A 72089-nucleotide genomic window follows, 5' to 3' on the forward strand; every position below is an offset into this window, starting at 1 on the left:
TCTAGGGTAGTTCTGCTTCAATGACCATTCCCCTCATTACAGAAGCACTTACTCTCGGGTTTGGTTCAACCTTGGGTTTCTTCACTAGAGCAGCAACTGATTTGCCGTCTCATGAAGTATCCCTTCTTTCCCTTGCCCTTCTTGAAACTAGTGGTTTAACCATCAACAATTGATGCTCCTACTTGATTTCTACTTTCGCGGTGTCAAACATCGCGAATTGCTCAAGGATCATCATGTCTATCCCTGATATGTTATAGTTCATCACGAAGCTTCAATAGCATGGTGGCAGTGACTATGGAGAATCATCACTATCTCATCTGGAAGATTAACTCCCACTCGATTCAAGCGATTGTAGTATTCAGACAATCTGAGCACATGCTCAACGATCGAGCTTTTCTCCCTTAGTTTGCAGGCTTAAGAAACTTGTCAGAGGTCTCATACCTCTTGACGTGGGCACTAGTCTGAAATCCCAATTTCAGTCTTTGGAACATCTCATATGTTCTGCAACGTTTCAAAAACGTCTTTGGTGCCACAATTCTAAACCGTTAGTATTACGCACTGAACTATCACGTAGTCATCAAAACGTGTATGTCAGATGTTTCCCAACATCTACAGACGACGCTCGAGGTTCAACGCACTGAGCGGTGCATTAAGGACATAGCCCTTCTGTGCAGCAACGAGGACAATCCTCAGTTCACGGACCCAGTCCGCATAATTGCTACTGTCAACTCTCAACTAAATTTTCTCTAGGAACATAACTAAAACAGTAGAACCAAAATGTGAGCTACGACATAATTTCAAAGACCTTTTGACTATGTTCATGATAATTAAGTTCATCTAATCAAATTATTCAATGAACTCCCACTTAGATAGACATCCCTCTAGTCATCTAAGTGATACCTGATCCGAGTCAACTAGGCCGTGTCCGATCATCACGTGAGACAGACTAGTCATCGTCGGTGAACATCTTCATGTTGATCATATCCACTATACGACTCATGTTCGACCTTTCAGTCTTCCGTGTTTCGAGGCCATGTCTGTACATGCTAGGCTTGTCAAGTCAACCTAAGTGTTTCGCATGTGTAAATCTGGCTTACACCCGTTGTATGCGAATGTTAGAATCTATCACACCCGATCATCACGTGGTGCTTCGAAACAACGAACCTTCACAACGGTGCATAGTTAGGGGGAACACTTTTCTTGAAATTTCGGCGAGGGATCATCTTATTTATGCTACCGTCGTTCTAAGCAAATAAGATGTAAAAACATGACAAACATCACATGCAAATCATAAAGTGACATGATATGGCCAATATCATCTTGTGCCTTTGATCTCCATCTTCGAGGCACGGCATGAACACCATCGTTACCAGCATGACACCATGATCTCCATCATCATGATCTCCATCATTGTGTCTTCATGAAGTTGCCTCGCCAACTATTACTTCTACTACTACGGCTAACGGTTAGCAATAAAGTAAAGTAATTACATGGCGTTTTCATTGACACGCAGGTCATAAATAAATTAAGACAACTCATATGGCTCCTGCCGGTTGTCATACTCATCGACATGCAAGTCGTGATTCCTATTACAAGAACATGATCAATCTCATACATCATATATATCATTCATCACATCCTTTTGGCCATATCACATCACATAGCATACCCTGCAAAAACAAGTTAGACGTCCTCTAATTGTTGTTGCATGTTTTACGTGGCTGCTGTGGGTTTCTAGCAAGAACGTTTCTTACCTACGCAAAACCACAACGGTGATATGCCAATTGCTATTTACCCTTCATAAGGACCCTTTTCATCGAATCCGATCCGACTAAAGTGGGAGAGACAGACACTCGCCAGCCACCTTATGCATCAAGTGCATGTCAGTCGGTGGAACCTGTCTCACGTAAGTGTACGTGTAAGGTCGGTCCGGGCCGCTTCATCCCACAATGCCGCCGGATCAATATAATACTAGTAACGGCAAGCAAATTGAACAAATCATCGCCCACAACTGCTTTGTGTTCTACTCGTGCATAGAATCTACGCATAGACCTAGCTCATGATGCCACTGTTGGGGAACGTAGCAATAATTCAAAATTTTCCTACGTGTCACCAAGATCAATCTAGGAGATACTAGCAACGAGAGAGAGGGAGTGCATCTTCATACCCTTGAAGATCGCTAAGCGGAAGCGTTCAAGAGAACGGTGTTGATGGAGTCGTACTCGTCGTGATCCAAATCACCGATGATCCTAGCGCCGAACGGACGGCACCTCCGCATTCAACACACGTACGGAACGGAGAGATGTCTCCTCCTTCTTGATCCAGCAAGGGGAGAGGAGAGGTTGATGGAGATCTAGCAGCACGACGGCGTGGTGGTGGAAGCAGCGGGATCTCGACAGGGCTTCGCCAAGCACCAACGAGAGGGAGAGGTGTCACAGAGGGAGAGGGAGGCGCCAGGGACTTGGGTGCGGCTGCCCTCCCTCCCCCCACTATATATAGGACCCCTAGGGGGGCGCCAGCCCTAGCAGATCCAATCTCCAAGGGGGGGTGGCGGCCAAGGGGGGACTTGCCCCCCAAGTCAGGTGGGGCGCCCCCCATCCCTAGGGTTTCCAACCCTAGGCACAGGGGGAGGCCCATGGGGGGCGTACCAGCCCACCGGGGGCTGGTTCCCCTCGCACTTCAGCCCATGGGGCCCTCCGGGATAGGTGGCCCCACCCGGTGGACCCCGGGACCCTTCCGGTGGTCCCGGTACAATACCGATTACCCCTGAAACTTTCCCGATGGCCGAAACTGGACTTCCTATATATAAATCTTCAACTCCAGACCATTCCAGAACTCCTCGTGACGTCCGGGATCTCATCCGGGACTCCGAACAACTTTTGGGTTACCGCATACTAATATCTCTACAACCCTAGCGTCACCGAACCTTAAGTGTGTAGACCCTACGGGTTCGGGAGACACGCAGACATGACCGAGACGACTCTCCGGTCAATAACCAACAGCGGGATCTGGATACCCATGTTGGCTCCCACATGTTCCACGATGATCTCATCGGATGAACCACGATGTCGAGGATTTAATCAATCCTGTATACAATTCCCTTTGTCTATCGGTACGCTACTTGCCCGAGATTCGATCGTCGGTATCCCGATACCTCGTTCAATCTCGTTATCGGCAAGTCTCTTTACTCGTTCCGTAACTCATCATCCCGTGATCAACTCCTTGGTCACATTGTGCATATTATGATGATGTCCTACCGAGTGGGCCCAGAGATACCTCTCCGTTACACGGAGTGACAAATCCCTGTCTCGATTCATGCCAACCCAACAGACACTTTCGGAGATACCCGCAGTGCACCTTTATAGCCACCCAGTTACGTTGTGACGTTTGGTACACCCAAAGCATTCCTACGGTATCCGGGAGTTGCACAATCTCATGGTCTAAGGAAATGATACTTGACATTAGAAAAGCTTTAGCATACGAACTACACGATCTTGTGCTAGGCTTAGGATTGGGTCTTGTCCATCACATCATTCTCCTAATGATGTGATCCCATCATCAACGACATCCAATGTCCATGGTCAGGAAACCGTAACCATCTATTGATCAACGAGCTAGTCAACTAGAGGCTTACTAGGGACATGGTGTTGTCTATGTATCCACACATGTATCTGAGTTTCCTATCAATACAATTCTAGCATGGATAATAAACGATTATTACGAACAAGGAAATATAATAATAACTAATTTATTATTGCCTCTATGGCATATTTCCAATAGGAAGAGTGTCAACTTTGCATGCATGTGGATCATGTTGAAAATACTCTATGTGATAGCTATTTTGTTGAATTTGCTTATGATCCCACATGTAATTATTATAAGTGAGGAAAATATGGTTGTAGAAATTTTCATGTTACTAAATTACCTCTCGTTATGTTGAGATTGCTATTGTTTCTTTCCTCTTCCTTGCATATGCTAGTTTTTGCTTGCCTTGATACTTTGTTCGCCTATAAGATGCCTATGCATAGGAAGTATGTTAGACTTAGATGTGTTTGTCATGTGTTTTATGATGCTCTCTTTGTGCTTCAATTCTAGTCTTTCATGTGAGTATCGTTGAAATAGTATGCCTAGCTATAAGGCTTTCAAGAAAAGCGCTTGTTGGGAGACAACCCAATATTTTTCCTTGCTGTTATTTAATAAATAATTTATCTAGCCTCTATTTTAGTTGTGTTTTTGTGTTTAATTAGTGTTTGTGCCAAGTAGAACCGTTGGGAAGACTTGGGGAAAGTTTTGTTGAACTTGCTGTAAATAACAGAAACTTTAGCACTCACGAGAACTGCTGCCATTTTTATTTGGAGAGTGATACTTAGTTAGTTATTTTTTAAGATTGTTTAATAGATAAATTCCTCACGTACAGAAATTTATTTTAGAATTTTTGGGGTTCCAGATCTTGCGCTAGCTACAGATTACTACAGACTGTTCTGTTTTTGACAGAATCTGTTTTTCGTGTGTTGTTTGCTTATTTTGATGAATCTATGGCTAGTAAAATAGTTTATAAACCATAGAGAAGTTGGAATGCAGTAGGTATAACACCAATATAAATGAATAATGAGTTCATTACATTACCTTGAAGTGGTCTTTTGTTTTCTTTCGCTAACGGAGCTCACGAGATTTTCTACTTTAAGTTTTGTGTTGTGAAGTTTTCAAGTTTTGGGTAAAGATTTGATGGATTATGGAACAAGTAGTGGCAAGAGCCTAAGCTTGGGGATGCCCATGGCACCCCCAAGATAATCTAAGGACACCTAAAATCCAAAGCTTGGGGATGCCCCGGAAGGCATCCCCTCTTTCGTCTACTTCTATCGGTAACTTTACTTGGAGCTATATTTTTATTCACCACATGATATGTGTTTTGCTTGGAGCGTCTTGTATTATTTGAGTATTATTTGTTAGTTTACCACAATCATCCTTGCTGTACACACCTTTTGAGAGAGCCATACATAATTTGGAATTCGTTAGAATACTCTATGTGCTTCGCTTATATCTTTTGAGTCATATAATTTTGCTCTAGTGCTTCACTTATATCTTTTAGAGCACGGTGGTAGATTTGTTTTATAGAAACTATTGATCTCTCATGCTTCACTTAGATTATTTTGAGAGTCTTAAATAGCATGGTAATTTTCTTAAAATTCTAATATGCTTGGTATACAAGATTAATAATAAAACTTTCTTATGAGTGTGTTGAATACTATGATAAGTTTGATACTTGATAATTGTTTTGAGATATGAAGATGGTAATATTAAAGTTGTGCTAGTTGAGTAGTTGTGAATTTGAGAAATACTTGTGTTGAGGTTTGTGATTCCCGTAGCATGCACGTATGGTAAACCATTATGTGATGAAGTCGGAGCATGATTTATTTTTTTGATTGTCTTCCTTATGAGTGGCGGTCGGGGACGAGCGATGGTATTTTCCTACCAATCTATCCCCCGAGGAGCATGCGTGTAATAATTTGCTTTGATAACTTGTAGATTTTTGCAATAAGTATATGAGTTCTTTATGACTAATGTTGAGTCCATGGATCATATGCACTCTCACCCTTCCACCTTTGCTAGCCTCTCTAATACCGCGCACTTTTCGCCGGTATCATACACCCACCATATACCTTCCTCAAAACAGCCACCATACCTACCTATTATGGCCTTTCCATAGTCATTCCGAGATATATTGCCATGCAACTTTCCATCGTTCCGTTTCTTATGACACACTTCATCATTGTCATATTGCTTAGCATGATCATGTAGTTGACATCGTATTTGTGGCAAAGTCACCGTTCATAATTCTTTCATACATGTCACTCATGAGTCATTGCATATCCTGGTACACCGCCGGAGGCATTCATATAGTGTCATATTTTGTTCTAAGTATCGAGTTGTAATTTTTGAGTTGTAAGAAAAATAAAAGTGTGATGATCATCATTATTAGAGCATTGTCCCAGTGAGAAAGGATGATGGAGACTATGATTCCCCCACAAGTCGGGATGAGACTCCGGACGAAAAAAAGAGGCCATAAAAAAAGAGAAAAGGCCCAAATAAAAAAATGAGAGAAAAAGAGAGAAGGGGCAATGCTACTATCCTTTTACCACACTTGTGCTTCAAAGTAGCACCATGATCTTCATAATAGAGAGTCTCTCATGTTATCACTTTCATATACTAGTGGGAATTTTTCATTATAGAATTTGGCTTGTATATTCCAATGATGGGCTTCCTCAAAATGCCCTAGGTCTGCATGAGCAAGCAAGTTGGATGCACACCCACTTAGTTTCTTTTCGAGCTTTCAAATACTTATAGCTCTAGTGCATCCGTTGCATGGCAATCCCTACTCACTCACATTGATATCTATTGATGGGCATCTCCATAGCCCATTGATATGCCTAGTTGATGTGAGACTATCTTCTCCCTTTTTGTCTTCTCCACAACCACCACTCTATTCCACCTATAGTGCTATGTCCATGGCTCACGCTCATGTATTGCGTGAAAATTGAAAAAGTTTTGAGAATGTCAAAAGTATGAAACAATTGCTTGGCTTGTCATCGGGGTTGTGCATGATTTAAATATTTTGTGTGCTGAAGATGGAGCATAACTAGACTATATGATTTTGTAGGGATAACTTTCTTTGGCCATGTTATTTTGAGAAGACATAATAGCTTAGTAAGTATGCTTGAAGTATTATTATTTTTATGTTAATGTGAACTTTTGTCTTGAATCTTTCGGATCTGAATATTCATACCACAATTAAGAAGAATTACATTAAAATTATGCCAAGTAGCACTCCGCATCAAAATTCTGTTTTTATCATTTACCTACTCGAGGACGAGCAGGAATTAAGCTTGGGGATGCTTGATACGTCTCCAACATATCTATAATTTTTGATTGCTCCATGCTATATTATCTAACATTATTGGGCTTTATTATCCACTTTTATATTATTTTTGGGACTAACCTATTAACCAGAGGCCTAGCCCAGAATTGCTGTTTTTTTGCCTGTTTTAGGGTTTCAAAGAAAAGGAATATCAAACGGAGGCCAAACGGAATGAAACCTTTAGGAACGTGATTTTCTCATCGAATACAACTCAGGAGACTTGGACCCTACGCCAAGGCACGTAACAGGAGGCCATGAGGTAGGGCGGCGCACCTTACCCTACAAGGCGTGCCCCCGCTCTCGTGGGCCCCCTGTTGCTCCACCGACGTACTTCTTCCTCCTATATATATCCACGTACCCCCAAACGATCAGAACAGGAGCCAAAACCCTAATTCCACCGCCGTAACTTTCTGTATGCACGAGATCCCATCTTGGGGCCTGTTCCGGGCCGCTTCATCCAACAATACCGTCAAATCAAAGTAAGACGTTGGTGGTAAGCAGTATGACTATTATCGCGCACAACTCTTTGTGTTCTACTCATGCATAAAACATCTACACATAGACCTGGCTCGGATGCCACTATTGGGGAACGCAGTATTTCAAAAAAATTCCTACGATCACGCAGGATATATCTTGGAGATGCATAGCAACGAGAGGGGATAGGGTGTCTGCATACCCTCATAGACCGAAAGCGTAAGCGTTTAGTAACGCGGTTGATGTAGTCGAACGTCTTCATGATCCAACCGATCCTAGCACCGAACGTAAGGCACCTCCGTGTTCAGCACACGTTCAGCATGATGCCGTCCCTCGATCTCTTGATCCAGTTGAGGACGACGGAGAGTTCCGTCAGCACGACGGCATGGTGACGGTGATGATGAAGCTACCGGCGCAGGGCTTCGCCTAAGCACTATGACGATATGACCGAGGTGGTAAACTTTGGAGGGGGGCACCGCACACGGCTAAGAGATGTCTGTTGTGCCTTTGGGGTGCCCCCCACCTTCGTATATAAAGGGGGGAGGAGGAGGCCGCCCCCCTAGGGGCGCGCCAAGTGTGGGGAGTCCTACTAGGACTCCCTAGTCCTAGTAGGATTCCCCTTCTCCTTTTTTCCTTTTCCGGAGTAACAAAAAGGGGAAAGAGAGAAGGAGTGGGAGAGGGAAAGTGGGGCACCGCCCCCACCCCTTGTCCAATCCGGATTGGCAAGGGGGGACGCCACCTCCTAGCCGGCCCTCCCTTTTCTCCACTAAGTCCCATGATGGCCCATTAACTTCCCGGGGGGTTCCGGTAACCCCCGGTACTCCGAAACTTCCCGAAACCATTCCGGTGTCCGAATGTAACCTTCCAATATATGAATCTTTACCTCTCAACCATTTCGAGACTCCTTGTCATGTCCGTGATCTCATTTGGAACTCCAAACAAACTTCGGTCATCAAATCACTTAACTCATAATACAAATCGTCATCGAACGTTAAGCGTGCGGACCCTACGGGTTCGAGAACTATGTAGACTGAAGGAAATATGCCCTAGAGGCAATAATAAAGTTGTTATTTATATTTCCTTATATCATTATAAATGTTTATTATTCATACTTGAATTTTATTAACCGGAAACTTAGTACATGTGTGAATACATAAACAAACAGAGTGTCACTAGTATGCCTCTACTTGACAGGCTCGTTAATCAAAGATGGCTAAGTTTCCTAGCCATTGACAAAGAGTTGTCATTTGATAAGCGGGATCACATTATTAGAGACTGATGTGATTGACTTGACCCATCCGTTAGCTTAGCACGATGATCGTTACAGTTTCATTGCTACTGCTTTCTTCATGACTTATACATGTTCCTCCGACTATGAGATTATGCAACTCCCGAATATTGGAGGAACACCTTGTGTGCTATCAAACGTCACAACGTAACTGGGTGATTATAAAGATGCTCTACAGGTGTCTCTGATGGTGTTTGTTGAGTTGGCATAGATCAAGATTAGGATTTGTCACTCCGAGTATCGGAGAGGTATCTGTGGGCCCTCTCGGTAATGCACATCACTATAAGCCTTGCAAGCAATGTGACTAATGAGTTAGTTACGGGATGATGCATTACGAAACGAGTAAAGGGACTTTCCGGTAATGAGATTGAACTAGGTATTGAGATACTGACGATCGAATCTCGGGCAAGTAACATACCGATGACAAAGGGAACAACGTATATCGTTATGCGGTTTGACCGATAAATATTGTCGGGGGGATGAACCCCAGGCAGGAAACGGAACCCGGATCCTTTTCAAAAACAACTCTTTGCTCTACTGGTCGGGGTGAAGATACCCTGAACAAGCCCCTCAGAGGATTACTTTCCATAGTAACAAGTGACAGTAAATTTCAGCACACTATATATATTTTTCCTTACCAAATTCCACCTACCAAAGGCACTTCACTCCCCGGCAACAGCGCCAGAAAAGAGTCTTGATGACCCACAAGTATAGGGGATCTATCGTAGTCCTTTCGATAAGTAAGAGTGTCGAACCCAACGAGGAGCAGAAAGGAAATGATAAGCGGTTTCCAAAAGGGTATTCTCTGCAAGTACTGAAATAAGTGGTAGCAGATAGTTTTGTGATAGGATAATTTGTAACGAGCAACAAGTAACAAAAGTAAATAAAGTGCAGCAAGGTGGCCAAAATCTTTTTGTAGCAAAGGACAAGCCTAGACAAACTCTTATATAGAGAAAAGCGCTCCCGAGGACACATGGGAATATCGTCAAGCTAGTTTTCATCACGCTCATATGATTCGCGTTCGGTACTTTGATAATTTGGTATGTGGGTGGACCGGTGCTTGGGTACTGCCCTTACTTGGACAAGCATCCCACTTATGATTAACCTCTATTGCAAGCATCCGCAACTACAACAAAATTATTAAGGTAAACCTAACCATAGCATGAAACATATGGATCCAAATCAGCCCCTTATGAATTAACGCATAAACTAGGGTTTAAGCTTCTGTCACTCTAGCAACCCATCATCTATTTATTACTCCCCAATGCCTTTCTCTAGGCCCAAACAATGGTGAAGTGTCATGTAGTCGACGTTCACATAACACCACTAGAGGAGAGACAACATACATCTCATCAAAATATCGAACGAATACCAAATTCACATGACTACTAATAGCAAGACTTCTCCCATGTCCTCAGGAACAAAAGTAACTACTCACAAAGCATAAACATTTTCATAATCAGAGGGGTATTAATATGCATATAGGATCTGAACATATGATCTTCCACCAATTAAACCAACCAGCATCAACTACAAGGAGTAATTAACACTACTAGCAACCTACTAGCACCAATCCCGGACTTGGAGACAAGAATAGGATACAAGAGATGAACTAGGGTTTGGAGAGGAGATGGTGTTGATGAAGATGTTGATGGAGATTGCCCTCTCCCGATGAGAGGAGCGTTGGTGATGACGGTGGCGATGATTTCCCCCTCCGGGAGGGAAGTTTCCCCGGCAGAACAGCTCCGCCAGAACCCTAGATTTGTTCCGCCAAGGTTCCGCCTCGTGGCGGTGGAGTTTCGTCCGAGAAGATGGCTTATTATTTTTTCCCATCGAAAGACTTCATATAGCAGAAGATGGCCACCGGAGGGCCACCAGGGGGCCCACGAGGTAGGGGGCGCACCCCCACCCTCGTGGGCAGGGTGTGGCCCCCCTGGTGAATTTCTTCCGCTGAGTATTTTTATATATTCTGAAAATGTCTTCCGTGAAGTTTCAAGACTTTTGGAGCTGTGCAGAATAGGTCTCTAATATTTGCGCCTTTTCCAGCCCAGAATCCCAGCTGTCGGCATTCTCCCTCTTTATGTAAACCTTGTAAAATAAGAGAGAATATGCATTAATATTGTGACATAATGTGTAATAACAGCCCATAATGCAATAAATATCGATATAAAAGCATGATGCAAAATGGACGTATCAGAATACAAGGTCAAGCTCAACCCGGAAAAATGCGTTTTCGGCGTCCCGGCCGGAAAGCTACTCAGCTTCCTCGTCTCATAGCGCGGCATTGAGGCAAACCCGGAGAAGATCAAGGCCATCGAGCGCATGCACAAGCCGGCTTGGCTGCACGATGTCCAGAAGTTCACCGACTGCTTGGCCTTGGTCAGCCGGTTTCTTACCCGGCTGGGCGAGAGGGCCTTGCCCCTGTATCAGCTGATGAAGAAGACAATGTCGTTCGAGTGGAACAACTAGGCGGACGAAGCCTGCTGGGATCTCAAACACATGCTCTCCACCGCACCTGTCCTGGCCGCCCCGGCCGAGAAGGAGTCGTTGTTGCTCTATGTCGCCGCGACCTCGCGGTCGGTCATCACGGTGATGGTGGTCGAGCGACCAGAGAAGGACAAGGTTCAAGTCGTCCAGCGTCCCATCTACTACCTGAGCGAGGTGCTCTCCGCCTCGAAGCAAAACTACCCGCACTACCAGAAGATGTGTTACGGCGTGTACTTCACTGCCAAGAAGCTGAAGCACTACTTCCAAGAGCATGTCTTCACCGTGGTCAGCACGGACCCTCTCGGCGATATCATCGGGTGCCGGGATGCCTCTGGCCGGGTCGCCAAGTGGGCGATCGAGCTAGCCGGCCACACCATCTTCTACGATCCCCGCACCACGATCAAGTCCCAGGCTTTGGCCGACTTCCTCGTCGACTGGACTAAGACCCAGTACCTACCACCGCCGCCAGACTCGACGCACTGGCGCATGCACTTCGACGTCGAAGATGCGACTCGGCATGGGGGCCGGCATCGTGCAGTCCTCCCCCAAGGGCGACCGGCTCAAGTATGCGCTACAGATCCACTTTGCCGCCTCCAACAACGTCGCCGAGTACGAAGCCCTTGTGCACGGCCTCCGGCTTGCCAAGGAACTCGGCATCCGGTGAATCATGTGCTTCGTCAACTCGGACCTGGTAGTCGAGCAGTGCTCCGGCGAGTGGGGCGCCCACGACTCCAACATGGAGAGCTACCACTTCCTCCTCCAGAAGCTGTCCGGATTCTTCAAAGGCTGCGAGTTCCTCCACGTCCCGTGCGCGGAGAGTGAAGCGGCCGACATGCTCGCCAAAATCGCCTCATCCCGGTAGTCCATTCCGTCCGGTGTCTCTCTCGAGCACCTGCACAAGCCGTCCGTCAAGCCGTCTCCGGACTCCGAGTCCATCCATGTCCCATACGACCCGACCGCGCCTCAACCCGGCCCGGGGACTGCTCCGACCGACCTAGTCGCGCCTCAACCCGGCCCGGGGTCTGCTCCAGTCAGCTCGACCACACCCCAACCCAGCCCTGGGGCCGCTGAACCCGGCTAGCGGGCTGCCACCCCGGAACCCGTCGCGATGGCCATCCTCACCAGGGTCGCGGCACCATCCTAGGCCCTGCCCATTTCAGAGTTCCTAGAAAATGGGGTCCTCCCCATGGACGAGACCGTAGCTCGACAAGTACAGCGTCGAGCGTCCGCCTACAGCATCATCAACAACGAACTCGTCAAGCGCAGCTCCACCGCGCGTGTTCCAGCGCTGCATCGAACAAGACAAGGGCATTGAGATCCTCATCGACATACACCAGGGCGAGTGCGGGCACCATGCCGCCTCGCGGTCCCTGGTGACCAAGGCTTTCCACCATGGTTTCTACTGGCCCACGACCCTCGAAGACGCCGAGTCGCTCATCCTCAAGTGCGAGGGATACCAATGCTTCAGCAAGCGTAGCCACCAGCCGGCGTCGGCGCTCCGGACCATCCCGATTGTCTGGCTCTTCATGGTCTGGGGACTCGACATGGTGGGACCCTACAAGACCGCTCGAGGCAGCATGGTGCACTTGCCGGTAGCGGTGGACAAATACACCAAGTGGATCGAGGCAAGGCTGATCAAGAAGCTGGACGGTCCAACGGCCGTTCGATTTATCAAGGACATTGCGGTGCGCTACGGCATGCCGAACAGCATCATCACGGACAACGGCACCAACTTCGCCAAGGGCGCACTCGCGCAGTACTGCTCCGTCTCTGGCATCCGCCATGACCTGGCCTCCATTGCACATCCGTAGTCCAACGACCAGGTCGAGCGGGCCAACGGCCTCATACTATCCGGCATCAAGCCGCGGCTCGTCGAGCCGCTCGTCCGCTCCCCCGGCAGCTGGCTCAGCGAGTTGCTGGCTGTTCTCTGGAGTCTCTGCACCACGCCCAACCGGTCAACCGGGTTCACCCCATTCTTTCTCGTCTATGGAGCAGAAGCCGTCATCCCGACCGACGTCGAGTTCGACTCGCCGCGCTTCACGATGTACATGGAAGCCAAAGCAAAAGAAGCCCACGAAGACGGTGTTGACTTGCTCGAAGAAGCACGTCTCCAAGCACTCAGTCGCTCATCCATCTACCAGCAAGGTCTGAGGCACTACCACAGCAGGAAGATCAAGCCCCTCGCTTTTCGAGAGGGAGTCCTCGTCCTCCGACTCGTCCTGCAGCAGACTAGCCAGCACAAGCTGTCCTCCCCATGGGAGGGCCCCTTCATCGTCAGCAAGGCCCTATGCGATCACAATGCCTACTACCTCATCGACCCCCGCAAGTCGAACAAGCACAAGAGAGACACAACCGCCGAAGAAACAACCCGGCCACGGAACGCGGAGCTACTTTGCCCGTTTTACAGTTAGCTGTGAACACGTATGTATCACCGTCTTTTGTGATCATCTCAAAACTATGGGGTCCCTGAACGACGCTCGGGGGCTACCCCTTTTGCGACCAAGCTATCATGTCTCTACATTTGTGCACCACTTTGAAACCTTAAGCCGAACCCAGCCACCGGGTCGATTCGCTCGACTCGGGGGTGATACGTCCATTTTGCATCATGCTTTTATATCGATATTTATTGCATTATGGGCTGTTATTTCATATTATGTCACAATACTTATGGTTATTCTCTCTTATTTTACAAGGTTTACATAAGGAGGGAGAATGCCGGCAGCTGGAATTCTGGGCTGGAAAAGGAGCAAATATTAGAGACCTATTCTGCACAACTCCAAAAGTCCTGAAACTCCATGGAATACCTTATAATAAATAATGAAAAATCCTCGCCAAAGATGAAGACCAGGGGGCCCACACCCTTCTCACGAGGGTGGGGAGGCCTAGGGCGCGCCCCCTACCTCATGGGCCCCCTGGTGGCTCTCCGATGACCATCTTCTCCTATATGAAGTCTTTCGTCGAGAAAAAACTAAGGGGCAACCTTTCGGGACAAAACTCCGCCGCCACGAGGCGGAACCTTGGCGGATCCAATCTAGAGCTCCGGCAGAGCTGTTCTGCCAGGGAAACTTCCCTCCCGGAGGGGGAAATCATCGCCATCATCATCACCAATGCTCCTCTCATCGGGAGAGGGCAATCTCCATCAACATCTTCATCAGCGCCATCTCATCTCAAAACCCTAGTTCATCTCTTGTATCTGATTCTTGTCTTCAAGTCCGGGATTGGTGCTAGTAGGTTGCTAGTAGTGTTAATTACTCCTTGTAGTTGATGCTAGTTGGTTTAATTGGTGGAAGATCATATGTTCAGATCCTTTATGAATATTATTACCCCTCTGATTGTGAACATGAATATGCTTTTTGAGTAGTTACGTTTGTTCCTGAGGACAAGGGAGAAGTCTTGCTATTAGTAGTCATGTGAATTTGGTATTCGTTCGATATTTTGATAAGATTTATGTTGTCTAGTCTCTAGTGGTGTTATGTGAACGTCGACTACATAACACTTCACCATTATTTGGGCCTAGAGGAAGGCATTGGGAAGTAATAAGTAGATGATGGGTTGCTAGAGTGACAGAAGCCTCAACCCTAGTTTATGCGTTGCTTCGTAAGGGGCTGATTTGGATCCATATATTTCATGCTATGGTTAGGTTTACCTTAATACTTTTGTTGTAGTTGCGGATGCTTGCAATAGAGGTTAATCATAAGTGGGATGCTTGTTCAAGTAAGAACAGCACCCAAGCACCGGTCCACCCACATGTCAAATTATCAAAGTACCGAACGTGAATCATATGAACGTGACGAAAACTAGCTTGATGATATTCCCATGTGTCCTCAGGAGCGTTTTTCCTTATATAAGAGTTTGTCCATGCTTGTCCTTTGCTACAAAAAGGATTGGGCCACCTTGCTGCACTTTATTTACTTTTGTTACCTGTTGCTCGTTACAAATTATCTCATCACAAAACTATCTGTTACCACTCATTTCAGTACTTGCAAAGAATACCTTGCTGAAAGCCGCTTATCATTTCCTTCTAATCCTCGTTGGGTTCGACACTCTTACTTATCAAAAGGACTACGATAGTGTAACATCCCAAATTTTCAATTTGGAATGTTATACATTAGATCATCAATGCATATCATATTTCTTTTGCATTCTGGTTGATCCTAGAAATTCTACGCAACTCAATGACCCACGGAGAGAATTGGGGATTTCGTTATTTTCATATTTAAGTTTTCTCAAATTTTGAGAATAGGATCATTTGATTTTTGTGAACCGCCCCGCCGCCTGCGCTGCTGCCGCCGCCGCCGTCGTCGCCGCTGCTGCGTCGCCCCGCCGCCCCGCATAGCCACCGCCTCCGCCGGAGCCCCGCCCCGCCCGCCGGAGTACCTCGCCGAAGGTATACCCGCCGCCGTTCGCCGTTCGGTTTTTTTGGAAAAAAAAAGAAAAACCGCCTCGGTTTTTTTTTCGAAACCCTAGAACGGTTTATTTTTTTATGGTCTAGTTATTTAGTGAACGTTCACCGATCCGTTCACCGATCAGCAGAGTGTAACAAACTAATCATGATTAGCCGTGTCCCCGGTTATGGACATCTTGAGTATCTAGTACCTGGATTTTCATGTGAATCTCAACATGTTACTCTAAATTAATTTTGTTGGGTTATGTTTAATGATGGTGCTTAATTGGGATTGAGAATGCTGTCAACCATTCTCAATGTTTAACAACTACCATGTTAGTTAAATAAATTTATTCCTTTGAAGTAGGGAAAAATTGGCTTTACGCAAAAATTGTAACCATAGAGCTTTCCACCAGCCAAATATGCATATAGTATAGCGGTTTCATTCCATTACTCTCTATGTGTTACATTGCTAGCATATTCCATGTGCTGACCCGTTTTCGGGCTGCAACGTTAATGTTGCAGACTTTTCAGACGACGATTAAGGAGTTTTAGGTCGTGGTTCTATACTCAGTGATGCCGTTGGAGTTGATGGACTCACTTATCTTCCAAGCCTTCCGCTGTTATCATTATTAGATGGCCTTAAGCCATATTTATTGTAATAAGTTCTCTTTTGAGACACTCGATGTAATAAGTGTGTGATTGCTACTCTGCTATAAATCCTCCGAGTACTGTGTGGTGTCAGCATTACTGATCCAGGGATGACACCGAAGCACAGAGATCAGACTGCTTGAGGTCTGGTCGCTACAGAGATGGTATCAGAGCACACGCTGACTGTAGGACACGACCACTAAGCTAAAAGACCTAGATCACTATTCACTCTCTCTTCTTTTCTGACTTCTCATCTTTTCTACTCTTTAGGATGGCGGATGCAAGGAACAAGTTCTCACAACCGGATGAAGATACACCCTTTGGACGACACTTGAAGGAAGTCACTAGATACCTGAACATAGGAGTACCAAGCTTCACGGGAACCTACAACGCCACTTTACCAGAAGAAGAGCGCTGGATGATTCAAGTTCAAGTTCCAGGCAGGACGTTCATGCCAGTCACCGAGCCCATAGAGTTTTCATTTGATGCACCAACTTGGAGTCTAGGATAGAGCATGGCAGCTCACATCGCCATGGGACGCATTGGAGAAGTCTACCTCAAGGATCTCAAGGATACTATCTACCAGATTTGTGGGCGCCGAGATGAACACTGGGAGATGATTAGCACCAGGAAGGATAGCTCAATTGCAGCTTTTATCCAGGAATTAAATCAGCACATTCGACGACAGGAGAACCAGATGTGCGCCGACATGATAGATCTGAAGAAGGCTTAGACAAGAATCAAGGAACTGGAGGAAGAACTCAAGGCTACATGTGAAGATTATGAAGAAGAAATTGAAGTATTGGTGGAGAAGAATGACGACCTGATCAAGAAGATTGGAATATTTATGGGAGGCCCTACGCCAGTAGATGAAGACGAAGAACCCCAGGAAATTAGCCCGGAAGACTACATCATCATCGACGGCACCGACTCGGAAGCAGATAGTAGCGATGATGACTATGTTGATGAAGCTGGAGCAGATATCATGGAGTCTGCAACCGAAGAATAATTCTAGTAGACCACCTCATCAGTAGTAGTAGTCCACCATGTAAATATAGTAGTCCGAGCACTTTTGCGATAGTCAGATCGATTGTATGCCCTTGTTTGACTGATTGAAGTGAATTGTTTGCTTTTGCCTCATGTGCATATGGGTAGTGTTTTCTCTTTAGACCCCCTCCATTCTTATATCTCATCTTTTCTAAACCCACAGTTGCCTCCGAGACGTGACCCCGGATTTGCCTTTCCACCGGAGCTCACCCAATTGATCCAGCAGCAGAACACATTGATGCAGTTGCTAGTCCAGAATCAGAATCAGGGGAACAACAACAACAACCCACCACCACCACCACCTGTTGACCACTTAGCCCATTTTCTTAGGCTGAATCTGCCGGTGTTTTCCAGTAGCACCGAGCCGATAGTAGCAGATGATTGGCTCCGCAAGATAGCTAGAGAGTTGACCACAGCAGGATGCACAGATGCGGAGAAGGTGAAGTTTGCCGCACATTAGCTAGAAGGACCCACAGCATCATGGTGGGAGAATTTCACAGCCACTTTTCCTGTAGACACTGTCACATGGCACCAGTTTCAGCAGGCTTTCCATACTGCCCATGTTTCATCAGGAGCTATGGCCATGAAGAAGCATGAGTTTCGTAACTTGCGCCAAGGAGGACGGACAGTTGGCCAGTATGTGGAGGAATTTAGTAAGTTAGCACGTTATGCCCCAGATGACGTCGCTGCGGATGCAGCTAAGCAGGAGAAGTTTCTGGAAGGACTGAATGATGAGTTGAGCATGCAGTTAATGGTAGCCACCTTCAACAACTACCAGGAGTTGGTAGATCGTGCACTTATGATTGAAGAGAAGCAGCAGCAAATAGAGAATCGTAAGAGGAAATATGGACAAGGAAAGTACAATTCAGGAGCTCAGCAGAAGCCACGTTTTACCCCTAGACCGGGAGGACATTTTCAGCATACTCATGGAGGAGGTAGCTCGCACAATCACAATGGCACCAAGAATGGTAATGGCAATGGAGGAAGCAACGGCCAGAACCGCACCAACCCCTCAACCCCAGCCAAGAAGGACCTAAGCCAAGTCACTTGCTTTAAGTGTTTGAAGACAGGACATTATGCCAATGAATGTCCTGAATTACAAAATGGAAATACCAATGGAAGTTCTGGGAAGAAGCCGAACCCTTTCAAAAGGGGACAGGTGAACCACGTTAGCGTGGAGGAGGTTGAAGCTCAGCCCGATGCAGTAATAGGTAAGTGTTTGGTTAAGTCATTTACTGCACTAGTTCTTTTTGATACTGGTGCATCGCATTCATACATCTCAAGGGGATTTGTGGATAAGTATAACCTACCAACCCAAGCCCTTAGGTCACCCATGTTAGTAACCTCGCCTGGAGCAGAGTATGTGGCTAGTCTATGGTGTGATCGGTTGCCATTAAGGATTGGTAACTATGTTTTTCCCTCAGACCTAATAGTACTGGAATCTCAAGGATTGGACATGATATTCGGCATAGATTGGTTATCAAAGTATGAAGGGAATATTGAATGTGCTAGTAAGTCAATTTTGCTTACTACCCCAGAAGGGAGAAGGATCAAGTATGTATCCCGGCATGTGCCAAAGAGGGCCCAAGTAAATTGCCTAACAAGAGTCGTGCAGGAGGAAGTACCAGTGGTAAGCGATTTTCCTGATGTATTTCCAGAAGAGTTGCCAGGCATGCCATCGGATAGAGATATTGAGTTCTTGATTGAGCTATTGCCAGGCATAGGGCCAATATCAAAGAGACCATATAGGATGCCAGCAAAGGATTTGGTGGAAATTAAGAAGCAGATTAAGGAGTTACTGGATAAGGGATATATTTGCCCAAGTTCTTCACCTTGGGGATCGCCAGTACTTCTAGTGGAGAAGAAGGATGGATCGTTAAGGATGGTTGTCGATTATCGAGGATTGAATGAAGTAACGATCAAGAACAAGTACCCATTACCAATGATCAACGATCTGTTTGATCGATTGCAAGGAGCTAAGGTATTTTCCAAGATTGATCTGCGATCAGGATACCACCAGTTGAAGATTCAAGAACAGGATATTCCGAAGACAGCTTTTACCACCAGGTATGGGCTGTATGAGTATACCGTTATGTTATTTGGTCTGACCAAGGCACCTGCCTATTTTATGAACATGATGAACAAAGTGTTTATGGAGTTTTTGGATAAGTTCGTCGTAGTGTTCATTGATGATATCCTGGTTTATTCGAGGAATGAAGAGGAACATAAGGAGCATTTGCGTTTGGTACTTGGAAAACTCAGAGAACATCAACTATATGCCAAGTTCAGCAAATGTGAGTTTTGGTTAAAGGAAGTATGATTCCTCGGACATGTTATATCTGGTGAAGGTATAGCAGTAGATCCCACTAAAGTTGAAACCGTGATCAAGTGGGAAGCCCCAACAACAGTTGGAGAGATCCGGAGTTTTCTTGGACTCGCAGGATACTATCGGAGATTTATTGAGAATTTCTCAAAGATTGTGAAGCCTATTACTGAGTTATTAAAGAAGGATACCAAGTTCATATGGACAGAGGAGTGTGAGGCTAGTTTCCAGGAGTTGAAGAAACGCTTAGTTACCTCACTAGTGGTGATTTTGCCAGACCAGACCAAGGATTATGAGGTGTACTGCGACGCTTCACGTCGAGGACTTGGAGCAGTGCTTATGCAGGAAGGGAGAGTTGTTTCATATGCCTCAAGACAACTGAAACCTCATGAGTTGAATTATGCTACGCATGATTTGGAGTTAGCAGCCGTAGTGCATGCATTGAAAACATGGACACATTTTCTCATAGGAAATCATTGTGAGGTGTACACGGATCATAAGAGTTTGAAGTACATTTTCACACAGAAGGAGTTAAATCTCAGACAAAGGAGATGGTTGGAGCTCATCAAAGATTATGACATGAAATAACATTATCACCCCGGAAAGGCTAATGTAGTAGCTGACGCATTAAGTCGTAAGAGCCATGTCAATACGTTAATGATGGGAGAAATACCCAAGGAGTTAGTAGAAAATCTTCGTGAACTATGTTTGGAAATAGTTCCGAGAGGCTATGTAGAAGCATTGGAGATTCAGTCAACTTTGATGGATAGAATCAGGGAAGCTCAGAAAACTGACAAAGAGATTGCCACTATAAAGGAGAAACTGAGCAAAGGAAAAGCTAAAGGATTTCGTGAGGATGAACACGACACCCTATAGTTTGAAGACCGCGTTTACGTGCCCAATGACCCAGAGATCAGGAAGTTGATTTTGCAAGAGGCACACGATTCACCATATTCAATTCACCCAGGAAATACCAAGATGTATATAGATTTGAAGGATATTTTCTAGTGGACCGGAATGAAGAAGGATATAGCGGAGTATGTAGCCGTTTGTGATGTATGTCAGAGAGTAAAGGCAGAGCATCAGAAGCCAGCAGGATTGTTACAACCATTGCCGATACCCGAATGGAAGTGGGATAGGCTAGGCATGGATTTTATCACGGGATTGCCCAGGACTCGTTCAGGCTATGACTCAATTTGGGTTGTAGTTGATCGATTGACGAAAGTAGCTCATTTCATCCCAGTAAAGACCACTTACACCAGTGCTAAGTTGGCAAAGATATACATGACCAGGATCGTATGTCTGCATGGAGTTCCAAGGAGTATCGTATCAGATAGAGGAACCCAGTTTACCTCAATGTTCTGGAAGCAGTTGCACGAAACTTTGGGTACCAGGCTAGAGTTCGGTACAGCTTTTCATCCATAGACAGATGGACAGACCGAGAGAGTAAACCAGATTCTGGAGGATATGCTGAGAGCTTGTGCGCTAGATTATGGATCTAGTTGGGACGATAATTTGCCATATGCAGAGTTCTCTTACAACAACAGTTACCAAACCAGTTTAAAGATGGCCCCTTTCGTAGCCTTGTACGGAAGGAGGTGCAGGACACCGTTGTCATGGGACGAAGTTGGAGACCGTCAGTTGTTTGGTCCTGACTTGATTAAAGAGTCTGAACAGAAGGTGAAGTTGATTCGCGATAGGCTCAAGGTAGCCCAGTCTAGACAGAAAAGTTATGCAGATTCGAAACGCAAGGAGACAGTTTACGAAGTTGGAGATAGAGCTTATCTTCGAGTATCACCACTTCGGGGAACAAAGCGTTTTGGAGTTAAAGGGAAGTTAGCGCCACGATTTGTAGGACCATATCGAGTTTTGGAACGTATGGGAGAAGTGGCCTACAAGTTGGAATTTCCCGAAGGATTGTCAGGAGTTCCTGATGTGTTCCACGTTTCTCAACTGAAGAAGTGTCACGCGGAGATGGCTGACATACCGTTGAGAGATACAGTGCCTTTGGAAACTATTCAGTTGGATAGAGATTTAACCTACGAGGAGAAACCAGTCAAGATTCTTGAGATTGCCAGTCGAGTTACTCGCAGCAAGGTTATCAAGTTTTGCAAAGTTCAGTGGAGCCACCACTCAAAGGATGAAGCCACCTGGGAGCGAGAGGAAGATTTGTTCAAGGACCACCCTCACCTATTTTCTAGCCAACCCGAATCTCGAGGGCGAGATTCATCTTAAGGGGGTAGGTTTGTAACATCCCAAATTTTCAATTTGGAATGTTATACATTAGATCATCAATGCATATCATATTTCTTTTGCATTCTGGTTGATCCTAGAAATTCTACGCAACTCAATGACCCACGAAGAGAGTTGGGGAATTCGATATTTTCATATTTGAGTTCTCTCAAATTTTGAGAATAGGATCATTTGATTTTATTTATTTTATCATCAATTATTTCTATTACAAAAATATGAGAGAGGGAATAAAATGACTTTCCCAAAATAAATAAATATTGAGGATTTAATAATAAAATCAAATAAGATTTTATTTCGGAGTTTTTCGGTGTTTTATTTGAATTTAGGAAAAATGCGTTTTTCAAAAATTGCATTTAGGTCCCAAATAAATGTTCACCTTGTGAGGCTTGATTTTAGAAGCCCGTGAAAATTTATTTCGGAATTTTTGGAGTCCATTTAGTATTCCTTTTTCTTTTTCTTCCGAGCGGAATTTTAAAAAAAAAACCACGCCCGACTGGGCCAAGGGCCCAGCCGAGCCAGGCCGGCCCAGCCGCCGCAGCCTCCCGCTCGAGCAGCCGCCGGACTCGGTAGGAGTCCGAGCCGGAGCCGCCTCGCCGCCACCCGACCCCCTCCCCAAGTCAGCCCCCCCTCTCCTAAATACCGGACCCCCGCCGCCCTCACCTCACCCCGCCCCGCCCCGAGCTAGCCGCTGAGCCACAGCCGCCCCGCCGCCTGCGCTGCTGCCGCCGCCGCCGCGCGCCGGATGCCGCCGCCGCCGCCGCTGCTGCGTCGCCCCGCCGCCCCGCATAGCCACCGCCGCTGCCGGAGCCCCGCCCTGCCCGCCGGAGTACCCCGCCGGAGGTATACCCGCCGCCGTTCGCCGTTCGGTTTTTTTTGAAAAAAAAAAAGAAAAACCGCCTCAGTTTTTTTTCGAAACCCTAGATCGGTTTATTTTTTTCTGATCTAGTTATTTAGTGAACGTTCCCCGATCCGTTCGTTTTAGCGAACGTGTTCACCAGTTAGTTTCTATTAACGGACGTCCGTTCGATAAACTGTTCGTCAGTTTTCTTTTCTCGGATTAAATCCGCGATTTTTCTGATCGCGATTCCTGATCCGATTTTCGTTTTAGTTTAACTTTTCACTCGTTTATCGGAATCAGGCGATTCAAGCGCCTAGAGTTTTGTCTCGAAACCCTCTATCCATTTAACCAACTTGAACAAGATTTTTCTACAGTAAAATTTGCCCTAGATCCAGATTGCTAGAACGAAGTTGTTTTTCTTTCGCCGTTTGTCTTTCGTTGCTTCGTTCGATTTGATTCTTTTTGCCAACCGGAGTTCTTAAGTTGAACCTTCTGGTTAGATCTCTTATTTGAGTTTTACCTGTGCATTAGATGAGTACTTATTGTATGCTCGTTCGTTTGTTTGCGATAGAGTATCCGGAGAGCGCCGCCTGTTACTTCGAATCGCTAGGTTTCCCGGATCATCAGCAAGGCAAGTAACACTTTGATCATACCTTTCCTACTACCCAGTTTTATTGCATTAGATCAATCCTCACACATTGCATGATTAGGATCTAATTAAATTGTGGGATGGGAAGTAGATGAGGTAGTACCTATTACCTGTTTATTATCAAATCTTTGGGAGTTACTTCTACGTTTGCTTCCTATGCCATGTTATGCTAGTAGACGTGGATTGGGTGAGTGAAATTCATGACAGATGTGAGATTGTTAATTAATGGTTTATCTAAGGTGGCAACTTAAACACACATCTGGGTGGATTGAGGCACCTGGGTATTCCAGGACTTGCCTGTTTTCTTTTGGACCGCCACCCAGGCTCAAAGGGATCATAAGACTATTCATACTAGAAACTTCCGTGTGCAGCCACAAGCTATTATGGGCTCTAGCATAGTTGACTAAGTTGTGCGAACTCTTACAGTGGTAGACTAGCAGATGTAGGGGATGTAGGTGGTACGGTCTACCCGATCGTAAGGTGCTAGCGCTTCTGAAAGACTATGTCTCGGTCATCCGTCTTCTCAAACACCCTGTAGTGCGAGAAACCAAACGGAGGCGATCGAGTCTTGTGGGGAAAAGTGCACAAACCTCTGCAGAGTGTAACAAACTAATCATGATAGAAAAACTGCTAGCTAACCCTTTATGCAAAAATAGGGAAAAACTGCTAGCTAACCATGTTAGTTAAATAAATTTATTCCTTTAAAGTAGGGAAAAATTGGCTTTATGCAAAAACTGTAACCATAGAGCTTTCCACCAGCCAAATATGCATATAGTATAGCGGTTTCATTCCATTACTCTCTGTGTGTTACATTGCCAGCATATTCCATGTGCTGACCCGTTTTCGGGCTGCAATGTTAATGTTGCAGACTTTTCAGACGACGATTAAGGAGTTTTAGGTCGTGGTTCTATACTCAGTGATGCCGTTGGAGTTGATGGACTCACTTATCTTCCAAGCCTTCCGCTGTTATCGTTATTAGATGGACTTAAGCCATATTTATTGTAATAAGTTCTCTTTTGAGACACTCGATGTAATAAGTGTGTGATTGCTACTCTGCTATAAATCCTCCGAGTACTGTGTGGTGTCAGCATTACTGATCCAGGGATGACACCGGAGCACAGAGATCAGACTGTTTGAGGTCTGGTCGCTACAGATAGATCCCCTATACTTTGTGGGTCATCAAGACTCTTTTCTGGCGCTGTTGCCGGGGAGTGAAGCGCCTTTGGTAGGTGAAATTTGGTAAGGAAAAATTTATATAGTGTGCTGAAATCTACTGTCACTTGTGACTATGGAAAGTAATCCTCTGAGGGGCTTGTTCGGGGTATCTTCAGCCCGACCAGTACAGCAAAGAGTTGCTCCTCAACCTACTAAACCTATTGAAAATGAGTATGAAAATGAAATTCCTTATGAGTATCCCCCGAGTATGATAGAAAAACTGCTAGCTAACCCTTTTATAGGAGATGGAACAAAGCATCCTGATGAACACCTAATATATGTGGATGAAGTTTGTGGATTATTTAAGCTTGCAGGTATACCCGATGATGTTGCTAAGAAGAAGGTCTTCCCTTTATCTTTGAAGGGAGATGCATTGATATGGTATAGGCTATGTGATGATACGAGATCATGGAATTATAGAAGATTGAAATTGGAATTTCATCAAAAGTATTACTGTCGGTGTCAAAACCGGCGGATCTCGGGTAGGGGGTCCCAAACTGTGCATCTAAGGCAGATGGTAACAGGAGGCAGGGAACACAATGTTTTACCCAGGTTTGGGCCCTCTTGATGGAGGTAAAACCCTATGTCCTGCTTGATTTATTCTTGATGATATGAGTATTACAAGAGTTGATCTACCACGAGATCGGAGAGGCTAAACCCTAGAAGCTAGCCTATGGTATGATTGTATGTTGTCCTACGGACTAAAACCTCCAGTTTATATAGACACCGGAGGGGGCTAGGGTTACACAAGGTCGGTTACAAAGGAGGAGATATACATATCCGTATTGCCTAGCTTGCCTTCCACGCCAAGTAGAGTCCTATCCGAACATGAGACAAAGTCTTCAATCTTGTATCTTCATAGTCCAATAGTCCGGCCAAAGGATATAGTCCGGCTGTCCAGAGACCCCCTAATCCAGGACTCCCTCAGTAGCCCCTGAACTAGGCTTCAATGACGATGAGTCCGGCGCGCAGTGTTGTCTTCAGCATTGCAAGGCGGGTTCCTCCTCCGAATACACCACAGAAGAATTTTGAATACAAGGATAGTGTCCGACCCTGCAAAATAAGTTCCACATACCACCGTAGAGAGAATAATATTTCCACAAATCTAATCTGCTGACACGTTTTGGCAACATGACATTATGCCGTGGCCCGGTGATTATTCGAACCGTTTCCTTTAACTAGCCCCGCACATAACGCGAGGCAGTTTCTTGACACGTCTTGTCAAAGCAGAGATCGTGTCCCCCTTATTATGGGATTCTCATCAATACGGGTGTGGGTAACCCAACCGCGCCATCGATTACGGCGCTTCGGGGATAAGCGAGTTTTACCAGGCTAGTGGGGGCGCATAGTTTCGGCCGCCCTTATAAAGGGACAAGGTTTAACCTTTTTCTACCCACGCCTTCCTCCTCCTTGCTCATCCATTCTTGCACACTTGAGCTCCAACGCCCAAGTCCACATCCTTCTCCTCAACCTTCTCCAAACATGTCCAGAGCAGGAGGCAAATGGATGGCTTCCTCCATTATAGAGGGACACATCAAGAAGCTGCGCGGAGCCGGATACTTAGCCGCGAATATCGCACATCGGCTGCCCGCTGCGGGGCAGATCGTCCCTACCCCGGAACCTCATGAGAGGGTAGTTTTCCTCCACCACTTCCTCCATGGACTGGGGTTTAATTCCCCTTCATCCATTCGCATGCGGTCTCATGTTCTACTACGGGCTGGACTTCCATGATCTGGCCCCAAACTTCATCCTCAACATTTCGGCGTTCATCGTCGTGTGTGAGGCTTTCCTCCGCATCCGGCCCCACTTTGGCCTGTGGCTGAAGACCTTTAATATCAAGCCGAAGGTGGTGGGGGGCAACAAGCAGAATGCGGCGGAGCCATGGTGGGCAAGATGCCCAATGTTATATGGCTTGAAGGCTCCTTCGTGGAGACCATAAAGGGGTGGCAATCAGCCTGGTTCTACATCACCGAGCCGCGCGACACCAACTAGGTGGCGGCCCCCGAGTTTCTATCCAGAATCCCCACACGGCTCACCTCCTGGAAAGAGAAGGGCCTGTCCCAAGGTTCATCGGTGGAGCTGGACGGACTCCAGAAATGTATCCGGAAAATGGCAGGCAAGAAGCTCAAGCTTATCAACATAGTCCAGGTCATGCTCATCTGCCGGATCCTCCCGTGTCAACAACGGGATTTCAATTTGTGGGAGTTTGACCCAGCCCAGCACTAGACTCTGAGCGAGCTCTTCGACACGACGCACAAGGACGTTTGGAGGGTGCTGTTCAAGGGCGCCGAGGTCCCCCCCCTCTCTCACCGAGGACCGCGGGCTAAGCGCGAAGCGCCTAGCGCATTCGGTGAGTTCTACACATCTGGTAGGATATTTATTTCCCCTAGCTTAACCATGTGTGGGGTCTGAGCTCCATGCCTTTGACAGGACTGGGTGGAGATGTCAGGGCAGATTAACTGTCCGGCCCCTCTGCCCGAAGACACTGCGGACGCTCTCCTGATGGAGATGCTGACTCTGGCTCCTTACAAGGTGCCGGAGAAGACCAAGAAGGCCAAGGGAACCCGAAAGAGTTCCCGACGCCAGGTGTTATCGGACTCATCGTTCGATAACTCCGCGACGCACTCCTCCCCCGAAGACGAGGAGGAAGATGAAGATGCTCCCCCTCCAGTCGGGGGAGACAAGAAAAGGAAGGCCGCCCCAACCGGGGGGGCGAAGGGTCCAAGAAGGGAAGGACTCTCCTTCCGGACTACTCCACCACCGCCACCGAAGTCGAAGACGGGTGGCTGCTCAGGGCCAAGCCCCTGGCGAAGTCGTAAGTATTCGGATGCCAAAGTAACTCATAGCATACCTTTGTCACACTGCTTCTCCTAACGCCGAATTATGATTATGCAGACCGCCACGAGCCCGTATCGATGTATCGTCGGACGGCTCCATGGGCTCGTCGGATATGGATAGCGATCCACTTCCGACCGCCACCTCCCCTTGCCCTACGGACAACGCCGAGGTATTGTCTCAAGAGGCACCAGGTCGAGGGGAAATAGTCCCGGAGGCGCCTCAAGGCGACCTTCCGGACTCCGGGAGCAGAGGGAGCAAGGCTCCCGAGGGCTCCGAGTTCGGCCCTCAGCCAAACACCGCACCGGAACCTCTAGTGGTTCCGGACTCGGGCAGGTGGCCTCCTTCCAAAAGGGGCAAGACACCTGTGCCGGTGACCTTTGTCCATCCAGAGGCACCGGATAATCTGCTGGGAGCGCTTCGTAGCACTTCCATCGACGAAGAGCACCGCACTATTATGAGTGCGGTGGTCCAGAAGGTTCAGAGCAGACTGACTGAAGCCTGTGCCAGCCTTCTAACAGGCTTTGAGGTAAGTATTTGAAATATAGGAAAAATATTACCGCATAGACAGTAGCCCCTGATGCTCTGTTCGGTGTTCACAAAGAAAAGCCGAATAGAGGATCAAACAATATCGCTGGAGTCTAATACAAATATGTCTATATGTGTATGCAGGCTTCGCTGCTGGCCTCTGCCGCACTGACTCCGGAGGTCGCCGCACTGAAGCAGGACCTCGAAGGGTCCAAGGAAGAGCTCGGCCTTGCCAAGAGGCAGCTCGAGGAGAACAAAGGTAAGTAGTACCTAGTCTATGGATATATATAAAAAGAATGCGATTGCAAAATGACAGGATCATCGTAAATTTGGCAGGGGCCACGACCGAGGTGGCGACCCTGAAGCAAGCGCTATCCGAGGCCGAAAACAAAGCGGCCCAGGAGCGCACCGAGCGGGGAAAACAAGAGGCACGGGTGGGCGAGGTGCAGCAAGAGCTCCACGGTCTCGTGACGAAGCACGAGGCGTTGGAGCTTGACTTGAAGACGCGAGAGTCCAAGCTTGCCTTGGCCCTTGAGAGTGCAAAGAGTGCCAAGGCCGAAGCCCAAAAGGCCCTCCAGGAGATTGATGCAATGAAGAAGATAGCGGCGGGTAAGGCATTCTATATGCAAAGCAAGCATGTGAAAGTAAATTACTTGTTACTTACCCGAATCTGGAGCTCTCCAAGAGCATTCGTAGATTTGCCCCGCAGTGTGTCGGATGCCGCACAGTTCTACCAGGACGAGGAGGGAAGCTCAATGGAGAAGTTGTTCTGGTCTCAGTATACTGGAACCGAACACCCGATGCCTATGAGCAACCAGCTGAAGCAACTGGTCGAGCTGCACAAGGCGGTCGAACAGGCCATGAAGGGCTTTATAGTCCGGATGTGTCCTGGCGACGCCCTTCCCAACAGCTACTTCGTCCTGGTGTGGTGGCTTGTGGATGCCTGCCCATGGCTGGAAGTTATCAAGCGGTCCGTCTGCATCGAAGGTGCACGCCGGGCTTTCACCCGTGTGAAGGTGCAATGGGCCAAGATGGACGCTGTGAAGCTAGTGAAGGAAGGGCTGCCGTAGGGCAAGGAGCATCGCCACCCCGAGATGTACTATGAGGGTGTCCTGAAGGGTGCCCGTCTCGTAGCGGACGAGTGTGCGAAAGATGTGATATTTGAATAAACTTGCTCGTGTAATCCTGTATGATGAAAACTTGTTCATATGCGCTATGCAACGCTTGTTTGAATTTAAAATATCACCTTCTGTTCGGCTATTTATCAAATCTGAGAGATGGCTAGTCGTCGGCTTCTGCCCCCACGCCACGAGTGCTGGGGTGTTCGAGATAAACCTGAGCACTCTTGTTCCCATTGTTGGGTCCTTCGAGGGAGGTGCTCAACACAACGAACAAGGCAATCGGACTATAATGCGTTATCACTCTCACTTAGCCATAGACTTCTATAATTTTAAATTTCGACGAAGCCGCTAGTATTTGGAAGGCCGAATTCAGGGCGCGATACATGCCTTAAGCTGGACAGGGCCGACTCCTCGCCCTAAGCGGCATAAGTCTTTAGGGACTTGAAACCTCTCGAACAGCGACCAGTCTCTCGCCTTATCATGACAATCAGTTTTAGCTTTCTCTACTGAGGTGCTTAGCCCAGCAGAACCGGGGCACAATCGCAATAGTTCTCCCAATGCTACCTTAGACGATATAGCGGAACGTAAGGTACCAAAACATGGGAGTCGGGCAAACCCAACTATTGACCCAAGACATGATTCGGAGCTGATGCATATAATGCTATATGTTCGGGGTGCCGCACTATCGAAAGTGTTCGGAGTTCTCACGCCGTATTACGGGGTATGCTTAAGCCCCTAGCGTATTGGCCGTACCAGAGTGTACGGGTGCTAGATGTCGTTAATGAACATATATATAAAAAGGAAGAATGCAATAATAGTCTTAATGCTATGCATTGTTTATTGGAAAAGGTGCGTTAAAGCAGAATGATACAAGTAGTGCGATAAGCAAAAAATAGGACTATCTGACATGTCCCATCCAAGGGCGAGCTGAGGAGTAGTATTAAAGCAAGCATTTAACTCGTTATCGTAATCCACCTGGGAGTTCCGTGGTGTGATGTAGCTCTCTGCCTCCGTGGTTGCTGCATCATGTGTTCGGCAATCATGCTGCCGGACAGGGTTTCCAGAGATTAAAGTCCTGAAAGAGAAAAATAACAAAGCGGGAAGCCCCTAGTGTGGTTTAAGCCGTGACTTGGAGCGTGCCGCAGTCGTGCCCCCTCCCCACCTGTGCCCATGGTATTTTTAATGCGTAATTATGTACGCGTGGCACGGATTTCGCCGCTTGGCTGGGACCAGGGTGGGGCCCAAATTGCTATGCGAGCTCAGAACGTGCCAGGCGGTCCAGTTACCGATTACTCCAGGCGCGCTTGAAGGTGTTCGGGTTCTTAATCACCAACTAATGGATTGCCTTAAGAGGCTGCTTTGTGCTTCTGCTGCGAGGGCCGCAGTGTGCTCCTCCGTGCGGAGGGAGCGCTCTATGTTTCCATTGACTGTGATGACCCCTCGAGGTCCTGGCATCTTGAGCTTGAGATATGCATAATGTGGTACCGCGTTGAATCTTGCAAATGTGGTTTGCCCGAGTAGTGCATGGTAGCCACTGCGGAACGGGACTATGTCGAAGATTAACTCTTCGCTTCGGAAGTTATCCGGAGATCCGAAGACCACTTCCAGTGTTACTGAGCCTGTGCAATGGGCCTCTACACCTGGTATGACGCCTTTAAAGGTCGTTTTTGTGGGTTTGATCCTTGAGGGGTATATACCCATTTTGCGCATTGTGTCCTGATAAAGCAGGTTCAGGCTGCTGCCGCCGTCCATTAGGACTCGAGCGAGGTGAAATCCGTCAATGATTGGGTCTAGGACCAGTGCGGCAAATCCGCCATGACGGATACTAGTGGGGTGGTCCCTGCGATCGAAGGTGATCGGACAGGAAGACCATGGGTTGAACTTTGGGGCGACTGGCTCCAACGCATATACGTCCCTGAGCGCATGCTTCCGCTCCCTCTTGGCGATGTGGGTTGTGTATATCATGTTCACCGTCCGCACTTGTGGGGGGAACCTCTTCTGTCCTCCGGTGTTCGGCTACCGGGACTCCTCCTCGTCATCGCTATGTGTCTCCTTATCTTTGTTTTCGGCATTTAACTTGCCGGCCTGCTTGAACACCCAACAATCCCTGTTGGTGTGGTTGGCTGGCTTGTCGGGGGTACCGTGTATTTGGCACGAGTGATCGAGTATACGGTCCAAACTGGACGGGCCCGGAGTACTTCTTTTGAATTGCTTTTTCTGTTGACCGGGTTTAGAGCCTTTGAATCCGGCATTGACTGCCGTGTCCTCGGTATTGTCGCTGTTAATGCGGCGCTTATGTTTTTTGCGACGTGACCTGCCATTGCCCTCCTTGGTATCCTAAGTACCATGGTTCTTTGATATGTTATTGCTGTGAGCCAACCAGCTGTCTTCTCCCGCACAAAAGCGGGTCATGAGTGTCGTGAGGGCTGCCATAGATTTCGGCTTTTCCTGGCCAAGGTGCCGGGCGAGCCACTCGTCGTGGGTGTTGTGCTTAAAAGCTGCTAGGGCCTCTGCATCCGGACAGTCGACGATTTGATTTTTCTTTGTTAGGAACCGTGTCCAGAATTGCCTGGCCGATTCCTCTAGCTGCTGAATTATTTGGCTCAAGTCATCGGCATCTGGGGGTCGCACGTAAGTGCCCTGGAAGTTGTCGAGGAATGCGGCTTCCAGATCCTCCCAACATCCAATGGACTCTGCTAGCAAGCTATTGAGACAATGCCAAGCTGGTCCTTTGAGCTTGAGTGGGAGGCATTTAATGGCGTGTAGATCATCACAGCGGGCCATGTGGATATGCAGGAGGAAATCCTCGATCCATACCGCAGGATCTGTTGTGTCGTCGTATGATTCTATATTTACGGGTTTGAAACCCTCTAGGATTTGATGATCCATTACTTTGTCTGTGAAGCATAGGGGGTGTGCGGCGCCTCTGTACTGGGCTATGTCGCGAGGCAGCTCGAATGAGTCTTGCCCGCTGTGTTCGGCCCGGCCGGACTTACTTTTACTGTATCCGGTGTGACGATTATCGTCTTGCATAGTGGCGCGCCCTCATGATCCGTAGATCGATTTTGCATGTTTTGCTTTGTCCTCCAATACGTCTCGCAGGTCTGGCGTATTTCCCCATGCCTTTTTATTTGAATGGCGTCGGGGTGCGGGCTGAGCTTTTGGCTGGAATGTTTCTCTGTCACGGCCATGAGGTGGCCGATCAGCCGCGTCATACGCCGGGGATGTAGGTTTTGGTGCTTCCTCCTCCAGTCGGGGTAGCAACCTGCACTTTGGGTAACTCTTGGAGGGGCGTTCGAGTTTATATTCCTCGGTCGCCAAGACTTCAGTCCATCTGTCGGCTAGCAAATCTTGATCAGCTTGAAGCTGCTGCTGCTTTTTCTTAAGGCTATTTGTCGTGGCTATAAGCTGGCGCTTGAATCTCTCTTGGTCGACAGGATCCTTTAGCACGACAAATTTGTCATCGTCGAGGCTTGCCTCGTCTTCGGAGGGAGGCATGTAATTATCATCCTCCGCCTCTCCATCTGCCGGTCTCTCAGGAGGGCTGGCTCCAACATCCTCCTGCTCTAAATCTTGCTGGAGGGGATTGTTGTTGTCTTCGGCACTGTCCGGAGTGCTATTATCTCCGGTGCCGGTATCACCACTTTTGTCTTGGCAGGACTTAGAGTGGCGCCGCTGACACCGGCGCTTGGGTTTCTTCTTGGATGGTCATCCTCCGTTGTCTCATCGCCATTGCCTTCTTTGGGTGTGTCCACCATGTATGTATCATATGATGAGGTGGTTGTCCAGTGCCCTATGGGCAGTGGTTCCTCTTCGACTCCCGCATCGTCGTCCATACCGTCGATGTCTTCGGAGTCGAAGTCAAGCATGTCGGTTAAGTCATCGACAGTGGCTACTAAGTGGGTGGTGGGTGCGTGGCGAATTTCTTCGTCATCCGCATCCCAATCCTGTCGGACGTAGTTCGGCCAGGCCTCTCCTGACAAGGAGAGAGACCTTAATGAGTTCAGTATGTCGCCAAAGGGCGAGTGCTGAAAAATATCCGCGGAGGTAAACTCCATGATCGGCGCCCAATCGGATTCGACAGGAACGGGCGCAGGCGGTTCGGAGTCCGTGGCCGGAGAAGGATCCGGCAATTTGGCAACATGGCTCTCGTGAAGGGTAAGGTCGATATTCGGCTCGATCGCCGCTGAGGATAAGGCCTCCGTGACGGGGTCCATCCACCCGTCCATGGATGGCGCAACTGGCTCCAAATTGAGGCTCGGAGCGGCTGCCAGTGCGATCTTCTGAATACGGTCCGATGGTAGAGCTAAATCGTACTCATCATGATTGCGCGGCGCACAAGGCAGGGGCTCGAATCCGTCGAAGATCAAGTCTCCGCGGATATCGGCCGTGTAGTTTAAGCTTTCAAACCTGACCTGGTGGCCAGGGGCGTAACTTTCGATCTGCTCTAGATGGCCAAGCGAGTTGGCCCGCAGTGCGAAGCCGCCGAACACAAAGATCTATCCGGGGAGAAAAGTCTCACCCTGGACTGCATCGCTATCGATGATCGTAGGGGCCATCAAACCTAACGGCGACGACACGGAGGAACTCTCAATGAAAGCACCAATGTCTCAAAACCGGCGGATCTTGGGTAGGGGGTCCCGAACTGTGCGTCTAAGGCGGATGGTAACAGGAGGCAGGGAACACGATGTTTTACCCAGGTTCGGGCCCTCTTGATGGAGGTAAAACCCTATGTCCTGCTTGATTTATTCTCGATGATATGAGTATTACAAGAGTTGATCTACCACGAGATCGCAGAGGCTAAACCCTAGAAGCTAGCCTATGGTATGATTGTATGTTGTCCTATGGACTAAAACCCTCCAGTTTATATAGACATCGGAGGGGGCTAGGGTTACACAAGGTCGGTTAGAAAGGAGGAGATATACATATCCGTATTGCCTAGCTTGCCTTCCACGCCAAGTAGAGTCCTATCCGGACACGAGACGAAGTCTTCAATCTTGTATCTTCATAGTCCAACAGTCCGGCCAAAGGATATAGTCTGGCTGTTTGGAGACCCCCTAATCCAGGACTCCCTCAATTACCCTATGCATCTTGTTCATCGTGATCGCAATTATATATATAATTTTTGGCCTCGCGAAGCAGAAAGCATCGCTCAGCCTTGGGGGAGGCTTAAATCAATGTTATATTCATGCCCCAATCATGAGCTCCCAAGAGAAACAATTCTTCAAAAAATTTATGCTCGGCTTTCTGAAAATATTCGCACCATGCTTAATACTTCTTGTGCTGGCTCTTTTATGATGAAGACTATTGGATTTAGATGGGATTTATTGGATAGAATTAAATGCAAATCTGAAGATTGGGACCTTGACAATGGTAAGGAGTCAGGTATGACACCTAAGTTGGATTGTGTTAAATCTTTTATGAATACCGATATTTTCCGTAAGTTTAGCACTAAATATGGACTTGATTCTGAGATAGTAGCTTCTTTCTGTGAATCTTTTGCTACTTATGTTGATCTCCCTAAGGAGAAGTGGTTTAAATATCATCCTCCCATAGAAGTAAAAGTAGCTGCACCTATTAAAGTTGAAGAAAAGACTATTACTTATAATGATCCTATTGTTCCCACTTCTTATGTTGAGAAACCACCTTTCCCTGTTAGGATAAAGGATCATGCTAAAGCTTCAACTGTGGTTCGTAAAAGCAATATTAAAACATATACACCTCCTGAGCAAGTTAAAGCTGAACCTAATATTGTTATTGTTAAAGATCTCTTGTCTGATAATATAGATGGGCATGTTATTTACTTCTGTAATGAAACTGCTAGAATTGCTAAACCCCATGATACAGATAAACCTAGACCTGTGGTAGGCATGCCTGTTATTTCTGTTAAAATGGGAGATCATTGTTATCATGGCTTATGTGATATGGGTGCTAGTGCTAGTGAAATACCTATTGACTTATACAAAGAAATTATGCATTATATTGCACCTTTTGAGTTAGAAGAAATTGATGTTACTATTAAGCTTGCTAATAGAGATACTATTTCACCAAAGGGAATTGTTAGATATGTTGAAGTCTTGTGTGGGAAAACTAAATATCCTGCTGATTTTCTTGTTCTTGGTTCCCCACAAGATAGCTTTTGTCCCATTATATTTGGTAGACCCTTCTTAAATATTGTTAATGCTACAATAGATTGCACTAGGGATGTTGTTACTGCCGGCTTAGATGATATGACCCATGAATTTAATTTCTCTAAATTTAGTAAACAACACCGTGAAGAAGAATTGCCTAGTAAGGATGAAATTATTGGTCTTGCTTCTATTGCCGTACCTCCTAGTGATCCTTTAGAACAATATTTGCTAGACCATGAGAATGATATGTTTATGAATAAAAGAAGGGAAATAGATGAAGTATTCTTTAAACAGGAACCTATGCTGAAACACAATTTGCATGTTGAAATCCTAGGGGATCCCCCTCCACCTAAGGGTGATCCCGTATTTGAGCTTAAACTGTTGCCTGATAATCTTAAATATGCTTATCTTGATGAAAAGAAGATATATCTTGTTATTATTAGTGCTAACCTTTCAGAGCATGAAGAAGAAAGATTATTGAAAACTCTGAAGAAGCACCATGTTGCTATTGGATATACTCTTGATGATCTTAAGGGCATTAGTCCCACTCCATGTCAACATAAAATAAATTTGGAAGCAGATGCCAAACCAGTTCGTGATCCTCAACGACGTCTGAATCCTAAAATGAAAGAAGTGGTAAGAAAAGAAATACTAAAGCTTCTAGAGGCAGGTATAATTTATCCCGTTGCTGATAGTCAGTGGGTAAGTCCTGTTCATTGTGTCCCTAAGAAGGGAGGTATTACTATTGTTCCTAATGATAAAGATGAATTGATTCCACAAAGAATTATTACAGGTTATAGGATGGTAATTGATTTCCGCAAATTAAATAAGGCTACTAAGAAAGATCATTACCCCTTACCTTTTATCGATCAAATGCTAGAAAGATTATGTAAACATACACATTACTGATTTCTATATGGTTATTCTGGTTTCTCTCAAATACCTGTGTCGGCTAAATATCAATCAAAGACTACTTTTACATGCCCTTTTGGTACTTTTGCTTATAGACGTATGCCTTTTGGTTTATGTAATGCACCTGCTACCTTTCAAAGATGCATGATGGCTATATTCTCTGACTTTTGTGAAAAGATTTGTGAGGTTTTCATGGACGACTTTTCCGTCTATGGATCTTCTTTTGATGATTGCTTGAGCAATCTTGATCGAGTTCTGCAGAGATGTGAAGAAACTAATCTTGTCTTGAATTGGGAAAAGTGCCACTTTATGGTTAATGAAGGTATTGTATTGGGGCATAAAGTTTCTGAAAGAGGTATTGAAGTTGATAAAGCCAAGGTTGATGCTATTGAAAAGATGCCATGTCCCAAGGACATCAAAGGTATAAGAAGCTTCCTTGGGCACGCCGGATTTTATAGGAGGTTCATTAAGGACTTCTCAAAAATTTCTCGGCCTCTCACTAATTTATTACAAAAAGATTTACCATTTGTCTTTGATGATGATTGTGTAGAAGCATTTGAAATACTTAAGAAAGCATTAGTCTATGCACCTATTGTTCAGCCACCCGATTGGAATTTACCCTTTGAAATTATGTGTGATGCTAGTGATTATGCTGTAGGTGTTGTTCTAGGGCAAAGAGTTGATAAGAAATTAAATGTTATCCATTATGCTAGTAAGACTCTAGACAATGCTCAAAGAAATTATGCTACTACTGAAAAAGAACTTTTAGCAGTTGTATTTGCTTGTGATAAGTTCAGACCTTATATTGTTGATGCTAAAGTAACTATCCACACTGATCATGCTGCTATTAAATATCTTATGAGAAGAAAGATGCCAAACCTAGACTTATTAGATGGGTTCTCTTTCTACAAGAATTTGATTAGCATATTGTTGATAGAAAAGGAGCTGAGAACCCCATTGCAGACAACTTATCTAGGTTAGAGAATGTTCTTGATGACCCACTACCTATTGATGATAGCTTTCCTGATGAACAATTAAACGTCATAACTACTTCTCATAGTACCCCTTGGTATGCTGATTATGCTAATTGCATAGTTGCTAAATTTATACCACCTAGCTTCACATACCAACAAAAGAAAAAGTTCTTCTATGACTTGAGACATTACTTCTGGGATGACCCACATCTTTATAAAGAAGGAGTAGATGGTGTTATTAGACTTTGTGTACCTGATCATGAACAGGAACAGATCCTACGCAAGTGCCACTCCGAAACTTATGGAGGACACCATGCGGGAGATAGAACTGCACATAAGGTATTGCAATCCGATTTTTATTGGCCTACTCTCTTCAAGGATGCCCGTAAGTTTGTCCTATCTTGTGATGAATGTCAAGAAATTGGTAATATTAGTAGACATCAAGAAATGCCTATGAATTATTCACTTGTATTGAACCGTTTGATGTTTGGGGCTTTGATTATATGGGACCTTTTCCTGCCTCTAATGGACATACACATATTTTAGTTGTTGTTGATTACGTTACTAAGTGGGTAGAAGCTATTCCAACTAGTAGTGCTGATCATAACACTTCTATTAAAATGCTTAAAGAAGTTATTTTTCTGAGGTTTGGAGTCCCTAGATATTTAATGACTGATGGTGGTTCACATTTTATTCATGGTGCTTTCTGTAAAATGCTTGCTAAATATGATGTCAATCATAGAATTGCATCTCCGTATCACCCATAGTCTAGTGGTCAAGTAGAATTGAGTAATAGAGAACTCAAATTAATTTTGCAAAACACTGTCAATAGATCTAGAAAGAACTGGTCCAAGAAACTTGATGATGCATTATGGGCCTATAGAACTGCATATAAAAATCCTATGGGTATGTCTCCGTATAAAATGGTCTATAGAAAAGCATGTCACTTACCTCTTGAACTAGAACACAAGGCTTATTGGGCTATTAAAGAACTTAATTATGATTTTAAACTTGCTGGTGAGAAGAGGTTATTTGATATTAGCTCACTTGATGAATGGAGAACCCAAGCTTACGAAAATGCCAAGTTGTTTAAAGAAAAGGTTAAAAGATGGCATGACAAAAGAATACAAAAGCGTGAGTTTAATGTAGGTGATTATGTATTGCTATACAACTCTCGTTTAAGATTTTTTGCAGGGAAACTTCTCTCTAAATGGGAGGGTCCTTACGTTATCGAGGAGGTCTACCGTTCCGGTGCCATAAAAATCAACAACTTTGAAGGCACAAATCCGAAGGTGGTGAACGGTCAAAGAATCAAACATTATATCTCAGGTAATCCCATAAATGTTGAAACCAATATTATTGAAACCGTAACCCCGAAGGAATACATAAGGGACACTTTGCAGAACGCTTCAGACTCCGAAAAGGAATAGGTATCTGGTATGGTAAGTAAACCGACTCCAAAACAATTTTTAATGCAATATTTCTCTGTTTTGGAATATTTAGAAAAATAGAAAATTAAGTAGAAGTCCGGGAAGGACACGAGGGCCCCACAAGGGTGGAGGGCGCGCCCCCCTACCTCATGAGCACCTCGTGTGCCTTCCGGACTCCGTTTTCTTGCAAGATACGTATTTTGGTCGGTAAAAATTCACTATATATTCTCCCGAAGGTTTTGACTCCCGTATCACGCAATTATTCTCTGTTCTTGTTTCGAGCTGTTTTTCTGACAGATCTAGATTATCATGACGTCCCCAAGTGCTTCCAAGGACAAGTTCTTTGTGAAGGTCATCAACCCTTACCTCACATAGGTGCTGCGACACCCTCAAACCATTGAGATGCGTGATGGGTTGCTGCACATCCGCGATGTTGAGGGACCAAAGGGAACCGAAAGCGTGGAGACGAGGCTCGAAGCAATGGAGCAACAAGTTTTCAAGTGCCAGGGGATGGTGGAGCGTGGAATCAACGCTAGCCACACGATGCTCGTGGAGTTCACTAACAACTACAAGCCGGATGCCAAGAACACCGAGGAGGCCATCTTCAAGCTATATGAGAAGATCGAGCACCTCCAAGCCCAAATCTATGACATGCAAAACCAAAACTGTGAGTATGAATATGGATTCAAAAGAATGAGTTTGGCTGCAGATTCGAGGATTCCGGAGACTCGATCATCCTTCTAAGATGGTGAACCTATGCCTTGGAAGATGGATGACAAGCCTTCATCATCAACAACACCCCCACCTTCTTCACCAACCAAGGAGATATAATAACATGGGTATGGGCACTCCCCTTGGCGACTGCCACACTTGGGGGAGGTGCCCCGGTATCGTATCACAATCACAACTCCTATCTTTACCGTTTTCCTTAGTTCGGTCCTATTAGCAGTATTTTGATCTAGTAGAATAAAGTTTATGGCATGATCTAGTTTTAAGTTTTGCTTTATGATCTCTCTATGTAATCGAGACCGTGAGCTATATAATAAAGATTAGTGTTGAGTCAAGGGCTTGATTTTCTTGCTATGATCTTGGGTGAATAAAAGAAAAGAGAAAAAGAATAAAAAGAAACAAAAGTTCATATTGATCTTATTGATAGTAATGACTTCACATAGAAAGAGTGTGATGATTAAAAGTTGTTGGGAGTTGGCAGACATAGCTTTGGTCATCGTTGCAATTAATAGGAAGTAATAAGGAAAGAGAAGTTTCACATATAAATATACTATTATTGACATCTTTTATGATTGGGAGCACTCATCAAAATATGACATGCTAAAGAGTTGATGTTGGACAAGGAAGACAACGTAATGGGTTATGTTTTCTTATATCTGAGATAAAGTATGTTGTCATGGATCATCCAACATGTTGAGCTTCATTTCCCCCTCATGCTAGCCAAATTCTCAGCACCAAGTAGAGATACTACTTGTGCTTCCAAATATCCTTAAACCAGTTTTGCCATGAGAGTCCACCATATCTACCTATGGATTGAGTAAGATCCTTCAAGTAAGTTGTCATCGGTGCAAAGCAATAAAAATTTCTATAAATATGTATGATTAGTGTGGGAGAAATAAGCTTTATACGATCTTGTGATGTGGAAGTAATAAAAGTGATGGACTGCATAATAAAGGTTCATATCACAAGGGGCAATGTAAAGTGACATTCTTTCGCATTAAGATTTTGTACATCCAACCATAAAAGCGCATGGCAACCTCTGCTTCCCTCTGCGAAGGGCCTATCTTTTATTATTATCTTCTACCTTATGCAAGAGTCATGGTGATCTTCACCTTTCCTTTTTACATTTTATCCTTTGGCAAGCACAGTGTGTTGGAAAGATCCTGATAGATATATCTAACTGGATGTAGGGGGGCATGAGTTATTATTGTTGACATTACCCTCGAGGTAAAAGGTTGTGGGGCGAAACTATAAGCCCCTATCTTTCTCTGTGTCCGATTAAAACTCCGTAACCACAAGTATTGCGCGAGTGTTAGCAATTATGAAGGACTAGATGATAGTTGAGTATGTGGACTTGCTTTTTAGCTCTGACATAGACTCTTTCTGATGTTATGATAAATTGCAATTACTTCAATGACTGAGGTTCTAGTTTGTTGGTTCTCAATAAGGTTTCTGATTCATACTTTTCCATTGTGAATAGATCATCACTTGAACATAAGTAATCATATGACAATATTTATGTATGTTGCTGTCATGAGAATAATCATGATGCTCTCATGTCCGTATTTTATTTTTATCGACGCCTCTACCTCTAAACATGGGGACATATTTATTGTTATCGGCTTTCGCTTGAGGACAAGCGATGTCTAAGCTTGGGGGAGTTGATACGTCCATTTTGCATCATGCTTTTATATCGATATTTATTGCATTATGGGCTGTTATTTCACATTATGTCACAATACTTATGGCTATTCTCTCTTATTTTACAAGATTTACATAAGGAGGGAGAATGCCGGCAGCTGGAATTCTGGGCTGGAAAAGGAGAAAATATTAGAGACCTATTCTGCACAACTCCAAAAGTTTTGAAACTCCATGGAATACCTTATAATAAATAATGAAAAATCCTCGCTAAAGATGAAGACCAGGGGGCCCACACCCTTCTCACGAGGGTGGGGGCGCCCCCCCCCTAGGGCGCGCCCCCTACCTCGTGGGCCCCCTGGTGGCTCTCCGATGACCATCTTCTCCTATATGAAGTCTTTCATCGAGAAAAAATTAAGGGGCAACCTTTCAGGACGAAACTCCGCTGCCACGAGGCGGGACCTTGGCGGATCCAATCTAGAGCTCCGGCATAGCTGTTCTGCTGGGGAAACTTCCCTCCCGGAGGGGGAAATCATCTCCATCGTCATCACCAACGCTCCTCTCATTGGGAGAGGGCAATCTCCATCAACATCTTCATCAGCACCATCTCATCTCAAAACCCGAGTTCATCTCTTGTATCCGATTCTTGTCTTCAAGTCCGGGATTGGTGCTAGTAGGTTGCTAGTAGTGTTAATTACTCCTTGTAGTTGATGCTAGTTGGTTTAATTGGTGGAATACCATATGTTCAGATCCTTTATGCATATTATTACCCCTCTGATTATGAACATGAATATTCTTTGTGAGTAGTTACGTTTGTTCCCGAGGACAAGGGAGAAGTCTTGCTATAAGTAGTCATGTGAATTTGGTATTCGTTCGATATTTTGATAAGATGTATGTTGTCTAGTCTCTAGTGGTGTTATGTGAACGTCGACTACATAACACTTCACCATTATTTGGGCCTAGAGGAAGGCATTGGGAAGTAATAAGTAGATGATGGGTTGCTAGAGTGACAGAAGCTTAAACCCTAGTTTATGTGTTGCTTCGTAAGGGGCTGATTTGGATCCATATGTTTCATGTTATGGTTAGGTTTACCTTAATACTTTTGTTGTAGTTGCGGATGCTTGCAATAGAGGTTAATCATAAGTGGGATGCTTGTTCAAGTAAGAAAAGCACCCAAGCACCGGTCCACACCCACATGTCAAATTATCAAAGTACCGAACGCGAATCATATGAACGTTATGAAAACTAGCTTGATGATATTCCCATGTGTCCTCGGGAGCGCTTTTCCTTATATAAGAGTTTGTCCAGGCTTGTCCTTTGCTACAAAAAGGATTGGGCCACCTTGCTGCACTTTATTTACTTTTGTTACTTGTTGCTCGTTACAAATTATCTCATCACAGAACTATCTGTTACCACTCATTTCAGTACTTGCAGAGAATACCTTGCTGAAAACCTCTTATCATTTCCTTCTGCTCATTGTTGGGTTCGACACTCTTACTTATCGAAAGGACTACGATAGATCCCCTATACTTGTGGGTCATCAGGGGGCTCGGGGGCTGGCCGGCTTGGCCACTCGCCGTTTTTTCTTAGCGTTTCCCAACGCGTTGGATTGCCATATCTTCTCACTTCGCCCTAAGCTGCAGATCCGGCTTCGACTGTGGGCTGGCAAGCGCATGAGATCTAAAGCACCAGCGTGCCACGAACGCTAAGTCAAGAACCGCCGGGTCGCCCAACCCAGCCCCGCTGCTTTAAGTTACCGCACGACCGGCTGCTCGCCAACCCGGCCCGCTGGATGGCCGCCAGCCGGCCCAGTGGGTGTTTCGCTCGTGCTCAGCGCTTTGAAAGACTAAGTATTGAACGCTCCTTTCAGAATCTGAACCCCTTGTCACGGACCAAAGCCTTGGCTGTCAGACTCGCGGGGGGAGGCCCAAAGAGGGAGAGTTACTAGAAAATGGCCCTAAAAATGAAAAGAGAAATCGTGGGCATCCATGAAGTTTCTGCATGTCGCCGGATCGCTCGACCCTGCCGCACCACTTTAAGTTACCACATGATCGGCTGCTCGCCAACCCAGCCCGCCGGATTGCCGCCAGCCGGCCTAGTGGGTGTTTCGGTCACGCCCAATGTTTCAAAAGGCCAAGTACTGCGCGTTCCTCTCAAAGGCCGAACCCCTTGTCACGGACCAGAGCCCTGGCCGTCAGACTCGCGGGGGTGAAACCCAAAGGGAGGCAGTCGCAAGAAAACAGCCCCAAAAACGAGAAGCAAAGGCGCAAACATTCACACAGCTCATACATCATGAATTTAAACAGGCCCAAGGCCAGAATTCATTACACCCAGTCAACCCCCAGTGGGTGGGTGGACCTGCTACCTAACAAAAAAAATCTACAAGTTAAAAGAAATCAGGCATCGCCTCCGCCAGAGCGCGCAGCCGCCGGGTCCGCAGAGGTGCCGGTATCCTCCTCCTCGGCGTCCGCGTTATGGTAGACGCTTGTCTCCTCGGAGCTGCCCTCCAGTTCGCCCAGAAGAAGGCCGTAGTCCTCAGCGGGCACAACTCCGCCATCCTCCGCCCGCTCCGGTTGAAACTCGTCGCGAAGGCGAACCCGGCGATGTAGCTGGCCCCAGCGGCGATCCGTCCAGCCTTCGCCTGCAGCTGGCTCTCCGAGCCGGCTCACTGGCCCATCAACGCATCCAGCGCCAAGTTCGGATGCCATGACACCGCGAACCGAAGCGCCATCTTGGCGCCGGCGCGAGCAGCAGAAACCTGCCACTCATGAAGATGGTCCGGGCCCGCCTCCAACCACCACGCCAGCCGCGTGAAGCTGTCCGGCGCAACAGAACCCGGCCAGAGGGCCGCCATCATCGCCGCGCCGTCCTAAGAAAGCCGCCCCACCTGGTCGTTCAGGACCCGCAGGCGGGCCTAGGCGGCGGTCACGATCTCCGGGAAGGTCCAGGCCACATTCGGGTCGGTCCCGGAACCCATGATTCCCTACGGGTCTCGCTGAAAGCGGACGGCCTCCTCCGCCAGCGGGAGCGTCTCCAGGAAGGTCCCTGTCAAGAAAAAAAGCAAGTCATAAGAAAACTACTAAGGAAGAGAGGCCGGAGTCCCAACCCGGCAACAACAGCAAAACCAAAGGAAAGCACTTACTGGAGAAGGACTCTTCCAGGTGCTGCGCTTCGAGCAACATACCGCGCTGCTCCCGGGCGATGGTGCGGTCACGCTCCTCCAGCGCCTTCTCCAGGTCGGCGACCTTGGCAAGGGATGCCTTCATCTCGGCGTCCTTGTCCTCGGCCGCCTTCACGGCCTCCTCACGGAGCCGGGTCTCCCCCTGCTGGGTCTCCTCCGCCGTGGCCACCCGCGCCTTCAGGCGCTCCACCTTGGCCTGGAGCTACCCCTTGTCGTCGGCCAGCTTGGCACGTTGCTGGTCCGCCTCGGCAAGGGCCTGCTGCGCCTCCACGACCAGGGTGGCCTCCGCCCTGAGGCGCTCCACCTTGGCCTCGAGGCAGCTCTTGTTGCCCGCCAGCTGCTCCCGTAGCCGGCTGGCTTCATCAAGCGCCTGCCGGGCTCCCGTCGCCTCCGCCTTCGCCGTCTCCACCTCGGCCCCGAGCCGACCGACGTCCACGACGAGCCGGTCATAGCGAAAACCGGCCCAAATCAGTCAGGTCCTCCAAGACAGCACCTCAGCTGCAGAAGAAAAAACTCTACGACAAAGTACTGTTTTAAGATTCGACCCAAATGCTACGCAGTTGGCCCAAATCTCGGGGGCTACACCCAGTGGGTGCGCTAGCGCGCCCCCACTATAAAAGAGCATAAAGAAGAAATACATGTCGCGACGCGGAGCTCCTCCTCCTGGGCGGCGAGCCCCTCCTTGAGACGCCGATGCGTCTCAAGGAGCCGGTTGAAGACGGTGACCCGGTAGGAGTCAAGTTGCTGCAAAAGGAAACAGTCAGCACATGCCGGCAAGATAAGATTTGGCCCAACTGCCACGCAGTTGGCCCGAATCTCGGGGGTTACACCCAACGGGTGCACTGACGCGCCCCCACGAAGAAGAACGCGATGGAAAAAGAAAAAGCAGAACGCGGCCGAAAGCTTACGAAGACGGCGCGCTCCAGCTCCTGCGTCGCCTCGACCTCAGCCTGGGCGAAGGCCTGGATCCGGTGCATCCGCCCTCACAGGCGATGGGTCATGGCGGCCATCGCCGCCTCCTCCTGGGTCAGAGGTCCGAAGGGGACCTCGCTGGTCCTGCTCCGCGACGCCCGCGGCTCGACGGCCCGGCGTCCTCCGGCCCTGATTGCCAGGGCGTGCCCTCCGCTGACCGCCTCCCCTGAAGCCGTCGCCTTCTCCAGCGCCCTCCCCAGCACCGATGCCAGTTCGGTGGGCAGGGCGGCTTGAGGCTCCACCACCAGCGGCACTGAGGGAGTCCTGGATTAGGGGGTCTCCGGACAGCCGGACTATATCCTTTGGCCGGACTGTTGGACTATGAACATACAAGATTGGAGACTTCGTCCCGTGTCCGGATGGGACTCTACTTGGCGTGGAAGGCAAGCTAGGCAATACGGATATGTATATCTCCTCCTTTGTAACCGACCTTGTGTAACCCTAGCCCCCTCCGGTGTCTATATAAACCGGAGGGTTTTAGTCCGTAGGACAACATACAATCATACCATAGGCTTGCTTCTAGGGTTTAGCCTCTCTGATCTCGTGGTAGATCAACTCCTGTAATACTCATATCATCAAGAACAATCAAGCAGGATGTAGGGTTTTACCTCCATCAAGAGGGACCGAACCTGGGTAAACATCGTGTCCCCTGCCTCCTGTTACCATCTGCCTTAGATGCACAGTTCGGGACCCCCTACCCGAGATCCGCCGGTTTTGACACCGACATTGGTGCTTTCATTGAGAGTTCCACTGTGTCGTCACCATAAGGCTTGATGGCTCCTTCGATCATCGCTAGCGATGCGGTCCAGGGTGAGGCTTTCCTCCCCGGACAGATCTTCGTATCCGGTAGCTTCGCACTGCGGGCCAATTCGCTTGGCCATCTGGAGCAGATCGAAAGCTACACCCCTAGCCATCAGGTCAGATTTGGAAACTTGAACTACACGGCTGATATTCGCGGAGGCTTGATCTTCGACGGATTCGAGCACATGCCAGACGCGCCGCGCAGTCACGACGAGCAAGACGTCTGCCGTCGCATAGTGTTCGGGAGATCGCATCCGCAGCTACTCCGGCCTTTAATCCGGAGCAAGTCGCGCCATCCGAGAGCGGAGGGATGGACCCCGCCATGGAGGCCGCACTCTCAGTGGCGATAAGTCGGATACTGACTTCACCCCTTACGAGAGCCGTGTCGCCAAACAACTGGATTTATTCCCGGCCACGGACTCCGAGCCGCCTACATCTGTGCCTGTCGAATCCAACGGGGCACCGGTCATGGAGTTCACCTCCGCGGATATCTTTCAGCACTCACCTTTCGGAGATGTGCTAAATTCATTAAGGTATCTCTCCCTGTCAGGAGAACCCTGGCCTAACTATGTCCGGCTAGAATGGGACATGGATGACGAAGAAATTCGCTGCCCACCCACCACCCACTTAGTAGCCACTGTCGACGACTTAACCTACATGCTCGACTTCGACTCTGAAGACATCAACGGTATGGACGACGATGCAGGAGACGAACCGGAACCACCGCCCACAGGGCGCTGGACCGCTACTTCATCACATGACGTATACATGGTGGATGCACCAGAGAGGGCAATGGCAAAGAGACAGCGGATGATGCACCCTCCAAGCAACCCAAGCGCCGACGTCAGCGGCGCCGCTCTAAGTCCCGCCATAGCAAAAACAGCGATAATAATAGTCCACGCGACTCTGGAAGAAATGACAACTGCACCACCCCGGTGGCAGAACACGATCAAGATGCAAACTGCAAACATAGTACGGATCCGACGTCCGAACACGATGACGCCAAAGACAAGCCTCATCAATCCCCGTATAGGGAAGAAAACAGTCCGGACGAAGATGCATGCATCATCCCGGAAACACACTCGGAGCAAGAGAACCTCTACAGAAGGCTTATTGCCACAGCGAGGAGCCTGTGAAACAAAAGCAAAGGCTCAAGGTCGCACAAGATACGCTCAACAGCAAGTGGAACAAAGTAACAAAGTATGGTGGAGGCTACCATAAACATAGCTATCCAAAGCGCAAGCTATTACCGGAATTCGATGATGAGACCTTAGAGCCCACACAGCCGAAGAATGATACGGCCAACCGGCCGAATCCACCACCTTGGGAGCGCGATAGAGCAGCTAACAAAGTCACGCATAAGTCAACACACGATCTACGTGAGAACTTGCACGACCAGATCTATCTATGGACCAGATCTACGCGACCAGATCTATCTATGGATCTAGGAAGCGCGCTACGGTACACAACCAACACCGAATACTACAATCGTCCGAACACCATGGTGCATCCCAATACAGGGGTGCCGCACACCCCTTATGTTTCACTGATGAGGTGCTGGATCACGAATTCCCAGAGGGATTCAAACCGGTGAACATAGAGGCGTACGACGGAACCACAGACCCTGGAGTCTGGATAGAGGACTTCATCCTCCATATTCATATGGCTCGTGGAGACGATCTCCATGCCATTAAATACTTGCCCCTCAAGCTTGAATGTCCAGCTAGGCACTAGCTGAAAAGCCTCCCCGAAAACTCAATTGGAAGTTGGGAGGAGCTCGAGGATGCTTTCCAGGCCAATTTTCAAGGGACTTATGTCCGACCTCTAGATGCAGACGATTTAAGTCATATAATCCAACAGTCCGGAGAGTCCGCCCCAAAGCTTTGGAACAGGTTCCTCACCAAGAAGAACCAAATAGTCGACTGTCCGGACGCCGAAGCCTTAGCAGCTTTTAAACACAGCGTCCGAGACGAATGGCTCGCCAGACACCTCGGTCAAGAAAAACCAAGAACAATGGCAGCCCTAACAAGCCTCATGACCCGCTTTTGTGCGGGCGAGGACAGCTGGTTGGCCCGTAGCATCACCAGCGACCCAAGCACATCCGAAGTCAGGGATGGCAATGGTAAACCACGACGCAACAAAAACAAGTGTCGAAATAAAGAAGGTAGCCCAGATAACACGGCAGTAAACGCCGGATTCAGGGGCTCCCGACCAGGTCAGCGGAAAAAGCCTTTCAAAGGCAGCAGAGAAGGACAATCTGGCCTAAACAAAATTCTTGACAAACTTTGTCAGATTCACGGCATCCCGGACAAATCTGCAAATCATACCCACAGAGAATGTTGGGTCTTCAAGCAGGCCGGTAAGCTAAACGCCGAACACAAAGGGGAAGAGATACCAAGCAAAGACGAGGATGAACCTCACTAGCAAAGCGCCGGAGGACAGAAAAAGTTCCCACCAGAGGTTAAAACAGTAAACGTGATCCATGTGACAAAGAGGAGAAGCAATCACGCACTCCGATGCACACGCGCCATAGAGCCCGTCACCCCTAGGTCCAACACCTGGTTGGCCTGCCCGATCACTTTTGATCGTAGGGATCACGATACACATATCCGGCGCGAAGGACTGACGGCCTTGGTGTTAGACCCAATATTAAATGGGTACCATTTCACAAGGGTCCTCATGGATGGCGGCAGTGATCTAAATCTGATAAATCAGGACACAGTCCGCAAAATGGGGATAGACCCGACACAAATAAGCCACAGTAATACTACCTTCAAGGGAGTAATACCAGGCCAAGAGGCCCACTACACGGGCTCTCTACTACTAGAGGTGGTATTCGGTTCTCCCGATAACTTTCGAAGTGAAACGTTAACTTTTCACATCGCTCCATTCCGAAGTGATTTTCAAGCACTACTCGGAAGGGCGGCTTTCGCTCGTTTTAACGCAATACCGCATTATGCTTTTCTCAAGCTCCAGATGCCCGGTCCACGAGGCGTCATCACAGTTAGCGGAAATACCAACCGATCTTTACGTACGGAAGAGGACGCGGCGGCTAACAGCCGCACACTAGACGGCCTCACCAACCAGAAAAAATGGCAGGTCGTCAAGACCACGGACACGGTTAGACGAGTCCGGCATTCCATCATACATGCATGAGATTGGTTTTCGAACCCTCATAAAATGATACCAGGGGCTTCCTGCGTGTAATCAGGGCCAGCCCGGCTCAACTAGGCTTCTCTGGAATTTTGATAATTCATTCTTCTTTTTGGCACGACAACTTTCACCTAAGTTCTTTCCTCTTGTAGATGACAATCATGCTACACCCGTCCAGGACACGGCACAACGGAGACACAGGCGCAGACGTGCAGCAGGGACCCGCCCAAAGGTTTCTTTTTAGATTAAGACCCTGCGTAAACCTTTTTTACTATCTCTTCTTGCTCACATCCTCCAGATACTCCACATAACCGAGAAGGATGCCGGCGTTATTGGCATGTGGCCACACCAGGATTTTGCACGTACCTGGACACATGGGGTTTCTTATAAAGGGCATTGTTTAGCCCGGTATATGTTATAAAAACCAAACACCTTAGGGAGTGTTCGGCGTCGCGAGTTTGGCCCTATATGCATCAGCTCCGAATCATGTCTTTGGTCAAATGTTGGGTTTTCCCGGCTCCCATGTTTTGGTACCTTACGTTCCATTATATCGGCTAAGGTAGCACTGGGAGAACTACTGCGATTGTGCCCTGGTTCATCCGGATGAGCACCTCAGTAGCGAAAGCCGAAAACAGACTGTCATGATATAGCGAGAGACTGGTCAACCACTCGATGACTGATCAAAATCTTCGGGATTCCTCCGCATTAACGAAGGGCCGTTTCCCGGTCATGTACGTACGCGCCCCGTATTCGGACGAGCGCAGAAGTACCATGGGCTATATAGTAGCCCCACTGTCAAACTCCTATGGCTAAGTGAAAGTGTTAAATCAATATAGTCTGATTGCCTCGTTCGCTATGCTATCACCTCCTTAACGGACCAAGACATTGGATCAAGTGTGGATATGCATCTTTTGCGAACACCCCTGCATTATATGCGTGGGGGCGGAAGCCGACGACTGCAAACTTTCAGGTTATATACATATATACATAAATGGACGCACAGGAGGCATCATAGTACTTTCGGGCAAAGTATAAATACAGCCTTGATTAATTCAGTAAAACATTGTTGGTACAATGGGACTACATGTCACTGGAAAATAATATTCTTCGAGCACTGAGCCTCTATCGAATGAGCGCCTTCAAGGACTTCTTCAAAGTAGTGCTCGACAGCCACTCGGCCTATGGTCGAACCGTGTGCCGCAATAGTGGTGGCCTCCATCTCCGCCCAGTATGTCTTGACACGGGCAAGGGCCATCCGCGCACCTTCTATGCACGCCGATCTCTTTACAGCATCGATGTGTGGCACAGCACCAAGGAATTGTTGCACTAAGCTAAAGTAGCTATTCGGCCTTGGCCCTCCCGGCCACAGGTGATCCACAGCGGACCTCATGGCAAGTCCGGACAACCTATGGAGCTCGGCCCACCCGGCCAATCGCTCATTCAACAGCAGCGGATGGACTGGAGCGTGAAACTGTGACCAGAACAGCTTTTCCACTTCGGGACCTTTCTGATCCTTGAAGTACTCGGCCGCATCAGTAGCACTTGCAGCCAAATCCATGTACGCGTCCGCAGAACTCCATAGCCGGTCCAGAGGAGCATACTTCGGATCTCCGAACTTAGTCCGCAATAAGAAGGGCTTCCCAGACATGATATCTGTAGCTTGATTCAGCTTCTCCTTCATCGCTCTAATTTTGGAGAGGGCTTCCTTGGCAGCCACCCGGGCCTTCTCCAGGTCCGTCGCCTTCGCCCGATTTTCTTCTTCAAGAAGCTGGTAACGGTCAGCAGCATCTTTTAACTCTACAACCATCTTGGCTATTTTTCCTTGCTCTCGCAATGCGCGGCCTGTTCGGCCCTTAACTCTTCGGCCGCCTTTAAAGCGGCCACATTGCTACTCCTTGCTTGCTCCTTGGCTCGGGCAAGCTCCGCCCGAAGGGTCTCCACGGTGGTAGCTCCATCTTCAGTCACAACATATTAAAGATACTGGCATCATGCTGCTCTTATTATATGACGATCACCAGAAAAATCACTCACCCTATGCCTCGTCAAGCCGCTTGTTGACAAGCACGATGTCGGCATCTGCCGCATCTAGTTGCCGCTTTAGTTCGGCAAACCCATCAGTCCGGCTAGCCACCGGAGCTTCAACCACCTACACATAAAGGTGGTCTGGTTATTACATGGGACTATGATCCTCTGTTTGCCACCGTTTTCGATGACAACCAGAGTCTCAGGGGCTACTATCTGCATGGGCATACCTAACGTATGCGGTACTGTTAAAATCATACATTATTTCACGTACCTCGAAGCCTTTCAGCAGACTCATAAAAGCTTCATGCAAACCACTTTCAGTGGATGAAATCCTTTCAATTATCGTACCCATTAGCGTACGATGCGCTTCCGAGACGGCAGCTTGCCCCAGCTGAAGATCCTTCAGCGCGTCTGACCGCACACTGTACGGACCCTTGTTGTCGCTCTTCTTAGGAGCCGGATACTGGGGACTCCAGGTAGACAAAGGGTTATCCTCTGGCCCTAGGGGATCCGGAGATACCCTTCACGACGACACTTCAAGGTCGCCCGCTTCTTGAGCCGGGGTGTCCGGGGGAGGCGTTTCGCTCTCCATCATCTCCGGAAGAAGATCCCCTGAAGATGAACTCTGTCGAGAAGGGCTGCACCGGACTACAATTTATAAGCATCGGTTATTGCCTTCGGAAGTAAGGTAGGATGTTTTCACTATTAAGTACTTTTCGATTACTTACAGCTCAGTAGAGGGCTGATCCCCGCGCGGACATTGTGCGGCAAGAATACCCTCCGAGGCAGGACCCTCTGGCGGAGATTTCTTCTCCCGTTTGGAAACCTTAGTTTCCAGATCTTCAGAGGTAGTCCTCTTCCTTCCCCGAGGAGAGAGAATGTCAGATTCTTCCCCTTGGTTATCCTCCCTCGCGGAGGTGCTCATTACCTCGGTTGGAATAAGTAGCGAAGGAGGCCCGCTTTCGCCCTCTTTATTCCCCCCTTCATCTTCCTTTGAGGGCACTAGATAAGGTGCTGGCTCGAGCATCTTTTCCAGCACTGGATTGTCCAAGCCCTCCGGAAGGGGGCCGAACACCGGATCATCTTCGCCTTTGCTATCCAGTCCTGGTCAAAGAGCGATTCTTCAGAATGATGTCATGATAAATAAAAGGACATGGTGATCGGCCATGGGATTACTTACCTGGGCAGCGGGGCGGTTGCAGCTCAGGCCCACGTCCTCGGTGGTGTCCGGACACTCTATTTGGGGTCCGAAGAATGATTTGTACATCTCCTCACGCATCATGCCGAGGAAATGCTGAATAGTACGCGGTCCCTCCGGGTTGAATTCCCACATGCGGAGGGGCCGGCGTTTGCAAGGCTAGACTCAATGAACCAGCATAACTTGCATTACCATAACCAGACTGAAATCTCCCTCGAAGAGATCTCAGATATGGCTCTGCAGTATTGGCACGTCCTTGGCTGGACCCCAACTCAGCCCCCTGCTGATCCATGACATCAATTGTGGCGGGGGCCCGAGCGAAAGGTGGGGGCAGCTACCCATTTGGCACTTCGAGGAGCTGTGACGTAAAACCACTCCCGCTGCCACAATCCGGACACCTCTGGAAAGGAACCCTCTGGCCATGGAGCGTCAGCGATTTTGCTTATTAAAGCGCCTCCGCACGCTGCGTGCTGCCCCTCGATCATCTTCGGCTTCATATCGAAGGTCTTGAGCCACGGGCCAAAGTGAGGAGTAATGCGGAGGAAGGCCTCACATACGACAATAAATGACGAGATGTGAAGAAGGGAATCCGGGGCCAGATCGTGAAAATCCAGCCCGTAATAGGACATAAGACCCCTAACAAAGGGATCCAGAGTGAGGCCTAGTCCTCGGAGGAAGTGGGAGATGAACACAACGCTCGCGTTGGGTTCGGGAGTAGGGACGACCTGCCCTCGGGCGGGCAGCCTATGCGAAATTTCGGCGGTCAGATATATGGCCCCCCTCAACTTCTTGATGTCCTCCTCCGTGACGGAGGAAGGCATCCACCGACCTTGAAGGTTGCATCCGGACATGATTGAAGGCCCGAAGCACCTGACCTGAGCTTTGGGTGTTAGAACTCGAGGCGGGGGAAGGATTCGATTGAGCGCGGGAGGGAAAAAAGAAAAAGCCTTGTCCCCTTTATAAAGAGGGTGAATATCAGGCGTCCTCCTCGTGGCCGTTTGAGACTTACCTAATATCTAGGAGTCATACCAACAGGCACGGTTGGGTTACCCACGTTTGTATTGATAAGAATCCCGTGATAAGGGGAACACGATCTCTGCTTTGACAAGACGTGTCAAGGAAACCGCCTCGCGTTATGTGCGGGGCTGGTTAAAGAAAAACGGTTCAAATAATGACCGGGCCGTGGCGTGTTGTCATGCTATCAAAATGTGTCAGCAGATTAGATTTGTGGAAATATTATTCTCTCTATGGTGGTATGTGGAACTTATTTTGCAGGGTCGGACACTATCCTTGTATTTAAACTCTTCCGTGGTGTATTCGGAGGAGGAACCCGCCTTGCAATGCCGAAGACAACACTGCGCGTCGGACTCATCGTCATTGAAGCCTGGTTCAGGGGCTACTGAGGGAGTCCTGGATTAGGGGGTCTCTGGACAGCCGGACTATATCCTTTGGCCGGACTGTTGGACTATGAAGATACAAGATTGGAGACTTCGTCCCGTGTCCGGATGGGACTCTACTTGGCGTGGAAGGCAAGCTAGGCAATACGGATATGTATATCTCCTCCTTTGTAACCGACCTTGTGTAACCCTAGCCCCCTCCGGTGTCTATATAAATCGGAGGGTTTTAGTCCGTAGGACAACATACAATCATACCATAGGCTAGCTTCTAGGGTTTAGCCTCTCTGATCTCGTGGTAGATCAACTCTTTTAATACTCATATCATCAAGAACAATCAAGCAGGACGTAGGGTTTTACCCCAATCAAGAGGGCCCGAACCTGGGTAAACATCATGTCCCCTGCCTCCTGTTACCATCCGCCTTAGACGCACAGTTCGGGACCCCCTACCCGAGATCCGCCGATTTTGACACCGACAGGCACCTTACTCAGTGGCGCCCAGGACGCCCCCTCCGGCGCCGCCCGTGTCGCCTCCTCCAAGACGGCATCGCCGCTGCCTCCATCGGTCCCCTCCCGCTCGACCATGTCGGCCCGTGGTGGGTGCCGTCCTTGACGACAACGACCTCCCGGTCGAGGTCCATCGCATCCGCACGGCCGCCTTGGCCGTGCTCCCTTGCCGACGCCGACACGAAGACTGTCATCGCCGCCACCGTCCCCGCCGGCATCTCCGGCCACGCCGGCTCCTTGCCGGCTTGCGCCCACGCCGTCACGGCTCTGACCCAGGCCCGGTTCCGATCCCACCAGGCCAGGCCCTCGGCGTCGGTCGGGTCCAGGCTGAGGTCTGGATCTGCCGTTGCCTTGTCCTTGTCCCGGTCGACGGCGCCGGATCGACTACTCTGGAACGTGGTGCCCTCGGTGGACGCGGCATCCGCCGCCGCCAGCGCCAGTGAAATCAGCGACCTGAGGCACAAGACAAAAATAATTACGCCGGGTCGAGCAGGGCCGCTCAGCAACTCGGCTCAAACGCAAGAAATCACTTACCCCGGCACCACCGGAACTTCGGGCCTCGCCGCCCTCTCCTGCGGAGCGCCACGCCTCCTCTTGGCGGGCGGTTTCGCGCCTCCGGCCGGGTCCGCCGCACGCTTCACGGATGGGGCCCGCGGCGGGATGATATCCTTCCCGTGCGGGCACCGCGCCGTCCCGGCACCCCGAGACGACCCGGCTCCGGCCGCCTCCTCCACCTGGAGCCGCTGCATCAGTAGCTTGCATCAACATTTCCGAAGCCATCCCGCGACTGGCAAATCAAGAAATGTAAACAAGACTCACCTACTCGGCGCCCTGCGCCCATATCGGCGGCCGCCGCCTCCCCTCCATCATGGGCCTCGGGCTCCTCCGAGGCATCCCGCACCACCTGCGCCCGCGCCCGGTCATAAGGATGTCGGATGGCATTCAGAAGCACCTCTCGCGTCACGTCAGGGCGAACAAGAAGATAAGCAACATCGAAGTATGGAGACCAGGGACTCACCAACGGTGCCGGGTTCGCACGGCTGTACGGGGCCTTCCCGAACGCCCAGTCAACCCCCAAGTTGGCCTTGGAGATGTCATTAACCCGGCGCACGACTTGGTCCACCGCCAGCCGCGTGTTCGCCATGCGGTTAGGATCTTGGAGGCCATCCATCTGGCCGATGAGACGGCTGCACTGCTGCAGCGGCAGCACCCGCCGGACGATGAAGGCGGTGATGAGGTCGGTGCAGGTGAGCCCCTCCCGCTCCTTCATCACCGACACCCGCTCGCACAGGTTGAGCACCTCTTGCGACGGGTGCTTGGGGTAGTACCCCCAGTTCAGCTTCCCCCACGGCGGTGAGTTGATGAACGGCGGAAGGTTGATGCGGTCCTCGCCAAGACTGCGGGCGTAGAAGAAGGAATTCTACCATTTCTTGGTAGAATCCTCCAGCCGCACCTTCGGGCAGTCGGCGCCCGACCGCTTGGTGATGACGGCTGCCCCGCACTCAGACATCTCTCCGGCCTTTGGCCCCAGCTGCTTTAGAGAGAAGAAGCGCACCCAGAGGTCGATCGAAGGCTCGACCCCTAGGTACCCCTCGCAGAGGGTGACAAAGCCGGACAGCTGCACGATCGCGCCGGCGCCAAGATGATAGGGCTGGAGTCCGAAGAACTCCAGAAACTCGCGGAAGAAGCCTCTCGCGGGTAGCCCAAACCCATGGTTGAAGTCCGGCAGGAAGACCACCCGCTCCGAACCCTTGGGTTGCGGCTCCCACTTGCCTTGCGAGAGGTGCGCCTCGACCTCCTCCGCCCTCGGCAGGCGCCTGGTGTCGTGGAGGTAGGCGATGTCGTCGAGGGTGACGGTCGAGCCCATCCACGACCCTTACGGCAGCGCCATCAATCCGTGCGCGAAGAAGAAGAAGAAGAAGGAGAGGGAAAGGAAGATGGCAAGAAAGCCCTGCTCGGGATTGCAGGCGTCGCAGCTAGCGGCGACCGTCGGAAGCAGGGGGAGGATGAAGAGGCAGGGGAGAGCGAGCGTGAATGATCTCCGCCGCCCCCCTTGCCCCCAATTTATAGGCCACGATTCGAAACGTGGGGAAGTGGGATCGTTTGCGCTCGCCCCGCCCACTTCCCCGCAATAAGTGCGCACGTACGCACGCAATAACTGCCTGGAGAATGGCGACCCACCCACGGACGCCGCAATAAATCCGCGCGTGCGGGTCGAGGGCGTGCAGCGGCGGGCCCCAGGGCGCCGCCCCGCCCTATCGCATGCGTGACCTGTCAGGCCCTTCTAGCTCCCAGGCGTCACATGGCGGCCACGCGAAGCCCGAAAGATCGCCCAAGATTCGTCAAGATCCTCGGTTTCCCGCCACGACCAAGATGTCGCGATCCGGCTTCCGGAAGCCGGCACACAGTAGGTGTTGCCGGACCCAGCGGTCACCAAGTTTGCCTCTGCAAAGGGGGGGCTGCAAAGGCCCACCCATCTGAAGACGGCGGACCTTCACAGCTTCGGGGACTACTGTCGGGGGGATGAACCCCAGGCAGGCAACGGAACCCAGATCCTTTTCAAAAACAACAGGACCTGCATCACCCCTCAACCCGGCCCGACCTTGGCCGAGTTGCCTGACTTGGCCAGGTCGCCCGACCCGGCCAAGCAGACCGACTCGTCCGGACTCCTCAACTCGGCCCCAACAACCAAGCTTGATTCTTCTCCAGCAAGCCAGCACCGCCCTTGGCGTGTTCTCCAAGCCCGACCAAGGGTCAGCGGCCGTTCCATCCCGGTCGTACGATGGGACGAGTCTCCGCCAGCTAATGATCAAAGCCACAATACCCCACCCATGCCTCTAGTCAGCCGGACGAGGCAACAGTGCCCTCCACCTACCCGCTGACTAGAGCCGGCGTGGCTGTAGTGCCCTACGCCTACCCGCTGACTAGGTCTGGCATGGCAACAGTGCCCCGGCGTGACCATTGACACCAACAAGCGGCGACCTGATGGAGCGCCACTGTAGCCGACTCAACCCGGCCACGCCCTGACGATCGACAAGATGGCACACAGTGCCCCCTAGGCGCATGGAGCCCACGCCCGGAGAACCCGGCGAGCCCTGGCACCCGGCGGGTCCCAGCACTGGGTCCCCGGACACTGACAACCCGACCCTACGGTTTTGTAACATTACCCTTGTACCCTTGGGGGGTTAACCTATAAAACCCCCCAGGAGCCCCCATGCATACACACGAACCCACTCCATTCACACAATCGATCACACACAATAGGCAAGCGACACCCGAGGAGAGGGAGCAGCCTAAGCCTTGGCCGGACCTCCTTCTTCCTCCTTACAGCTCTAGGAGCAACTCTGTACTGTTACATATAAACCACACTCGGCAAGACTAAGGGTGTTATCTCTCCGGAGAGCCCCGAACCTGGGTATGTCTTGTGTCCCGCGCTCGCTCATGCCGACCCTCGCCTCTGGAGCCCACCAGTGCCCTCGAGCCTCCTCCTATCTTTAGTCATCCCTTGGCATCTGCCGTGCGCCCACCACGACAAAGATCTTCGTAGAATTATATGTAGAAACCAATATGAGCATCCAGGTTCCGCTATTGGTTATTGACTGGAGATGAGTCTCGGTTGTGTCTATGTTGGGGAACGCAGTAATTTCAGAAAAAATCAACTCAACAAACACCATCGGAGACACCTGTAGAGCATCTTTATAATCACCCAGTTACGTTGTGACGTTTGATAGCGCACAAGGTGTTCCTCCGGTATTCGGGAGTTGCATAATCTCATAATTAGAGGAACATGTATAAGTCACGATGAAAGCAATAGCAATAAAACTAAACGATCATTGTGCTAAGCTAACGGATGGGTCTTGTCCATCACATCATTCTCTAATGATGTGATCCCATTCATCAAATGACAACACATGTCTATGGTTAGGAAACTTAATCATCTTTGATTAACAAGCTAGTCTAGTAGAGGCATACTAGGGACACTCTGTTTGTCTATGTATTTACACATGTACCAAGTTTCCAGTTAATACAATTCTAGCATGAATAATAAACATTTATCATGATATAAGGAAATATAAATAACAACTTTATTATTGCCTCTAGGGCATATTTTCTTCAGTTATTATGTTTACATATGGTATATTCAAGTTCAATAAAATACTTATACTAACTTGTATGGATCAAATACAAACAACATCTACAACCATTTCTAGATATGCAACAATGTAAAAATAAAGCAGCAAATAAACACTATAATACAAAATTCTTTAGTATTGCATTGCACACAACATAATGAATACCTAACTCTCACACAACAAAATACTTATAATTCCATAGAGCTTAGAGATTGTCTATGAGCATCAGTGGCATGAGGACCCTACAGTCTGACGGGAATCCACGAAGCAAAATATATGCCAATGTCCAACCCGTGAGTTTGTGGGTACTCACCTGCGAATATCCAAATGCATGCACGGTACTTGGATCGGCTAAAATAGATGCTTAACCATGTCAATGTTTTTAAGTTCGAGGGCATCCAGGGGTCGATTGGCGGATCCATGGTTCTAAAAAGGGTCTCACCCAAACAAAAGAATACACCTAAAATTTTATTATGTTTTTTATATATCTTAACTGTCTCTCTTCATGAGTTTAGAGTTTAGCGTGAAGTGGCTGGTGCAAGAATTTAATACTGTATCACATCAAGAAGTCTCAAGTTCAAGACCCAAGAACCGGCTAACGCACTATTAAATAAAAATGGATGCAGCTTATATCAACCCCACATCTAAGAGCGCTTAGGCCTGAGTAAAAGTTTTGAAATATATTGTCCGCGTTTCTCCATAAGAGTTTGGACTTTTGGGTAAACTAAATGGTGCATGAATTCAATAATTTTTTACTATTGTAAAACAAGACTTGTTGTGTGGGAGTAACACAAATTGTCTCCAAACAATAGAACAGTAAGAAATGATTGAATCATGGCTCAAATCATTGGGATCTTTTGGTCTAAATCACTTGCTAGATTCCATTGTCATCTACGTTGTCTTTGGCATCACCACAAGTTCTTTCTCCGAGCAGAAAATAAGAAAGAAATGATGATACCATCACAACCAAACCAATAAAGATACTACTTCTGATCCACTCTCACTGCTTTCATAGCCCAAGGACTCGGATCTTCATTCCCACTGCCACCCACACAGTTTCACCGCCACATGCAACTCCTCCGATCTGCAGCTAACCTCGGTTGGACTGTCAAGATCAGGTGTTCATATGGACGTGATATGGACCTAAGCACCTAGCTAGAATAGGGCCAAACCGGTCCACGTCGCATGCTTCAGTCAGAGCACACACACAAGCCCCTATTCGCCTACTAATAGTTGATATACTTATTTTCCTTCTTCTTTTCTGATGGTTAGTTGAAACTAGCTTTCTCGCCATTGCTACTTCCGTCAAATAAATAGCCTTTCGGCTACGAGCAGCTATGGGCTATTGGTGGCTAATTGAATTTGCGTAGACTTGTTTGGTGCGTGCATCTGCTCCTTAGAAGGTAAATTAATGAATTATAAGGCAGCGAGTAGCGTGTGAGAGCAACTCCAACAGTTCCATTATCTTCAGAATAACCGTTGTTTACGGGGAAGTTGCGGGAAAAGAACATCTCCAACAATTCCGCTTTATCTTTAAAGTGTCCCGTAAAATGGGCATCTTTTTCTTTTGGGTTTATGGAAAGATGACATTTCTGTAATTTTTTAGCGGGCCGAAGTTTCATCAACTGTCACGCTCGCTACGCCACCCACACACGCCGCGGCCCTACCGCCGCCGCCTCACCTGCGCACGCGGCGGCACCCACCGCAGCCGCACCCATGTGCCGCCTCGCGTGCGCATGCTGCCGCACCCTTACCGCCGCCCGTGCACACCGCCGCCGCTCGCGCCCGCCGCCACGGCCTCGCCGATGGCCACCGCACCGGCGGGTCCTAGCAATTATCTTTTTTTGTATTTAACTAAAAGTAAAACAGAAATGCTTTTAGGAGAAGAAGATTAGGGGAACAGACGAAAGTTACTCTCATGAAACTTTCTCTAACTTTTACCGGAAGGCCAAAAAACCAATTTTACGAAAAAAAAATTAAGGAAACAATTTGGGTTGTTGCTCTGAGCCGATGGTTCTGCTTGGTTTTGGATAAAGACCACCGAGAGGAAAATGTTCAGCATAGGATTCTGGGATATGGACCCGATTCTTTTGGAGTAGCGCGCGGTGACCTCCCAACGGCAAGCAGTGGTCTCGCTAGCTCTTGTTGGTTTTCCTTTTCTTTTCCAAGTGATCAACGGCAAGCATAGGATTCTTTACCCGCCCCGATCGGGTCAACTACGTGCGTACGGGCGCATCTTCTTGCTCCGTAACAGTAGTATGGTGCACTCCTATGCCGGGATCTCCTCGACCGTGCGTAGTGGTGAAGATCTCGGCAGCTGATCGGGTGAGTGAAACTAACGTCGCTGCCGCTGGGATCTGCTTGACAAATGGCAACGTACGTACGACCCTTTTCCCGCATGGCTTCGGAGCCACGGCCGGATCCGGATGGTTTCTAGCACTGCCGTACAAGATTCCTAATTACCCATCACATGTTCAATTACTGCCATCTTTTAGGCACATGTTCCGTCGCTTGCCCACGCGGTGTATTATTGGTGGGCTCCGTCAGATTCAGAACGAGCGAAGGATGTTTCACGACTTCGATCTGATGAAACCCTAAAAAGCTTAACACGTGCTCCGTGATCACGTCACTTTCTTAACCATGGTACCGCAGTACAATGCCACACAGGACCCCCCAATGCATGGCTGCACTGAACCGTGGCTCGCTCGCCGGGCCCCCACCGGAACCCAACAAAATCGGCCCAACCCCGCCGTGTCGAGACGTGACGAGTGACGACCGCCCACACGCCGCCGACGAAGCGCGCCGCGCCGCTTGCGTGCGTACTCCGTCGTCGTCGCCACCCTACATCTGCATGGCCGCGCCACGGCGCCACTTCCCAACCACCGCGAGCGCCCACGGTGAAATGTGAAATCCCACACGGTCGATACGCCGATCTCGATTGCACCCCGTGCTCGTGGAATTTACCAGTGCCAATCCACCGCCCCCCAACCAATCAGTGCCCCCCACGCTGCGCACGCACTGCACATTGCGGGCGCGGCATGTGCGGGCTATCTCGGGTCACAGCACGCGCGATCCGATCCGGTTGGAGATTACGATGATCATGGCAGACTTGTTAATCCCAAACGGGTCCTTCCTTTCCGTCAGAGACTACTAGCTGGAGGATCGAGGCACGAAGGTATCAAGAGCGAGTCTTGGCTGTCCATCGATCGGACCGTACGTCAAATCCCCACTGGGTTCTATAATACGGCGTACGAGCACGTGCCCGCGGATCGCCGAGGCCGGCCCGAACGTACCATGTCAATTCGCTCCTCCTGTACGTGCCCCCCTAGCTCGAGACCCCCATTTTCCTTCACCTTACGGGTAGATCGATCGGACGAGATCACTGACCACATCACGGCGTTGTTCTTGCCCATTTACGCCCCCGCTGCTGCCCAACCCCGCCTCTGACTCCAGCTCGTCCCGGTCCACCGTCACCTTGCCTGGCTCGGCCGCCTGCGTCCAAGTCGCACGTCGTCGACCTCGGCAGCATCTACGTAGTTGCCTCAGCGTGTACGCAGGCGCCGCTGGCCGGCGTCCCTCTCTCTCTCTCTCTCTCTGATGCTGGGTACGGTGCGTGCAACGTGGTGGGATCAAGGCATCCTCGGAACAGAGCCGGTACCTGAGCCAGAGCCACGTCGTACCCGACGGTGGCACCAGACGGCGATGAATGGGGCGCTTGATGAGCCGGACGGACCTCGGTCCGGGTTTCCTTTCAATTCCCCCCACCTTCCAATCCCCCACTTGGCACATGCACGCCGGAAGAATCCAAGGCGCGCTCCGCCATTGACTATACACATCCGTTGATCCATCCATATCATCATGAACGCATATCTTGATCCCGGAGGTAATAACAATATACTACTACGCCTACGCGCTGCGTGTCGCCAGCGTGACCAAGGGACAAAAGAAGAGTCCGGTGACTCAGCGGCCAGCGCGACGGGAACAGTGCCGGTGCGAGGATCCGATCGGGGGAAGTGGCGACAAGGCCATGCACGCACGCACGAGCAGCAGCAGCGGCGGCGGCGGCGGCCCGTAGTGATGATGATGATGATGCCGCCGGTACGTACGGACGGTAATGTCCGCCGCTGCTAACCGCGCCGTACTCGTCATTCGCCAATCATCCACCTGCCCTGCCGCGGCGCAACAGGTTAAAAACAAGACAAACCACATGCATGAGATCGATCGGATGAATCATCGAATCATGCAAACCCGAACACGGCTCTCCTTCCTCGCCGCAGTTCGATCTGCTCGGAGGCAGCGGTCTGCTGGACGCGGAGAGCACGGCCAGCTGCTCATCATTATGTTTATGTTTATGCTCCGTCTGCCTGCTGGTTCGTAATGTTACTGTAGCGCCCAACCGACGTTCGAACGACGACGCGGTTCATGACAGAGATTCCAACGACTTTCGTGGGAATCTAAATTTTCTCGGGTTTCGACCGAGTTTGCTTGCGGAGTAGATTGCTGAGCCGTCTGCGCTAAGTTGATTTGGTTTGTTTTTCACAAGTTGATGATTTTGTGATCCAGTCATGATTTTTCTTACGCTTCGGAATTTCAACTGGCTGGAATAACCATACGGCAGACGACGTCGACCTGGGCATAAGAAATTAGATGGCTCAAATGTTACTTCAGCCTATATCCAATTTAGAAATCACCGGCAGACTCTGTGGGCGTAGATTTGTGCGAATCCAGTCAGGATCAACCAAATTGATTTACTGTCGGCGATGCATTATTTTTTCGACAAAGGATTGATTTTATTGATTAAAAATAAAGCATCAAGCGAATACATACATAATGAGCATACATACAGCCTATGCATAGTTAAGATTCACTTAGCCAACATCAACACACACAAATATAACACGCCGGCAAATAGCAAAGTCATACACGACCAAAAACTATGCCTAAGCGAGAGAGAAAATATATCTCAAAGCGATCAACATTGATCCACAAACTATAGCAATGACCTTATCCACGCCAACTACATCTTTACATCATAAGAACAACAAAATTCTTTAACAGCAACGCCTTCAGAAAGGATTTGACGTTCAAGCGTCGCCGTCGTCGAATCCGGCCACTAAAGCCTAGATTCTAGATTTTCACCCTAAAGGTCAAATATTAGCATATTCGAGCAATGCCTTCAACAAGGTAACGATGCAAAACAACACCATTGCCAGGCATAACCAACTCGGGTCAGACTTAGGTTTTCACCCCGGAGCTCAAGACATGTTAATCGAGTCAATATGTTGTCACCTCGAAACATGCTCTATCACTGCTTTGTAGATAAATCACAAATCATAGTGCAGTTAAGACAAACGCTTCCCTTCAGGCTTCGTCGGTAAGCCCGTAGATTCACCTTCCCACTGCCTACCGCTCTGGCGGTCGGTGACGGGGAGGGGAATCTTGATGCCTTTGCTCCGGCTAATAGTTTATGTTAGGATTTTTTAGCCTTCACAAGTGCGATGCTCGGGCAGATGGCCGCGCTTCTTCTTCGAGGTTCACTTTCGAGCTTCGATCATCATTGAGTCCGTCCATCTAGATGCTGCCGACAGAGCTTTGGCATAGATTCCCGTTGCCTCCTTGGGGAGTCGAGGTTAGGGTATCTTGTCGTGTGTGTGCAACGGCGAGATTTGATGCCAGTTCCTTCAGATCTGTTAAGGGTTAACATCGACGACCGCGGTTCTGGGGGCACTTGTCCTTAGGGCATGTGCACGAAGACTTTCTGACTGTCAACGACAAGATCAAGCTGGCTTTGGTAGGGGAGTGACGACAACAACGCGTCAATGGCTAATTTTGGCGACGATAGTGGCCCTTTGGTGGTCTGGAGACCTCAATATACTTTTTATTATATTTGAGGTACTTTATACTTATGATAAACTTTTATAATTTATATGGATATTTTTCAAAAAAAAATAAGGCCGTAACAATACACGATACTAGACAACCTCTTACATAGCAGATATCGGGATAACCGGACAACACCAAACACATACAACTATGTTGCAAAAAAACATACGAAAGGTCTGAAGACAATAGCACGTCACGTCTTAGAACACCTAAGCCACAAGAATGCCCTAAGGAGGGAGAAGGACACAAAGCGTCGCCTTTGCCGAGCTCGAAGAGACAAGGGTCTTCACCCGAAACTCTAACACAAAGAGGAGAACCACAATGATGTTCACAAGGAAAGAGCGGCCACACCAAAGCGCAGAACATTCATTGGACATCTCACCCGTGCCAGCACAAGGCCTCCAAAATAACCGTGACGAGCACAAACCTCGAGATCCAGTCTGGGCGTCACCGCTACCGAAGACAGAAAAGCGAGCCCGAGCCACCCACCGCTACACCCCATCGTCGCCAACACGACCATCCTTACCTATCCGGAGCGACAACTTTGACCCGCCCTCGGGACCAGATCTGGCCGGCCAGAGCACGAACCCTAGGTTAGAACCACTGCCGCCGCGCGTGTAGGCGTCATTGTCGAGCCCCGCCCCACCCACCACATTGTCTGCCATGGTGTCGCATCGCCTAGCGCCCCGCACAAGGGCCTGGCATGGGGAAGCCGACCTGTGTCGGCCCCGTCGCACAAGGTGTCGAGGACAAGACAAAGCCTCGCCACCATCCATCGGGCTTCGCCTGGTCGTGTCCTCTGGCAAGGCGAGCGAGCAAGAGGGTGGTCGGCGGCGGAGACCTAGGGCGTGCCCTCCCCGTCGCCTCGTGGGAGAGACACAAGATGGATGATAAGAGCATCTTCAGCCACGTACCTCTAACTTGACCCCCTCAAATGCCCGCGGACGCGCCCGGTCAGTGACCGAGGCGTGTTCGTTTTGAGCCCCTACCTTTTCGTCCGCGCAGCCACACTTGTCATATTTTTTTTCTCACATGTCCAGTCACTTGCACTTGATTGGTGGAGAAGAAGAGAGAGAAAGAAAAGAATGAATATAAAAAGAGAAAAGGTGGTCATATGTCCGATCGTGTCATACGTCGTGGACTGACCGGGCGTGCCCGGTCACGTCCGCGAGCCCTCATAACGTGTCCGGGTGGATATGAGGGGTGCCGGTCAGTCCAGACGTTTGAAACGGATATGAGGGGTTTGATTGGGTCGCATTTTTATGACCGGTCACCGGACGGACGGCCTGCCCGAACGTTTGAAATGAATATGAGGGGTCCCGTGGTAGATGCTCTAAGAATTTTCACTTTCACAAGCAAACGTGAGCATGGAAGGCTCCATCAATTGACAATTGAACCTCACATCATGGTCCCCACATGCACCACCACTAGCAGTAACAAATGCTACTACAATATCTCCCCCCCTCTGTCGCTCGCTCGCTCCAACGGGCTTCAAATAGATGGCCCTGCATAAAAGCCACTCATTTCTCCCACTGGCTCACTCTGCTTCCGCTCTCCTCCTCATCCTCTCTGCCACTAACCACCTCCCTCTGCATCAAACCCACCACTCCCTCCTCCCTCCCCTCCCCCGTTTCTCGCTCGCTTTCCCCCGCGACGCGACCGAATCTCCAGCGGCGCCGCCCCCCCCTCCGGCCCCAATGGTGAACCCGCCGGAGCTCTACCACCGGATCCTCGACGTCCCCAGGGGCACCTCCTCGCAGGGGCTCCGCGCCGCCTACAAGGGCCTCGCCAGGAAATGGCACCCCGACAAGCACCCGCCGGCCTCCAAGCCCGAGGCCGAGGCGCGCTTCAAGGCCATCACCGAGGCCTACGAGGTGAGTCCACCGCCCCGCCGCCTCTTCCCCGCGCGTCGCCGCCGTGGAAACCGCATGCATTCGCGGCTCGTCCTGATTCGCTGTCGGCGCGGGCTTGTTTTGGTTGCCGCAGGCGCTCCTGGACCAGCAGGAGAACCGGGCGGTCTTCGGGGCGTGCAACGACGACCGGGCGGCCGAGATGTTCGGGACGTTCGGCGCCGGCGCGCGCATGGCGAGGTCGCGCAGCGACGACTTCTGCATGCGGAGCGCGCCCGCCACGCCCGCCAGGGAGTTCACCAAGGTCTACAGCTCCGGCAACACGGGCGGCCGCCGCGCCTTCGCCGAGTTCTCCAGCTCCATCATGCGCAAGGCGCCGCCGCTGGAGCGCGCCCTCGAGTGCACGCTCGAGGAGCTCTGCCGCGGCTGCAAGAAGCAGGTCAAGTTCACCCGCGACGTCGTCACCAAGAACGGGTACTGCCACTCACTCACCGCTTCCTCCTTCCTCCTCATCCCCCCACCTAATCCATGAGCAGGACCGATTGAAACTTCACCTGAATTCCTCAAGAAAACAAAGTATCAATTCACGCGCAACAGGCCTGATGTGATCCATCATCCATCTACATGGGAGATTTCGACGGATCGATGCCTGGAAAATTTCAGGTCAGGCAAGAATTCAGACTTCCTCCCCGACGGCGACATCCATTCCACCTTGGCACCTTGCGCCTGCCCGCGCCCCCAATTCGCCGCACTGTTTCCAAATCCTCGATGCACAGTAGCCCAGCACCATTGCCGCTCCCTTTCCAGCCTACGCCGCACTTGTTTTTTACAGTGGGTGAACCGCTTTATAGCCCGCCTGCCCGCCTGCCTGCATTCGTCAGGGGAATATCTAGCTTACTTTGGAACATAACAACCAAACCTTTAGGCAACTGCTCTCCGGTGCGCGCCTTTTTTCACCTCGCGGGCATCTATGCCATCCTTGCAAAGATTATCCCACCTAACATGAGACGTAACACGACCGCTAATGATGTTCTTGGAAAGGGTTTAGTGTCAGGGCCCTGTCTCGAGGGGATAATTCTAAGGCTTCGGTTGCTTTCCTTGCCACATATGTGTATGCAAGTTTGTTGGGGGCTTTGATTGCCCTTCTTTTGGACCTATAATCTAACAAAGATGTGGTCCTTTGACGGTATTAATTCATAAAAACCATAATTTCGTGTACATGTGAGGGCATGGCCTAGGAGGGTTCAGAGACAATGACTCCTCAGCTTCCTTGCTCCTTTAGACTCTACTATCCCCTGGGAATGTTGTTGGGCTGATCACCATCACATGATTAATGCCTTTGACAGGTCAATAGTTAAGAAGGAGGTGACCCAGGCGATCATGGTGAACCCGGGGTGGAGGAAGGGGCACAAGGTCACCCTGGACGGCATGGGGGACGAGAGGCCGGGGTGCCTGCCGGCCGACGCCGTCTTCACCGTGGCCGAGAAGAAGCACTCGACGTTCAAGCGGGTGGGCGACGACCTGGTGCTCAAGGCCAAGGTGCCGCTGGTGAGCGCGCTCACCGGCTGGTCCTTCTCATTCAGGCTCCTGAGCGGCAAGAAGGTGAGCTGCTCGTTCGACGACGAGGTCATCTGCCCCGGGTACGAGAAGGTGATCAAAGGCGAAGGGATGCCGATCGCCGAGCAGAGAGGCGCGCGGGGCGACCTACGGGTGAAGCTCGAGATCGTCTTCCCGGAGCAGCTCACCGACGAGCAGCGTGCCGGCCTCGCTCAGATCCTCAAGGACTGCACCTGAGTGAGTCTGCAATGTTGTTGTTAGGCCCAGCTGTATGTATGAGTTTTCCCGGCCGTGCTGTTAATACCTCTCCAGAGGGTGTGAGTACATAAAGAGATGGGTCCTTGTACATACAGTTCAGTTTTTCTCTCTATAAATATATAAAACGTGAGGCAAGCATTATGTGGATAGTATAGTACATGTTTGGTCCATGAGCTGTATGTGCACGCGAGATCTCGCCTTGTTTTCTTGGCCTATTGATGCATCCAGTTCATTCATTGCATTAACTATCGAGTTAACTATCTCAGAGTGCAGTTAATTGGTGCTCGTTCCGTCAGTTACTAGCGTGCGCTGGTGCCAGCCTCGCGCTAATCCCTTGCTTGGCCCAGGAATTTACATTGCAGGTTTGCTTTGTGCATTCTTCCCCAGCTTTTCCTTGTCACCAACTGACACCCTGTTGATGCTGGTGGTGCTTAAATCTCAAGGAATTCAGGACAGTTTCACCAGTTAATCATACTGCTGCTGCAGGTGCAAGGATCGTGGATGGGCCATTTGGTAGGCGAGAAAAGCCCGCGCGATCCGGAGAATTCGACGAAACTGGACCATGGCAATGAATCGCTCGTACTCGAGCGCGAAAATTGAATGAAATGATCTAGTTGAGCTGAGGGGAGGAGGAGCTGGAATTGATGGTTGGTGCAGTGCAGTTCCTCCAGCAGATGTTGGGCCCCTGATGCTCCTGGAAAGGAAAGAGCAACCAAACCAACCCTGTTTGGGAGTTGCGGTGGTTCAGTGCCAATTGGCGTTTGGTAGCCCAGCAGCAACAGAAGAGAGCAACTTGTGTGTGTGCTGCACTAGTGCCAGTAGGTGCTGCACAAACACCTTGGGACAACTTGGCAACAAGTTCTCGATATGCTGCTGAATGCTTATGCCTAAACTAACCTTCCTTTTTTTCTCTTTTCTCAGACCATGCATACTGTAGCGAATTCGACAAGATGTGGTGCCGGCAAAGGAAGAGAAGGCATTTTATGTTCACGTGTCACAGGGTGGTCAAGAGGCTGCTGAATATAGATCCTAAGTTACAAACATGGAAGAATCGGTCGGATCATCGCCGGCGGCGGCGCGGCGGGGATTAGCTAGTACCCCATGACCGCCGACGACATGTTGAGCAGGGGCCCGAGCGTGTCGGGCGCGAACTTCCTGGCGAACAGGAAGCACATGGACGTCGGCCTCTGGTTGTAATAGCAGGGCCTGTCGCTCCTCCACCTCCTCCTCCTGATGCCCTGGATCGCCGCCGCCGTCACGTTCTCGGCCGTGTACTTGGCCGGGTGCGCGCCGCCCTTGCTCCAGTCCACGTACGTCACCGTGCGGTTGGCGTTCCGCGCGCCGTGCAGCATGTTCACCGTGGTCGGGAGGTAGTGCTCGTCCGGGTAGCACGTCGGCCGGCAGTGCCGCCGGAAGAGCGGGTAGTACTTGGTGTCGGCGAGCACGCTGACGGCCAGGTCGCGGCTGAGCTCGAACCACTGCGAGCCCTTCCTCCACTGCGCCAGCCTGATCGCCGGCGCCATGCGGCGGCTGTACCGGCCCTGGCACTGCTTCGTCTGCTGGTAGTAGACCTCCACGAAGCTTTGCCGCGAGCCGACGAGGTAGTCGTAGACCGCCCGGAAGCTGTGCAACGGGATGCAGCTCTCGGAGAGCAGCACGAAGCGCTCGTTGGAGAAGTCCAGCAGCGCGTTCGCCAGCAGCCGCCGCTCCGCGTCCATCAGCGATATCGATCCCCACTCCGTCTCCTGCACGCACGCACGCACGCGGAAAAGGATTAATGGCCGCACGTGAGGATGCATGCATGCCGCCGGTCATGGCGCCGGCGGCATTGTGCTGTGCCTTGTCGTGGAGTGTAGCGCGGACGTTACGTACCTGGCTTGGGATTTGGCGGCCGTAGAAGGGCGAGTCAGCGGAGACGTTCACCGTCATCCCCGGCGGCGCGTGGACGTAGACGGAGAAGCGGTCCTCGTTGCCGCGGAAGAAGCGCTCCCAGAGCGGCGCGAGCGGCAGCTCGCCGCGGCCGGTGAGGAACATGAAGGCCACCTTGGGCACGCGCTTGAACGGGTACTCGGCGGCCACCGGCACCATGGAGGCGCGCCAGAAGAGCTGGTCGTCCGTCATGTCGTGCATGAGCCGCGTCGGGGCCACGAACTCCGCGAAGCCGGCCTCCGCCTCGGCGCGGCCCGGTGGGTGCGCGGGCCAGTGGGTGCGCGGCCCGGTGTACTGGGTGCGCGGCCCGGTGGCCGTCCAGAGGCCGGCGATCACGCCGACCGCGAAGATCACGAGGAGCATCACTGACCTGGCGAGGCAGGTGGAGGACTCCTTCCTCGTGAACATAACCCTCAAGTCGTCGACGACCCCGCCCTTCATGGCCGAGCTCCCTTGTCGCCACGCCACGCTACAAGACGCAAGCGTACAACGCCACTACGCGGCAAAACCAAAACCAAAACCAAAACCCCTCGACATGAACGACGGGGAGAGCTCCGTTGCTCGATCGATCGGTCGGTCGACGGATTTAAACGAGAAGGTCGGCGGCGGATCGCGTGCGAGGCTCGGCTAGCAAAGCATACGATGCGATGCCAGGGCGAGCCGCGCACTCCAGTACGTACACCTCTCCGGCTCCTGATTATTCCCGGGAGCTAGCTAGCCTTCACGGGCAAGCCATGGAGGGAGGCGGAGAGCCGGAGAAAGGTATATGCAGCCGCGGGATCGATCGATCGGTGTTTCCCAGGATGGCGGTGGTAACGTGCGAAAAACAGGCCGGGATGCGGCCAAAAGGAGGGGAGATCGAGACAGGGATCGAGGGAACAACAAGGGGGCGAGGCGCGCGAGAGAGGAGGATCTCCCGCGTTTGAAGTACGTAGCGTGTGCACGCGGGAAGGCGATTTATATACGGCGAGCGCCGTCGCGGGGACACACGAGTCTTCTCGGTAATGTCAAGCCCTAGGTATGCTCGATCGATATATGCTGTCCAGCTTGACGGGATATATGTCAGTTATAGTTTCGAGGGCGTATATGCATAGGAATCCAAGGCGCGTACGTGCGCGCGCGCAGCTTCCGTTCCGGATTGTGTATGGAAGCTTCCTCAAAATACATATCGGTTTTAGAATTACATGAAGGACGTATGATTGCACGTATTCGCGCGAATACGCGAAGACGACAACTTCAAGGATGGCAGAGGGCATATTCGCCAAGGTGAAGTTTGGTAGATTGGTGTCGGATATGTGTAATCTGGCGCAAATGTATAAAGGCACCGTGGGTTAGGATAAATAGACTAGTGAAATTGGTAGACAAACATAGGTCAGAAAGGAGATGATCCAAGCACAAGCGGCGGTGGTGGTCGGTTGATTCTGGCAAGATGATGGCCTCAAGTGGCTTTGTGGTCGATTGCACTATGTCGATTTAGTAATACAGGGAGAAGCGTCTGTGGTCATACCTGAGAATAGTCTCTCTCTTTTTTTTGCGTACCAATTGAGAGCTTTATTCAACGAAAGAGCTCCTAGCATTATCAGCCATAAGACTGGTGAGTAGGAAAGAGGGTCTATATCGAGTCCAACTTTCGGTGGCCAACAATGTGCATGCATGTTTAGCACAAAGGTGTGCCGGTACATTGGCTGACCTGCTTACATATTGAATAACAAAAGAAGAAAAAAAGGAAACTAGCTCTCTAATTTCTAAAAGTAAAGGTGCCACAACAAAAAGGCTATTGTGACGAGTGTTCCAGAGATTAACAATCTCCAGGCAGTCTGTTTCCATGATCACATGGGAGAAGCCACGTAGATTAGTAAAGATAACTCCATCACGCAGCGCCAAAGTCTCCCCTATGAACGGATCCGATATCCCCGGATGGGGTTTGCTCCAGGCACCCAACAAGGCATTTGTGGATCGAGCTACACCTCCCGCGCCCACCTTATTGGAGTCCACATTTACAGTTGCATCTGTGTTTATCTTGACGATCCCCAACTCTGGAGGTATCCACCCATGACCCGGGAGTATCGAAGCATGTGAGTCAGGCATATCAAGCAAAGCCAAATCCTCCCGAATTCTCTTAACCAAAATAAAAGGGTCAAGTTGATCATCATCATGAGTAACTCTATTCCACGAGTGCCATATGGACCACATTACGGAAATCATTTGAGCCCTTTGAACATCAGAGAACCTCCCATCACATATGATGTCACGGGACCATGTATCAGGGTGCAAGCGTGGCCTTCGAAGATCAAACATTGCAAAAGCTTGTTCCCAGAACAACTTGGCATGGGAGCAATTCACTAAGGCGTGCATATTAAATCCTCATCCATCGCATTACAGACATTACATCTGCTGATTACCTTTATATGACGATGCCTCAGGG

At 49.4% G+C, this 72089-nt stretch overlaps 2 protein-coding genes and 1 pseudogene across 2 annotated transcripts; 2 read left to right on the top strand and 1 right to left on the bottom strand.

The window, feature by feature from the left end:
- The first annotated feature begins 17347 nt into the window (after nucleotides 1-17347).
- Nucleotides 17348-43432, top strand: LOC147980812 (uncharacterized; annotated as a pseudogene).
- A 22139-nt stretch (nucleotides 43433-65571) lies between these two features.
- Nucleotides 65572-67884, top strand: LOC125545440 (uncharacterized). Its single transcript, XM_048709376.2, has 3 exons — nucleotides 65572-65944; nucleotides 66057-66394; nucleotides 67267-67884. The coding sequence occupies exons 1-3, from the start codon at nucleotides 65768-65770 to the stop codon at nucleotides 67712-67714; spliced, it is 963 nt and encodes a 320-aa protein (XP_048565333.1). The 5' UTR covers nucleotides 65572-65767; the 3' UTR covers nucleotides 67715-67884.
- An 804-nt stretch (nucleotides 67885-68688) lies between these two features.
- Nucleotides 68689-70601, bottom strand: LOC125545441 (glycosyltransferase BC10-like). The gene is made up of 2 exons (XM_048709378.2): nucleotides 69608-70601; nucleotides 68689-69480 (listed from the first exon to the last, which is right to left on the bottom strand). Exons 1-2 carry the CDS (start codon nucleotides 70103-70105, stop codon nucleotides 68827-68829), a joined length of 1152 nt encoding a protein of 383 aa, XP_048565335.1. The 5' UTR covers nucleotides 70106-70601; the 3' UTR covers nucleotides 68689-68826.
- Between the last annotated feature and the right edge of the window lie 1488 nt (nucleotides 70602-72089).

Source organism: Triticum urartu, chromosome 3A (assembly GCF_056163025.1).
Source record: "Triticum urartu cultivar PI428250 chromosome 3A, HENAU_Tu73, whole genome shotgun sequence".
NCBI classification, from domain to species: Eukaryota; Viridiplantae; Streptophyta; class Magnoliopsida; order Poales; family Poaceae; genus Triticum; species Triticum urartu.

Excerpts from the sequence above, each read along its gene's own strand:
- LOC125545440 (XM_048709376.2), top strand. The coding sequence starts at position 65,768 with ATGGTGAACCCGCCGGAGCTCTACCACCGGATCCTCGACGTCCCCAGG. Across the intron at positions 65,945-66,056 it reads CCATCACCGAGGCCTACGAG|GCGCTCCTGGACCAGCAGGA; the intron begins GTGAGTCCACCG and ends TGGTTGCCGCAG. Across the intron at positions 66,395-67,266 it reads GACGTCGTCACCAAGAACGG|GTCAATAGTTAAGAAGGAGG; the intron begins GTACTGCCACTC and ends TGCCTTTGACAG.
- LOC125545441 (XM_048709378.2), bottom strand. The coding sequence starts at position 70,105 with ATGAAGGGCGGGGTCGTCGACGACTTGAGGGTTATGTTCACGAGGAAG. Across the intron at positions 69,481-69,607 it reads GCCGCCAAATCCCAAGCCAG|GAGACGGAGTGGGGATCGAT; the intron begins GTACGTAACGTC and ends GCGTGCGTGCAG.